The 72,089-nt window shown below is 45.1% G+C and overlaps 2 long non-coding RNA genes across 3 annotated transcripts; both read right to left on the reverse strand.

The window, feature by feature from the left end:
- Positions 1-7,170: 7,170 nt before the first annotated feature.
- On the reverse strand, positions 7,171-19,417 carry LOC127050253 (uncharacterized). 2 transcript variants are annotated; one of them, XR_007774173.1, is made up of 5 exons: positions 17,962-19,417; positions 17,759-17,824; positions 11,935-12,046; positions 11,603-11,768; positions 7,171-8,986 (listed from the first exon to the last, which is right to left on the reverse strand). It is a non-coding gene; the product is annotated as an uncharacterized LOC127050253 (long non-coding RNA). The 2 variants fall into 2 exon arrangements; XR_007774174.1 differs by lacking the exon at positions 17,759-17,824.
- A 345-nt stretch (positions 19,418-19,762) lies between these two features.
- Positions 19,763-40,142, reverse strand: LOC127050251 (uncharacterized). Its single transcript, XR_007774170.1, has 5 exons — positions 39,790-40,142; positions 38,914-39,018; positions 37,769-37,980; positions 22,214-22,500; positions 19,763-21,469 (listed from the first exon to the last, which is right to left on the reverse strand). It is a non-coding gene; the product is annotated as an uncharacterized LOC127050251 (long non-coding RNA).
- Positions 40,143-72,089: the final 31,947 nt, after the last annotated feature.

Genomic DNA, 72,089 nt, shown 5'->3' on the forward strand with positions numbered 1-72,089 from the left:
TCCAAAGAAAGACTGCTGAACTCGAATTAATATGCAAATTAGACACAATTAACTCAGGCCTTAACAGAGACTGGGAATGGCTGGGTCATTACACTAATTGAATCTATTTCCCTATGTTAAGTTCTCCTCACACCTTCTATGGGTCATCTTAATTATCACTTCAAAAGTTTTTTTCCCCTGCTGACAATAGCTCATTTCAATTGATTAGACTCTTCCTGTTGGTAGGCATACTTCCATCTTTTCATGTTCTCTGTATGTATAAATATCTCCTGTCTGTGTGTTCCATTCTATGCATCCGATGAAGTGGGCTGTAGCTCACGATAGCTCATGCTGAAATAAATTTGTTAGTCTCTAAGGTGCCACAAGTACTCTTGTTCTTTTTAATTTTTATGATGATTCTCAAGAAATGACTGAGTATGCCTGTAAATAAACCTGAATGCCTATTTCTGAATGTGATCTATCTCACCCCATTTTGTGACTGTCTGATCACCACTCATGAAATGGTAATTTTAATGTTCTATTGTAATGCTGTTTTATACATATGCATGAGTATATTGTACTAGAGGCCCTATGCATGTGTATGAAGAAGGGCAATGTGTACCAACTCACAACATAAGAACAGCCATACCAGGTCAGACCAAAGGTCCATCTAGCCCAGTATCTGTCTACCGACAGTGGCCAATGCCAGGTGCCCCAGAGGGAGTGGACCTAACAGGCAATGATCAAGTGATCTCTCTCCTGCCACCCAGCTCCACACTCTAACAAACAGAGGGTAGGGACACCATTCCTTACCTATCCTGGCTAATAGCCATTAATAGACTTCACCACCATGAATTTATCCAGTTCTCTTTTAAATGCTGTTATAGTCCTAGCCTTCACAACCTCCTCAGGTAAGGAGTTCCACAAGTTGCCTGTGTGCTGCGTGAAGAAGAACTTCCTTGTATTTGTTTTAAACCTGCTGCCTATTAATTTCATTTGGTGACCCCAGTTCTTGTATTATGGGAACAAGTAAATAACTTCTCCTTATCCACTTTCTCCACATCACTCATGATTTTATATACCTCTATCATATCCCCCCTTAGTCTCCTCTTTTCCAAGCTGAAGAGTCCTAGCCTCTTTAATCTCTCCCCATATGGGACCCATTCCAAACCTCTCATCATTTTAGTTGCCCTTTTCTGAACCTTTTCTAGTGCCAGTATATCTTTTTTGAGATGAGGAGACCACATCTGTACACAGTATTTGAGATGTGGGTGTACCATCGATTTATATAAGAGCAATAATATATTCTCTGTCTTATTCTCTATTCCCTTTTTAATGATTCCTAACATCCCGTTTGCTTTTTTTGACTGCCTCTGCGCACTGCATGGACATCTTCAGAGAACTATCCACGATGACTCCAAGATCTTTTTCCTGACTTGCTGGAGCTAAATTAGCCCCCTTCATATTGTATGTATAGTTGGGGTTATTTTTTCCAATGTGCATTACTTTACATTTATCCACATTAAATTTCATTTGCCATTTTGTTGCCCAATCACTTAGTTTTGTGAGATATTTTTGAAGTTCGTCACGTCTGCTTTGGTCTTAACTATCTTGAGCAGTTTAGTATCATCTGCAAACTTTGCCACCTCACTGTTTACCCCTTTCTCCAGATCATTTATGAAAAAGTTGAATAGGATTGGTCTGAGGACTGACCCTTGGGGAACACCACTAGATACCCCTCTCCATTCTGAGAATTTACCATTAATTCCTACCCTTTGTTTCCTGTCTTTTAACCAGTTCTCAATCTATGAAAGGACCTTCCCTTTTACCCCATGACAGCTTAATTTAAGTAAGAGCCTTTGGTGAGGGACCTTGTCAAAGGCTTTGTGGAAATCTAAGTACACTATGTCCACTGGATCCCCCTTGTCCGCATGTTTGTTGACCCCTTCAGAGAACTTTAATAGATTAGTAAAACACGATTTCCTTTTACAGAAACCATGTTGACTATTGCTCAACAGTTTGTTTTTCTATGTGTCTGACCATTTCATTCTTAACTATTGTTTTGACTAATTTGCCCAGTACTGACATTAGACTTACTGGTCTGTAATTGCCAGGATCACCTCTAGAGCCCTTTTTAAATATTGGTGTTACATTAGCTAACTTCCAGTCATTGGGTACAGAAGCCGATTTAAAGGACAGGTTACAAACTTTAGTTAATAGTTCCGCAACTTCACATTTGAATTCTTTCAGAACTCTTGGGTGAATGCCATCTGGTCCCGGTGACTTGTTAATGTTAAGTTTATCAATTAATTCCAAAACCTCCTCTAGTGACACTTCAGTCTGTGACAGTTCCTCAGATTTGTCACCTACAAAAGCTGGCTCAGGATCGGAAATCTCCCTAACATCCCTCAGTCGTGAAGACTGAAGCAAAGAATCCATTTAGTTTCTCTGCAATGATTTTATCATCTTTAAGCACTCCTTTTGTATCTCGATCATCAAGGGGCCCCACTGGTTGTTTAGCAGGCCTCCTGCTTCTGATGTACTTAAAAAACATTTTGTTATTATCTTGGGAGTTTTTGGCTAGCTGTTCTTCAAACTCCTCTTTGGCATTTCTTATTACATTCTTGCACTTAATTTGGCAGTGCTTATGCTCCTTTCTATTTGCCTCACTAGGATTTGACTTGCACTTTTTAAAGGAAGTCTTTTTAATCTCTCACTGCTTCTTTTACGTATTGTTAAGCCACGGTGGTTCTTTTTTAGTTCTTTTACTGTGTTTCTTAATTGTCTCAGAGTCTTCTGGGTAAATTGAATGTATAATATTTAAAAGTAATGAAACTGTGCCTTACTGCCTATTATATACTGTACTGTTCTGTCTTGCTTTACTGAATGTACTGTAATCACATAATTTTATCCCAATAAATAAGACTTTGTTTTCAAAGAACTACTGCTTGTATGACAATCCTCTGAGTGGAGGGCTGTATTCATGCCCTTCCAAGGGTTAGCAGGATTAGCCTGCTCTGGGGAGTCCTCTACGGGTCAGACAAACTTCCTGGCAATTCCCTTAGGGCAGGTCACTACCTTTCTCCCCATTTAGACAGACTAAATTAACAAATCAATTTATAATTATAGGCAGACCAATACTGAAGTGTCTTGGGTCCAAATTTTGGACCCAACAGTATGGTTGTGATGGGGCATTTGCCCCACACTGGCAGAAAAGGGGTTTAAGGTAGCTCTAGGGAGGCTGTACAGGAGGCAGTAAATCACAGAAGGGCTTATAGGAGCAGCCACTCGGGGCTGCAGAACAGAGCAGGGTGAGCTAGCCTCTGGAGCTTGAGAAGGGAAGAGCAGTGGCTGCCTTGCAGGCAGGAGCGGCACCAGGGTTTTTGGCGCCCTAGGCGCAGGGCCAGCTCGCCGGTCCTGTGGCTCCAGTGGATCTCCCGCAGGCGTTCCTGCGGACAGTCTGCTGGTCCAGCGGCTCCGGTGGACCTGCCGCAGGCGTGCCTGCAGATGCTCCACCGAAGCCCCGGGACCAGTGGACTGTCCGCAGGCACGCCTGTGGGAGGTCCACTGGAGCAGTCTGGCGCCCTCCCAAATCCTGGTGCCCTAGGCGACTGCCTAGGTCGCCTAAATGGAAGCACCGGCTCTGCTTGCAGGTGGAGGGTAGTAAGCACCCTGGACCAAGCAATGCTGCAGACAGCGATCCAGAGGGCTAAAGGCAGCTCCTGGTGGGCTGTGGAGATCTGTGGCCCTGATGTAAAGGCCAAGAGGGTGCTGGAACCGCTGAACAGAGTGGCTGGACAGTGGACTGCAGGTCCCCCCCCAGAAGGGGTGAATCTAGTGTGGGACAGCCGGAGGGCAGTGTCACTGAAGAGGATGCCATGGTCCTAGGAGTGATATGTGTCCAGGAACAGAGGTGACAGTGGGCAAGACACCACTGTGGTGCCTCCTGCTGGTCGTGAGTGACATCCCATCAGAATAGTCCTACCTCCAAAACACTAATATAACCCTCCTGCCCCTGGCCATGCCCCTTAACCCGCGGCTTGCAAGATGCTCTGTAAATCCCTTCAGTAGAGTTGAGTAGTCACTACAACGACTACAATAATAAATTACTGTACTTATGGACTAACCACCCTAAACTAAGGCCAAAGATAGTTCTAATTTGTATTGCCAATTAATATCAACGCCTCTGTTATTACTGTAAGTTTATTTCCCAGTGTACTGAATGTTACCATTGATTCTGCTAATCCCTGCAATAGCAGAAATATAGAAATATTTGACCTTGTCACACCTCAGTAAGTATCCTTGTTTTACCGCTCCTACTACCTTAAGCATGTTTACAAATTTGTTGGGAAATATAGGGCCAGATTTTGTTCTCAGCCACAAAGATGCATCTCCCATTGACTTCAGTGGGAGATGCATTGGAGTAACAGAGCAACAGAACTGGCTTTTGTTTGTTGGGATCTCTATATTGAATCTACAGGCTCATTACTCGATACCTCCCCTTGTGAACTGGAGAAAAAGAATGTAACCAGTGGAAAACACTACTATCCAGTTCAATATCCAGCCAGTTAAGGGCTCCATAATCCCAAGTAAATAGGGAACAGTAGCACTATCCAGAGGTCAGGGGGGACCATGCTAGGCAGAAAGCTGTAGGCTATGTGAGTCGGAGCATAAGGTCAGAGGCAGCATTGGATTGGGAGCTGGCTGTGGAGTGAAGGCTGAGCAGCAGGTAGCTTTGGGGTGGGACTGGAAGGCTGATAACTCTTGTTGGCAGAAAGCCAGCAGTAGCCACCCCAGGCAGTGGGCTGCTGGTAGGAGGACAGCATGTGGGTTACAATGAGACTTTATCTCTCTATGCCTCTACTTTACTACCGTAGAAGCTATACCAGGAACTGGTTTGATCTGCTGAAATCTTTATGCCAAGAGAACTTGATTCCTTCACTTTTTCCAGGCCTAGTAAAATAATTCTGGGTTACATATCTGAAACTGGTGAATGTTAATGGGAGCCCACCAATGGCTAAAGACTAGCCTAGCGCCTGGAGCTTCTACATTGCTTGTCTCAGAGCTCATGGTATGCACAACACAGTACCGGGCATCAGGGGGATTGGTGTATCACAGTAGTCATGGCAACACTGCAGTCAATTACAGCATCTATTATTGTAGTTAAAGAACGTATTGAATATGCAGTTCCTGGAAATAGGTAGAGGAAAGAATAACCTTTCCTTCTGATTGTAAAAATTCTAAAGACTATATTGCCCTTTATACATTCACAGATTCCAAGGCCCAAAGAGATCATTGTGATCATCTAGTCTGTCCTCCTGAATAACACAGGCCACAGAACTTCTCCAAAATAATTCCTAGAGCAGAGCTTTTAGAAAAACCTCAATCTTGATTTTAAAATGGCTAGTGATGGAGAATCCATCACAATCTTGGTAAATTGTTCCAGTGGTTAATTTTTCTCCCCATTAAAAATTGATGCCTTATTTTCAGTCTGAATTTGTCTTTAATTTCAATTTCCAGCCACTGGATTATTATACCTTTGTTTGCTAGATTGGAGAGCTCACTATCAAATACTTGTTCCTCATGTAGGTACTTATAGATTGTAATCAAGTTACCATTAACCTTCTCTTCGTTAAGCTAAACAGATTGAGCTCCTTGAGTCTTTCACTATAAGACATGGCATTCGTAATCACATCCCATCCTTTAGGTATGTGTCTGCTAGGAACAGAGTGCATCTGGGTGATGGCCCTGACTAAGTCAAGCATGTTAGAACCATAAACCACTGATCCTTTGTACACACAATCCCCTTTCTCATTTTACAAAGAGATTTTTATCCTGGTCTAGCTTATTGAGCAATACTAATGCATTTTTCTTATAACATTTATTCACATTATCCAGCACCTCCTGAGCAACACAATCAGAGGTCTCTCGTGTTTCTGGAGTTTTGGCAGTCATGCTGCATTCCTGTTCTGGGAGAAACAGACTTATTTTCCCTTTATCTGCATTGCTCTGCCTCAAGTATGTTGGGTACATTTGAAGCACAATGCCATAAAGTTTAGCCTTTTCGTATTCAGCTAAATCAGTCCTTTGAAGAACAGACTTCATTTCAGCATCCAGTAAGCGAGTCACGGTCATTCTAATATTTTTCCTCCACTGGAGGGGGAGCCCTTAATTGCTCCAATTGGCAGCTGGGCACCAGGTACATTTTTCTTTTTCCCTTCATACTCCATTATTAATTAGTCAAAAGTCCTGTTATCAGAGAGATAACAAAACTTAACAGAGGTCCAATAAACTCCCCAGACTGCTTCACCGGATGCTTCTTTCTTTTGAGAGAGACCCTTTTATTACAGGTTTCAGAGTAGCAGCTGTGTTAGTTTGTATCCACAAAAAGAACAAGAGTACTTGGGGCACCTTAGAGACTAACATTTATTTGAGCATAAGCTTTCATGGGCTACAGCCCACTTCATCAGATCCAGTCTATGCATCCGATGAAGTGGGCTGTAGCCCACGAGAGCTTATCCTCAAATTAATTTGTTAGTCTCTAAGGTGCCCCAAGTACTCCTGTTCTTTTTATTACAGAGTTTTTTATAAACATGAGCCTCTTTCAGCATGGGCTCTCGATTCTGTGTGAAAGGTACGTTTCCTTTTAAGGTATTGAGTGCTATTTCTGAGATGGCCACTACTAAATCGTCAGAGGCCAAAGGCTATACTGTGTTCCTTTGCTGCAGAGATGATTTGCTGAGTAATTTTAAAAGGACCAGGTTTCTCTTCGTGCAGCTGGACATGTTTTTGGTTGGCAACGCTGGCTGTTAAAAAGGACCTGCTGATAATTCATCTCTTTTTATACCCAGCTGTTCTTTTCAAAATATAAACTGATGGCCAATCTGGAGAGAAAAGACCGGTTCTTAGTCTGTAAGCCTCTGCTGTGGAGCATTTAAATCCACCACCAGGCAGCCATAAAGTCTTTTGGTAGCATCCTCAAAAGCTTCCAGAAAGAATTGTGCTTTTCCGGGGTACATTTGCCCAGCGAGCATAGTGATTTGTAATTTATCCCTGGGTTTTTTTAACAGAACCATGTACTTTGCATTTAGGTTAATAATGCAACTCTTTTCCCCCCCTTACAAACTATGTTCTGAACTATATACATAATGCTCAGGTTCCTTGTGGTGCACGTACTTGGTAAAGGCTTTCTCAATTTTATTGCTTTCACAAGCAGAGTTCATCAGAACGTCTACAATAATCACATTTATTTGTATGGGTAGGAAATAGCCAGTCATCGTCAAAATCTTCAGGGCAGCCCCCCTCCAAAATTAATAAAGGGATATTTACCAAGCAGCTTTTATACAGAGGTTGCCAGCAACTGTAACAGCACATAATGTTCTCGGGCATAACTGACAACACATTTCTTTTAAAGTAACTTTTTTCCACAGTTTCTAGGCCCTTTGAGAATTACAGAAAAGAGGTATTTCCACTATGTATCCATTTTCAAAAGCCATAGGGCTTCTTTAAAGGCCCCTCTTTTGTAAACAACTTTGTGTTTTCTTAAGGGTCTTTGTCTCTATTTGCCGCTGATGTCTGGTCCTTATGTTTGCACCTCTATTGTTTTTGGGGTGTTCTCTCTCAGGTCTGTTCTATAGTCCAGGACTGGATCTTTCAAACTGTCAAAGTTAATCTTTTCCCAGTTTGCTATGTTCAGGCTAATCCCTTTGACTTTCATATAGGCTTTTCCTCCCGATAGCTTGTACCAGTACATTTTTGAACCGTCTGATGCAAACTCGGTGAGGTGTTGATCTGGCGGGATCTCGCATTTGAGGTCCCCTAAATAATCCCCCCGAGAGGGGTTTCAGTCACCCTCCCTCTTCTTGAATATCACTGAGTTAGTGTCATGGTCCAGGCACCACTCTTGCAGCCTGTCTAGCAGGTTGTATAGTTCTAAGTAAGCGGTGATGAAACAGGCTACGAAGACATTGGTATTGCCAGAAACAGAGTACCGGTCTTTCGCTTGCTTCCAACACACGCACGCTGTTTCATCATTGACAAACCTGCAGGATGAAACCTCGTAATTGGGGGGGAAAAACAGGGACTGAAAGAGTTCATCAGTGTCTCTCAATGCTAGTATTGGGTAGCTTTGTTCTTTGGCCGAATTTACCCCAGAGAGCATTTAAAAACAGTTTAGCGATTTGGTGCTTAGCAGGGTTCACCGTGATCTCACGTTGGCGTAAATGCACACCTTCTTTCCAGTAGAAATCATTAACATACTTTATTTTGTTTTTCTTCATCCGTGCATCAGCTGGTATACTCTGAAGCCTCTTGTTTCTGATGGAGGTGTAATTTTATGTACTCTGAAAAGAGTTTGTCAAACTTTTCTTCAAAATTCCAGATTTTGTAGATTTTTGCCATCGCATACGCCTTTGCTACAGCCATGTTCAATTCCACTGTGCACCAAGTCCCCAGGATGACTCTCTCCTCATCAGTATGGGCGCACATCTCCTGCTGCTCGGTTTCGGCAGAAGTTTGGCAGAGCGGGAACATAAGTTTGCCACCCGCTCTGACAGATAACATTGGGGAAAGAGGCCTCATGGGATACACTTTAACTTTCGCAATTCCAAAATAATTTGTGAGGGGTCCAAATTTGTCATGAACTGTATTGGGGTGTCCGATTGGGTATTCCTTGATTTTTGTTTACGAAAGGGTACAGGCTGGTAAAATCGTAATAGTGGATTTCTTCACTGGGCTTAGGTTTGTAATATAGGTGGATAATGTTAGTCCTCCCAGCAAAAAGAGCATCACTAGGCACCAAGACTGAGGCAACTGTGCTTTGTTTAAGAAATCTGCAAGCTCCTTGTCTGTTTTTACTGTTGTCTCCCACTCATGCTCTCAGAGGGTCCTGACTACATACCCTAGTCTTTTCAGACAGTTGGTCTTGAGTTGCATCTTGTAATAAAGAAACCTGAAAGTTGTCCCCATCCTAGGATTCTGTGCTTTTTCATGATAACCGGTGAAACAGCTGTGAAGAAAACACCTGTTAAAGACCATGCATACCCAGTCAACGACAGCGCAACCATCTAGCAAAATAGGGGCCTACCTGTAATTCCCCACCCCGTAACGCATGCTATGTTTGTATATTTTCTTTGTGAGTGGTAAACAGCCTGAATGGCTGGTTTCGAATATCTCTTTTTCTGCCTGTGATAGTTGTCCAGAGATAGAAGGTCTACCATGTTAGACTGTAAAAATATAAACCTGTACTTTGTCACATAGACAGATGCCACAGCTTTATGTACCCAAAACGATCTATACACAATTTACCTCTCTGAATTTATCAGGGTCTCTCTCTGCAATATCTCCCGTCTCTGTCATTTTCATGATCACTTCTCTGTACAGGATACAGGCTCATCTCAAAATTTTGACATCCCACTGACAATAATACACATGTTCTTTCTTCAAGTCAAATGTCTCCTATTGGTTGTCCCAATACCAGTTGAGAAATTCTACTTTCTGCCCAGGCATTATGCTGTTGACACCATAGTGCTCCACCCCCAGCATTGGCCTCATGTCATTTTGGTTTTCTAAAGTGTTAAAAACATGTGGGAAATACCCTTTGCAACCTTCAAACCCCATCGCCTGCATGAGCTTCCTAAGCTTCATGGGCAAGAAGCTTATGGAGTTTATAAAATGAACACCCAGGGCTTTAACTTCCATACACATTAGCTTACTACCTTGAGTTATCAGTTCTGTGCACATCTTTTCCTTCAATAACTGTCTAATGACAAAGTACACATCATAACTTTTGGAATTGTGTGCTATTAATGTGTAGTCCTGGAACCTTCTGCTGATAAAAATCGTAACAAAGGTAGAAAGACACTCACGGCCCTTAAATTTCCAGGATTTTTCTGGCTTTAGGAACATAGCAAAAATGCAATTAAACACTCATAACCCCCTCTCCTACATTCATACAAAATCGTAAAAAATATACTTTTCTGATGATTTGGGCTTTCTAATGCTGTCCGTAAAACATAGGTGGCTGTCTACATCATCAGTATTCAAACCCTGACACTGCTTACAGTGCTTCCATTTGCACCTTCAAACCCCATCTCCTGCACAAGCTTCATAAGCTTCATGGGCAAGAACTTTACGGAGTTTATAAAATGCACCTGTAACCTGTATAAAATTTGCACCTGTAACCCTTGTCTACATTAGACTGACATTTATCACATTAAAATTTTAGACAGGCATTTGAGGTTGTTGTTTTTTCGATGCACAGTCTACATGCCTGTCTAAGCATTCTTTGGCTCAACAATACAGTCTACAGCTAGGACACTTCAGTTGAGGGTGATCATACATCCCATTTCAACTGGGACAGTCCCTTTTTTAGGTCCTGTCCCGGCCATCCTGACTTTTTTGGCAAAACTTGGCATTTGTCCTGTTTCCTCTTGCCACCTGATCATCAATGAAGTGTAACGTCCCATCAACATGCATTTCTCTATTACTCTGTAACAGCTTAGAGGCTTGATTTAAAATATCTGCAGGAGATAGGTCATCCCTAGTTTTTCTTACCGAAAATAAAGAATTGGTTAAATTATGACTCTCTAAACATGCAAGAATGTAATAGCCCACTGTTAATGCCATCAAAAACTAGCTGTATTCCCTTATGTATGGCTTCAACGACCTGCCAAGCTGACAAAACTAAATTCCTCACAATACACCTAACCCCCTAAATCGAGGTAATTCCTGTTGCCAACTTCTCACTTGTTCCATATACATGTCTGTTTGTGGGTCCTCATCTGCTTTTTCAGGGTTATTTGGGAGTTCCTCTATAGAACCAGCAGGTGCATTTTCTATATCAAATGCTAATTAGAGTCAGCCTCCAAGAGGCCATCAGAAGGATTATCAGGAGCAGATGGGGACCCATCAAGAGGTTCTTCTGGGCAATTTTCTAAATCAGAATCTATGTGAGAGTCACTACCGCCTCGCAGGAACCCAGAGTCAGATTCCACCTCCCCATTCTCAGAAATGCCAGTTTGAGAGCCTCCACTAGGGGGCATCTCGTTTTGTTTTGTTTTGTTTTTCTCCTCATCACCTCTTTAGCCTTTTAAAAAAAATTTACAACAACCCTCATCCTAACTTTTTGGCAGATGTCTGTTTATCCTCCAAATTCTGTCCCCCCTTTTGTTTACACCTCAGCTGATGTGTACCCTTGAGGATGCCTCTTTTACCTGAGCTCCTGTCCACAACTAGTCATGCCTGCTCAGAACCAACCTCGGGAAAACTGAACTATTTTTCAAAGTTACCCAAAAGAGCTTTTTCATTTTTGATGTAGTTTCTAGTCATCCTTTCTTTTAGAAATCCTGAGGATACAACACCCATCAGCTTTCTGAACAAAGTGTCATATTTTTTCCAAATCTCTTTGGAATGCCGAAGAGATATGCCTAGCTTATTGAGATGGGAAAATAGTTTGTAATAATTTTTAGATATTTCATAATGCAGGAGCTTTCAGTCCTCGTTTTTTTTATTCACAACCTCTAAAGCATGTGCTCTTGTGAATGTGCGTGTTTTCACTCAATTTTCTCAGGGCCTTGTGCGATGTCGACCACTGAGGAACTGTGTTTGTGTTGTTGCTTTTTACCAGAGACTTTTGTTCTGTCCTTGGGTTTGACATATCTGAGCTTTGGATGCTAAGTCTGCACTCTTCATTGTTAAAGGTCTCAGAGCAGATTCCTGGTTCTTTGGTGGTTCCGCTGGAGATGTCCCTGTAGCTCTAACTACGGCATCATCAAGTGAGTTGCCCAGGCCTGATTAGGAAAACAGATCTTCCAATTTAGTGTCAAATAAACATTTTTAAAAATTCACAAAACCCACAAAAAACTTAATTTTCCAATCTTTCTCACTCACACCTATGTATTTGCTTAAAATACAAAACTGCATAAACAACCAAACAAATAAGCAAAATATATTTACTGGCTTCTTCCATCTGTCAGCTCTTGATGCTGGTGAATTTTCCTTTTCAGCTGTCTCTTTCTTTTGATCTTGTTTACCCTTTGGTCTAACGATCTCTCATGCTTTGACCATACTGTGGAGCAGACAAAATTATTATAAAATGCATGAAAATGATCCTGTAAACATTTACAAATAAAATACTCTTTAGGGTGGTCTTTCTATTTAAAAAGTCATAGATTTAAAAAACACACAGGTTTTGGTTTATTTCTACCACTAGTGTTTCTCCAAAACCTAGAGATTTTTAATATAAGCACTTGTTTCCACCATACACACCAAAACAAAGTGTGCAATAAAATACTTTAAGCCCCCTCATAACTATGTCTTGGATAGGCCCCCCTAAATCACCAACTAATTTAAACATTAAAACTAATTAAATAACAAACAACCCATTTAAAATTTTTTACACATGTTGCAGAGTAAAAACACCAGTAGTTTAAAACACTCAAAACCAAACAGTTTTGCAACAAAACACTTCAAGAATCCCACACTTATCTCTAACATAGGCACCTAAATCACCAACAACTTTAACCATTTTAAAACACGAACAAAAAACATATTTTGCAGAGTAAAAACCCCACTGCTTTTGTGACGGGATACTAGCCCTGCACTGGAGCAGAAGAGATTAAGGCAGCACTCTTAACAGCAGAAGCCACGCCACTTCAGCCCTGCTGGGCTTGCTCCAACTGCTGCTGCAGTATAAAAGGGAGTAGCCTAGCTCAGTCTGTGCTGACAGCTGAAGAGGAAGGATGTACCTCGCCGGCTCCAGCCAAGCAGCAGCCAGGTACCTGGACTGAGGGACCATTAGGCCGCACTCCAGACAAGTGGAGCCCTAGTGGTGCCAGCCATTGGACCACGCAGCCCTGAGGCTGAGCACGACCATATTAACCATGCCCTTGCCTCACCCCCAGGGTGACTGGGTGTACTGGCCTTGTGACATGTGGTGGAGAACATGGGTAACAGTTGGGACCTGCTAAAAGGCCCTGAGTGAGGGGGGACTGCCTGAAGCAAGCTTAGAGTTCCCTTTGCCTGTTAACCACTGCGAAGCAAGATGGAGACCAACAAATTATTGAAGTGGTTGTTAGAGCACCAACAACTACAGACAACCCAGCAGCAGCAATGCCAAGCACAGCTGATACAGCAGATCACTGCCCAGCAGCAACAGCTGATGTGTGAACTGGCCAACCAGCACCAGACTCAGCAGGAGCAGTTGGTACAGTAAATGGCACAATTGTTGTGGCCTGGAGGGGCCCATCTCCCTGGCTTGGTGGGAGCAGATGCAGGAATGCTCCTCGCCAACCTCACGGTGCAATTTACAGAGATTAGGCCTGGAGATGACCCAGAGGCCTTTCTAATGACTTTTGAGAGGGTAGCCAATGCTGCATGATGGCCTCCCAAACACTCGGCCAACCTGCTGGCCCCCTGCTTGACAGGTCCAGCTCAGCGCGCATACCGCAGTATGGACACACTGAATGCCCTAAAATACTGGAAGGGAAAGGCCGTGGTCTTGGACCAGATAGGCATCAGCCCTGAGACCTACCACCAGCATTTCCACCGGAAATGGTACCCTCCTGGGGGCAGGCCAACAGTGGTGGCTCAGTGTCTCTGGGACTGTACCTGGTGGTGACTAAACTCCAAGAAACAGTCGGGGGCCCAAGTGACCAAAACAATGATCCCCAAGCAATTCACCCAGATAGTTCCCAGCAGAGGGAAGGAGTGGGTCCAGCGGCATTAGCCAGCGACCCTCGCTGAAGCTGTCGAATTAATGGAGGACTACCTGGTGGCAGAAACCCCGGAGCCACAATCCCCCAAGCCAGCAACACTGAAAGGGGAAGGATGGTCCAGCTGAAGGGAGCTCTTGCCGCAATGAACTGGGGAGAACACAGCGCCTACTCCAAACCTTGGATGGGTGTACCCACAGGGGGAGGCTGGGGACCGGTTCTATGAGTGTGGGCAAGAAGGACACTTTTGCCAAGATTGCCCATACCTGGATTGTAGTTATGGCAAAATATGAGTGGCCAACCCCCAAGCCCACAGGAAGGGCCCAGAGAAACTAGTGGTCCTTGTAAGCATAAATGGGACTCCAATGCTGGCCCTGGTGGACACCAGATGCAGCCAGACCCTCATCCAAGATGGTGTGGTACCTAACCCCGAGCCCACAGGGAAGGAGATACAGTTGCAGTGCATCCATGGGGACATACGGCTCTACCCCACGGCTAGGGTTAAACTGGAGATTACCCCACATGATGCGGTCCTCCAGGTTGGGGTCACCCCCAGATTAGCATATCCTGTGATCCTGGGGAACAACTGGCCTTGGTTCAAGGAGCTCCTAAGGGGCCACAGGCAGTGAAACCTGGGTGGGGACAAGGTAGCAACCCTGTGCAGAGGGCTACTTGGCCGATCAGCAGATTCTGACCCAGGGGAGAGCCCTTCTGACCCCTCTGTGGCCCTAGACAGACCACCACCCTGGGCAGAGACCTCCATAGAGGATGCCCTGACACAATTGGAGACCAGCAGGGACTTAGTCCGGGAGCAGAGGGAGGAACCTGTTGGGTATCCTGTGTCTTCAGACATGACCAACGGACACACACAGGAACACATAGAGACTGGAGTCTTCAGTTATGGCTTGGTTTATTGTAGCAGAAGCTCAACTACACCCTGCAGAAGCATAGCTGTACCACACTCGTTTCCCTCCCCGACATCCTGGGGAGTGAGCACTGTGATCCTTTGGCATTTCCCCTTTATTGTAATCATCAGCCCCAAGTGAGCAGTTCTGGTCTCGGTCATGGCCCATGATTGCCAACTAAGTTTGTGGACGATGACCCCCGACACTAGGACAGGTTGCTCCTGGCCCTGCTGTTTGTCATACGGGAGGTACCCCATGCATCAACTGGCTTCTCCCCCTTCAAGCTTCTCTATGGGTGTCAACTCTATGGCATCCTCAACCTCATTCGGGAGAACTGGGAGGAGCAAGAGACCTGGGTCATGCGGGTGGTCTGCTATGTGTTGCAACTGCATGAGCGACTCCATACTCTAGGGACTTTCACCCAAAGGAATCTTTTACAGACTCAACACATACAAAAACAGCACTACAACAAGGGGGCCAAACTCTGCAAGGTCGAGCCGGGAGATAGAGTCCTACTCTTGTTACCCTCCCACGAGTCCAAAATGATGGCCAAGTGGCAGGGATCCTACGAGGTCACCGGATGTGTGGGACAGGTAGACTATGAGATCTGATTACCGGGGTAACAGAAAAAGACACGCATATACCATGTTAACCTGCTGAAGGTATGGAAGGCTCATTATGCCTTTCCCTCTGGCGCCTGAACTGGGACCTCTGGTCGATGGACCCCTAGAGTCAGGGCTGGCCACAACGGGCACCAAGCTAAGCCCTGAGCAGCAGGTACAGCTACAGCAGGTCTTGTAGGCCTTTCCAGAAATCTTATCTGCGTGCCTTGGGTGGACATAAGTCATGCACTACCATATAGCCACCTTACTGGGCCACCAACCCCTCTGGAGGAAGATGTGGAAGGCTGTCCAGAGGGAATTAGATACCATGCTGGAGCTGGGGGTAGTGGAAGAATCAAGGAATGAATGGTGTATCCTGATTGTCCTGGTCCTGAAGCCAGATGGGACTAGACACTTTTGTATTGACTTTTGGAAAGTCAACGCCATCTCACGCTTTGATGCATACCCCATCCTCTGGGTGGAGGAGCTCTTAGGCTACGAGGGGCTACAGTCCTGTCCATGCTCGATCTGACAAAGGGGTACTGGCAAATAGCCATTATGCCAAACTCTTGGGCAAATATGGCCTTCCCAACACCATTCGGTCTGTTTCACTTCACGATGATACCTTTCAGGCTGCCACCCTCCAGAAGCTAATGAATTCCATCCTGCAGCCTCATGACCAGTATGCTGTGGCATATACTGATGACACATGATATATAGCACAAACTGGGAGGACCATCTCTGGCACATTGCCAATGTGTTAGGAGCCCTAAAAGAGGCCGGGCTCACAACAAACCTGGTCAAATGTCACCTTGGTCAATAAGAGGTGACATACCTAGGGTATACAGTGGACAGTGGCAAGCTGAGGCCCCAGTAGATAAAGTGCAAGCCCTAAAAGACAGGCCTGCCACCATGATAAAGAGGCAAGTGAGGAAGTTACTAGGACTGGCGGGGTATTACCACCTGTTCGTATCCAATTTCATAACGCTAGCTCTCTCAGACGTGACCAAGAACTCATAACCACAGAAAGACCGTTGGTCTGAGAGATGCGAGACAACCTTCCTAACACAGAAGGAATGGCTAGCCCAGGAGCCAGTTTTAACCAACCAAGACTTTATGAGGCCCTTCATTCTACAGACAGATGCCTCAGAAATGGGACTCGGGGCTGTTGTCTCCCAACAAGCTGATGGTGAAGAACACCTGGTCCTATATCTAAACCAGAGAGTATTCCCCAAGGAGACTTGATATTTGACTATCGAGAAAGAGACACTAGCTGTGAAATGGGCAGTGGAGACCCTGCATTATTACTTACTGGTGAACCCCTTCCAGCTAATTACAGACCACACACCCCTTTGCTGTCTTAATAGCATGAAAGACACCAATGCCCAGATCATGCATTGGTACCTCTCCCTGCAGCCATATGATTTCCAAGTCTTCCGTTGACCAGGTAAAGCACACGCCAATGCAGACATCTTTTCAAGGCATGGTAGGGAGGAGGACAAGGAAGGATACCAGACAGGTACCCTCTTGAGGGGAAGGATGTGTGACAGGGTGTACTGGCCCCGCACTGGAGTGGAAGGAGTTAAGGAAGCACTCTTAGCAGCAGAAGCCACGCCCCTTGATTTTGCTGGGCATGCTGCAATTGATTCTGCACCATAAAAGGGAGCAGCCTAGCTAAATCTGGGCTGACTGCTAAAGAGGAAGGATACACCTTGCTGGCTCCAGCTGAGGAGCAGCTAGGTACCCAGATCAAAGGAGCAGCACATGCCGAGGCCCAGACAGGCACCCAGGTACCTGTGGATACCCTAGGGAGATTGCAGCCACCACCTGAGGCACTCTGAGTCCCCAAAGACACCCTGACTTCAGCTGCAGGAGTCATGGTAGAAAGTTGCCAGGGAGGGACTAGCCAGTGTCCCTGCAGCAGTCAGCGTGGTATGGGTGGATTCCTGGCCAACTTTGGGGACCCAGTGGAGCAGGGAGGGCTTGGGTCCCCCTACCTGGCTACCCCCCCTTCTATAGGGAGTGGCCCATCAAAGCCCTCCTCTATCAACTCTGGCCATAGGGCTGCACTTCCCTGCCACCTTGGGATGACCTATTGACTTTAGCCATTAGGGCTTGCTTCCCTAGTGGGGCTGGCCACTGGACCATGCAGCCCTGAGGCTGAGCGCAACCATATTAACTGCAGGGCTACCACACCCTTGCCCCACCCCCGGGGTGATGGGTTGTACTAGCCCTGTGACAGCTTTAAACACTCCAACAAAATATTTTTTAATCCTCCCACACATACCACCACTATGTCTTGCACAGGCCCCTAACTTACCAACAACAATTTATACATTAAAACCATCTTTTTAAACTATTTTGAAATTCATTTTGCACAGACTAGACCCCACCTCCCATAGTTTTAAACACACCAAACTGACAGTTTGCAACAAAATACTTCTCAATAAATCCACACCTATGTCACGCACAGGCCCCTAACTCACAATTTAAACTTTAAAACCAACTTTTAAAACCATTTTAAAACACACTCATTTAAAAACCAATTCCAGGAATTTACCTTCCATCATAGAGTAAAGGGGTGCTGCACATGGTTATTCTGTTTTTGCCCCATGTGTATTTGGGACTTTGGGTTAAAGAACAAACACAATTTTAGTTAATATTATTCCCCAAATGCATCCAACTCTTATACAACCTGTTTAATACCAGTTGTTTTTTATTAAACAGTATTAAGCACATCTGTAATTAAAAATGGGGTTTTACCTTGCCCTGGTGAAATACAGCTTGAGGTTGCTATTTCCATGCTAAACAGATCACACTGCAATAAGGACAGGTATCAGTATTAGTAAGGACAGCATGGACAAAGAGTAACGTTTTATAAGATATATTTTCAGAGTTAAAAACAAGCAACATACCTCATCTTGCAGTCCAGCAGCAGCTATTTTGTTCAAGATAGTTTCTGTTATAAGAGGACAGTCTTCCCTCCCGCCACCAAAAGGAGGGGGGTTATATCATCCTACCTCTTTGTTTCAAACAAACTTCAATGTCTGTAATTAGCAAGTTGATTTGATCACTAAAAGTCTTAATTAATAGATACTTAAGGAATTTAGGCACCCCGCCCCAAACATTCCTTTTTGTGGTCTGAGGTGAAAATTAAATTCTCTGCACAACTGGGATGCTTTTGACTAAAACTTCATTAAAATAAATTTTCCTTTTTCAATGAAAAAACAAGGGCACTGTAGCATTTTATTATAATATTAAACAGTAAAATCAACACACACAGATATTCTTAATACTACTGTCTCTCTCTTCTCAGGGAGGAGGGATAGCTCAGTGGTTTGAGAATTGGCCCACTAAATCCAGGGTTATGAGCTCAATCCTTGAGAAGGGGCCGCTTGGGGCAAAAATCTATCTAGGGATTGGTCCTGCTTTGAGCAGGGTGTTGGATTAGATGACCTCCTGAGATCCCTACCAATCCTGATATTCTATGAGTCTCCTGAGCAGGGAACCTTGCAGCTGTCAATGAATGTCTTAAGGAGTTTGTGATTTATTTTAAACATGTTTCTTTCATGCTTAAAGTTTTGGTTTGTTCTGAAATAAAATGGATGTAGCATGACCACACTACAAATACCCAGAGCTTTTAAATGATTGATGTTTCTTACAGCAAATGCTTATTATATAAAAGTATGGTGGAGGGTTGTGAACCCTTGGAACATTTCAGTTTTGTGTTAGACTCTTGTTTAATTTGTAAATATATTATTTTAAACTTTTAATGATTGTGGATTGCTAGAAAGACTGGCCCATAGTGTTCAACAAACTCCTGAGGTTTTTTTTAACTGTCCAACAGCGTCGACAAACTCCTGGTTTAGTTCATTTAATATAAATCAGCACTCACCATCCCCACCCACCTGCCTCCCTTACTGTGGGTGTACATCCATCAAACCTGATCATTAATACCTTTAACCCAGATGGAAACAAAGGTGGATAATCACATCTAAGTCAATCTCTATTGACGCCAATAGAGTTACTCCTGCTATTTCAGTGGGGGTCTGCTTAAATGGTCAGCTCTGTTTGTATGCAGAAACATGTCCAAAGGTGAAAGTAAGCTGGTACAGTCCAGTACAGCGTACTGGCAAGAGCCAGTACACCGCGCCAGACCACACCGGCTTCCACGGCAGGGATTTAAAGGGCTCTGGACTGCCCTTTAACTCCCACCTGTGCCTCCGGTGGCCAGGCTGGGGCTGGGATTTAAAGAGCTCAGAGCTCCCCACTGCTGCAGGCAGCCCAGAGCCCTTTAAATCTTGCCCGCAGTTCTGGCGGCCGGACTGGGGCCGGGATTTAAAGGGCTCAGGGATCCCCGCGGCCACGGGCAGCCTGGAGCCCTTTGAATCCCACCCACGGCTCCCAGCCCAGCAAAGCTTGGGGTTCCCCCTGGCGGCCGTAGGCCTGGGCCCTTTAATTTGCCCCTGAGCCCCAGTGGACTCCCAGTCACCTCTTCAGCTGGGAGCCCCTGATTGATTTAAAGGCCCTGCGGTCCCAGCCACAGCCGGTGCCCCAGGGCCTTTAAATCTTGAGAGGCCCCGCCTCTTCTGCTTGAGGCCACGCCTCTTCCAGATGAGGTCACGCCCCCCTCAGGACTCTGGCAGAACCAGTAAGTCCTGTAAGTTACTTTCACCCCTGAACATGTCTCAAACATCACACTTTTTTTTTTGTTTTTTGACCATACCCCCATCCCACTCAGGATTTGACTACACACATTTCAGCTTTCTGCTGCAAGTAGGGGTATGTCTACACTTGCAGAATTTCTGTGCTGTAAGTTTCACCAGTGACAGGGAACCAATGAAAGAAAAGCGCTGGTTTGTGTACTCACGTGATTCCTCAGGCGTCAGTGTTCACACTACCAGCACTTCCATCGTCCATGAGAGCAGCGCTCGAGGGCAGCTATCCCACAGTGCATCTCTCTGGATAGGTCTTGTGGGAAGGGGGTGGGGGTGAGTGGAAGGCATTCTGGTCCTTGCTCAGTGCCCCATGCTGCCCTGCTTCATGTCCCAGCAGCCCCACTGCTTCCTTGTTTCTTTCGTGGCATTTTTTTAACCCCCTTTCAATCTGGCTGCTTTTCCAGCCACATCTACAAGCAAAGGGAAAGGGAGTTTCAAACTTCCCAGGGCTTGCAGGGGGAGGGGAGGATGTCCGTTTACCTGGCGTCAGAGCAGTGGAGATACTGGCCAGAGTGGTCACTTTTGGAACTGTGGGATATCCTCCGGAGGCCAAAAGGTGTTTACACTGGTAGAATGTGTCTTCACTTTCACAACAGTGCAAAAAGATCAGCGGAAAGAACTGTGTGTCTCTCATGAAGGAGGTTTTCTTTTTGTGGTGAAACTTCTGAGTTTCACTGCAAAAAGTCATTAACAGGTGTAGACGCTCCAGCGGTTTTAGCACAAAAAAGGGACATTTTGCACTTTAAGTGACAAGTGTAGACATAGCCTAGGTCTCTTTACACAAAGACACAAGAGCTGGATTTGCACAAACTTTTTGTTTAAAAGACATACAGCCCCTTGAAAACAAACCAAGATGCTTCATCAAAAACTTTTATCTTAAGGGCCACACAGACCTTCTAACAGAAACATAGATAATCACAAAGCCCTTTTCAATAGATATTTTTTATTTATAGCTACCAACTTTTATATCACATGATTGTTTCCCCCATTCTCTAACATAATCCTTTTAAATTTCTTGCAATTGTATCTTACCCAGATATAACGTGACCTGATATAACACGAATTCGAATATAACGCGGTAAATCAGTGCTCGGGGGGAGGGGGGTGCGCACTCCGGCAGATCAAAGCAAGTTCGAGAACATGGTTTCACCTGCAATGCGGTAAGATTTTTTTTTGCTCCTGAGGACAGCATTATATCCAGGTAGAGGTGTAGTCTTTTTCCTAAGCAAGATTCTGTAACCTTTTTTTGTGCAGACCAGATGGTCAATATAACGTGCTAAGCGGTATCCTCCAGTTTGGTCATTTTCTTTAAAACACTGTCAGGGGCTCGAGTACTTTGCACAGCATTTACCAAGGTCACTCTTTGTGCAAAATTTTCCTGGGTTAGGCTCAGACATCGTGAAGCATAACCTATGGCAATAACAGCATTTAATAACCTTTCTAAACACAGGTCAGCACCCAGAGCTTGAAGCATATATCTCTGAAGTCCAAGTCACACAGTCATGGTGCTGGTTCTTATGATACAGCCATCACCATCTTTGAAAAGCTTCTCCCTAAGGTAGTGAATAAGGACAGCATAAACAGCAGCACAGACAATAGACTTCCATGACTTTTTTAAGCTTATGATGTGACACTGGCTCTGTTAGTTCCATGCCAAGGGTCCTCCTTAATTTCAAATAGCCATCATCCTTGGTGTCCTCATCAATGATTTGTACCAGTCAGGGGCAGCTCCAGGCCCCAGCATGCCAAGCATGTGCTTGGGGTGACATGCTATGGGGGGGTGCTCTGCCAGTCAACAGGAGGGCGGCGGGGGGCAGATAGCTCCGGTGGACCTCCCGCAGGCGTGCCTGCGGAGGGTCCATTGGTCCCGCGGCTTTGGCGGACCTCCCGCAGGTATGCCTGCGGAGAGTCCACTGGTCCCATGGCTTCGGTGGAGCCTCAGGACCAGCGGACCCTCCGCAGGCACACCTGCGGGAGGTCCACCGGAGCAGCAGGACCGGCAACCGGCAGAGCGCCCCCCATGGAATGCTGCCATGCTTGGAGCAGCAAAATGTCTAGAGCCACCCCTGGTACCAGTGTTGGACCTGATTTATCTTCACTGTCTGATGCAATGCCAGCCAGGGCCTCCAGGGCCTCTACAAAGACATTTGTTGAGCTGTCAAGAGATTTTCAGAAAAGAAAATACTGTAAGCTCATGCCTCTTTTTTTTTGTTTGTTTTTTAAATTTATGTAACCCTGGTTCAGGTCCAACCCATTACACCCCATTCTTGACCCTCGCTTCTTAATTGTTCCTTTACCTGTGCAACGTCTTTTCTGTTCAACTTGTCTGCTGGCAACTCCCATGAGCTACAGTTACCTTCCTCTTCCAGGGTGAGCAGAAAAAAAGAGGGCATCATGCTCATCAGTCTTCCTCATGAGTGGTGAGGTTTCAGGGTCGGGTTCTGGTGTAGCCATTAAAGTCCGCTCATGGGTGGTGCGTAATTTTCCAAGGTTACTGGGCGGGGCTCAAGCTGGTTCTGTGTTGCATCAATGGAAAGGAACACCCCTAGATACTGAAAACAGTCCTGGTTGCTGCTGGCTCCATCTGGCAGAAGGGTTACAGAATGTTCAATTGTTCAAGACTTTTAAAATGATATCTCACAAGGCACACTTTGTACAAAACATCATAATCATATCCCCGTCTCCATGGCGAATATAGGTGTGCAAGGGTGCTACTCTGAGGTACAGAGTGCCACAAACATCCACTGGAATTAGCTTTCTTCCAGTCTTCTGGAGCTTCCCAGTGTTCTAAGGCTTATTGAAAATCAACATTAATGGTTCAGCAAGCTCACCAGTCAGCTCTTGGAGAAATCTCAGATGCAAGTTCTCTGGACCTGCTGATTTATACTTTAGTAACTGCTGTTTAACATCTTTCTGATATGCTAATAGCCCAGGAAGAGTGTTATCATCATCATATGATGACTACATCATCTGTTTATTCCCAAATACAGAACAAAAATAGTAATTGAATACTTTTGCATTTTTAATAATCCCATCATTTCTATCTAGTAATAGACCAATACCTGTTAGAACTCCTTTGGTTCCCAGTATACTTAAACTCCTTCCTATTGTCCTTAACTATACTGGCCACAGGTGGTTGTGTGTGGTGTGTGGTTTTTGTTTTTGATTTCTCTCCACCAAAAGTATGGAAGAGGAATTTCAATATATGTTTCAATCCATATATTGTAAATACCGTAGCTCATTTACAGTTGAATTGCTAATTTATGGTTTTGCATGTTCCTTTCTACAGGGAGAAAGAAAATGTAGAAAGGAACATTCAGAAATTTGCCCGAGATATACTTCACTATCACTTCTAAACCAATGATCCAAGCTCTCGGCATTTTGATTGGTTCATAAAGGTGTTCTTAAGTTCCCTTATTCACTCTACTGTGTTTTACTATATATGTATCACTCTTGAGTTCTTTCGGCCTTTCAGTTATGGAGATGCAGGTTCACATATTTTTATAACAAATTTCATGCCTGATACTCATTTTGTTGGTCTCTCTGGGGGTTGCTCCTTCAAAAAACGATCCTGCAAACATTTATGCATGTGAGTAACTTTACCCATGTAAGTAGTATTGTGGAGTTGAATGGCATTGTTCTCCATGAATAAAGTTATTCACTTGGCTAATTGTTTGCAGAATTAGGGCCTTATTTTGTACTACAACTTTAAAACGTTAGTGCCTAATTTTAAGGCAAGATATGGAGGGTCTGATTCTCCATTGCCTTGCCCCTTGTGTCATTATTCACACCTGTGCAAGGGGTATACAAAGGTTCAGAACAGTAACAAACAAAATAAACTATCATACTCCCTAAGTAATACATCATTCACTGTAGAATCTCCGTAAAGAGTCTGGAGGCCAATAGTCCCTTCTGCTATGCTGTTGTCATCTTGCCTTGCTGCCAGATATTGCAGGAACTCACTCTCTTCTTTAGTCATTCACCATTCTATTTACAGTCCAACAGCCAAATTCATCCATAGTGTGAGTACACTACAATCAATGTTTATGGCCTTTAAGCCAGTTTTCAATCTACAGAACAATGTTTTTTACCCCAACTAGTTCACATTCATTTTTCCAAGATCTTCATGAGATTGTATTATTGTTCGTGTTTTTGTATATTTGCCTGAACATTTTTCAAGGCTTTTCAATTCAATTTTTTTATTAACATAAGAAAAGAAATAAACATATTTATTTATAAATCAAACAGTTACTACTACATGCATGTAAATCCTGAGATGCATTGTTACTATTTCTAGGGAAGTAGCAGCAATGTAGTTTTAATCAATGCACAAAATATAGAACAAACAACATACAATTAAAATGCATAAAACACTCAACCAGACAAAATACACTAACCCACCATTGATTGGACTGGGCTACAGAAGAGAAATCTACTTGAGTTTGTAATAGACAAGGACTGATTAAATTTTTAATTAATGTGGGGGAACATACAGAGATTTGTGGCCAGTTGATCCTTCTCTTTCAGTGTGCTTGAGTCCAGACCATGATATGTTCAGCATATTTTTCATTCCAAAAAGCGCACAGTTTCTCCATTACTAGAATGATCCAACAGTGCTTAATGTGTAATGAAAGAGGTGCTGGGACTCAAGCAATTTGTTTTACTTTCATAACGGACAGGACAGGCCCAGAGGTGCCGGGGCTCTGAATTGCCAGGCCTGGAGCCCTGGCACCATTAAGTCTGTGTTCCAAGCACAGAGATATCCAGTGTGCAGGGTAAAGTTGTTAGTTGCTATTTACAGGTAATTGGATTTGTAGCTGCCATAATCAGAAGCCCACTGAGGCCCTGACTAACTATTGGGGGGAGGGATAGCTCAGTAGTTTGAGCACTAGCCTGCTAAACCCAAGGTTGTGAGTTCAATCCTTGAGGGGGCCACTTAGGGATCTGGGGCAAAAATTGGTCCTGCTAGTGAAGGCATGGGGCTGGACTCAATGACCTTTCAAGGTCCCTTCCAGTTGTAGGAGATTGGTATATCTCCAATTATTATTATTGTGCTACATCTTGCATATTCATGAACATCAGTGCAGAGTGAGGATAAAATGTTACAATTCAGATCTGGCACCATTTCTCACTCACTGAATCAGGCCCAGGGAATCAGATAGGGACTAGTCAAAGAAACAGAGAGCAGCTTTCCAAACAGAAAAACGTTAGGGGCAGAGAACAGTTGTATGCCAGTTACCACAGAGGGAAACTTTTGAAATACTGAGCAAATTGAATGAACCTTGTGCACAGCTACCACATGTCAGCTAATGATCTGACCACAGCCCTTCCAGCTAAGAGAAGACAAGACTGGGTTAACTGGCTGAAGCCAAGCAGAGGAGATGTAGATCCAACACAGGTTTTTCATCTTGGTTCCTCTAATAGAATTAGAAACTGCACATGGCTTCATCAATCTTTTAATAGCAATTTTATCTGCCTCTAAATTTAGTTGTGTGCCCTCCAAATCTTGTCAGTTCTCCAGCAGAGAAGGATGTGTGGCAGAAAGGTAAATGCTGAGATAGAGCAGTGGAACAGCACTCCATGGAATGGCTTGAAGAGCAGGTGGCAGGGAACCTGGGCAGAGAAGGCCATTTAGTAAATTGCCTGGTAAGCCTCCACCTGCACCAGATTGCTGTGCTCCTCATGGTCCAGGACCCAATCATCAGCATACACTGATAGGACAACCTGGAACTCCGACTCACAGAGCACCAACCCCGTCCTCCTCCTATGGAGGAGATGGAGGAAGGACTCGATGGCTAGAGTGTGCAGCTGGCCAGACAGCGGACATCTGATGTACCCCTCGCCCAAAGCTGACAGGTCCGGTCAGGGTCCAGTTGAGCTGACCAAACGCTCCACGGAGGTGTCCAACACCTGGAGAAAATCCACAAACTGGGGCCCAAAGCCAAACTCCCCCAGAGTGCCCAGGAGATACCTGTCATCCACCCTGTCAAATGACTTCTCCTGGTCCAGGGACAGGAGGGCGAATGATAGACCATCCCTACACCAAAGCTTGATGAGGTCCTGGACCAAATAAAGGTTATCGAAGATGGTACGGCCCAGGATGGTATAGGTCTGGTCGAGGTGGACCAAGTCCAACAATACAGACCCCAGTTGCAGCAAGATGGCCTTCGGTATGACTTTGTAGTCCATGCTGAGGAGAGAGATGGGACGCCAATTCCTAAGGTCGCAGAGGTCCCCTTTCTTCAGTAGCAAGGTGAGCACGGCTCACCTGCACAACGGGGAGCATGCCACTCTTTAAGAAGTTGGCCAGACAACAAGGTCCAGGCTGAGGACATTCCAGAAGGCCTGGTAGAACTCCATGGTCAGCCCATCTATGCCCAGAGATTTATTAGTGGGCATGAGATGGAGGGCTTCTGAGAGCTCGGCCACAGTGAGAGGTAGCTCCAGCCGGTCCCTGTCACCTGCACTGACCATTGGGAGTCTGTCCCAGAGCCCTCTGCATGCATCAGTATCAGTCAGATCCAGATAAAAAGCCTTGGTACTCGACATTTTCTGAAAATCAGGTCCCTGTTTAAGGTGTGTCAAGCTGAGCCCCAAACACAAAGGTATCCAAAATCACTAGTCACTTTTGAAAATCTCATTCAGGATCTTTCTTGGTGCTGGTTGTGGAGCTCATTAATTATCATCACAGACACGCTAATACAAACTTTACCTCCCCCTTGGGTAAAAGAGCTTTTTAACTGTTTTAAAACAGCAATAAGAAAAACTTATTATGCACCTGCAACTATGAATGTTCTCCAAAGCAATTGAAATAAAAACCCAAATCATCTGACCCATTGAGTTTTTACAAGTAGATTATTAAAGCAGGGCAAGCTGGCAATGTTATCAGAATGGCCTAAGCACTGTACTGTTTCAGGGACACTGAAAAACAGTTTAAAAAATCATCCTCTCAGAGGGGATTTGCGCCACCACTGACTGATCATGGCCATTTCTAGTAAAATCGTATTTTTCGTGAGCTCTTAATTTGTGCCTATTGTGTTTGAATGTCCAGTTGTGTTGCGTCATGGTAACTGACTTGTGTGGGCTTGCTTTGCTGTGCCATGAATTTCTTCATTCTTTACCATTTTCACTTCAGTTGCAACATATCTGTGTAGCTTTTAAGGCCATGCTAGAGATAGAAATGAGTTAGGTGCCATGATATTGAAACCTGGTTGATGCTAACAGGATATGTGGCTAGTTTTGTATCTTTGGAGTACTGTCCCTGTAAATTGAAGATGCCTCACCATCTGCTAGGATTCAAGATGGAGGAACAATATTTAACATTTATATAGCACTTTTCATTTGTAGATCTTAAAATGGTTTAAAAGAAACTAAGCATCATTATTCCCTGCTCTAATGAATAGAGCCCTGCAAATATGCGGATATCCACTTTATATCTGTGGACCATTTTTGCAGATCGCAGCTTGAATGCAGATACAAATTTTGTATTCATGCAGGGCTCTGCAGCACACACTCCCCTGAACAGAGTGGCTGTCAGCCTCCCCTGAGGCTCCAGCTCGGCTCTCTGAATCACACAGCAGCGGACTGCAATATGTGGTAATAGCCCCTGGGCATGCTAGGAGTTGCAGTCCCCAGCTTGCTTGGACAGAGGAGGTAAACTACAACTCCCAGAAGGGAGTGAGCCAAGCCCTATTTTGGAAGAGGTGTGGTTGCACTTTAAACTAGTGGGTGGCAAGGGTGGGTGCTTCAAAGAGAGTAGTTGCCATTGTCTGTCCTGCTGGACCTGCGTGCATTAGGGCCACTGCAGCTGCATAGGGGTGTCTGAGCCCTCCCACTGAGAGTGCAGAACTGCATACAAGGGCCTAGGATTGTAGCCTCCTGGGTACGGAGGGGTGGAGCAGTGGTGGGACAGAAGGTCTTGGGGAAGAAGTGGGAGGTGGGTGTTTGGGTGTGGGCACTTGGCGTTACTGCTGTGCGATGTCCTGTGGAGTTGTTAGTAGAGCCCTACAAATCCACAGATACCTGTGGATATCTGCATCCATGGATACGGAGATATCAGCGGACAACTTTTGTGGATCATGGATCGGATGCGAATACAAGTTTTGTATCCGCACAGGGCTCTATTGGTGGGGGAACCAAGCTGTACAGTAGATACCTGGAGATACTTGTACAACAGCACAGTTCTCAGAAAATGATCCCTGCTCACATTAGTCAGGCCAGCAATAATGCTGCCTCATATGGAGAAACAGCAGAGTGTTCCACTGGGGACTTGAATTTTTCCTTAAACGCTGCAGTTTAATTATTGGTGTTAGTTTAGGCTAGTGTACAATGCTGAACATTGATAGCCTGATTCTGCAAGCACTATGCATGGTATGCCCATTGCAGTCAATGGGAGCTCTACTGTGTATTACTCCAGGTAATCCCATTGATTTCAATAGGGCTATTCACAGTAGTAAGTACCATGCCTGATACAAAAGTGCTTGTGTTATTGGACTATTTGTTTATAGCTGACAGTTATGTAGCCTTTTATAGCTGAAACCGTCCCCAGATGCATATAGTTGCATGAAGAGCATAATATTTATTTCGTGAGACATAAGCATTAATACAGCTCTCTCCTTTAACACACGTAAATGCCTGAGACACCTGGAACATAATGGAGGACAAAATTGTAACTCATGGAAATGCAGAACAGAATAGTAATTATAATGGTACCCGTGAATGCCATTACAGTCTGTCTCTGAACATTTCCTTTAAAAAAACACACATGTAAAAGGTTTATAAGTTTGTCCCTCAAATTTCTGGACTCAGATGTGGCACAAACCATGTCATCTTAGAAGCAAGTATTTTATTAATTTGGTTTAAATCAATTTAATTATTTTTAGGATACAAGAGTGCAACAACTCAAATTTTAGAATTGTATTATTCTCTATATATATCTGATTCAATAAATAGAATTAGTGAAATGTATCCTTATAAGACTGTACTTTTACAAAGTTCCTAAAAGCAGACACAGAAATAATTTGATTTAGATACCTTCTGGACCTAGTGATTCATAGACTCATAGACTCTAGGACTGGAAGGGACCTCGAGAGGTCATCGAGTCCAGTCCCCTGCCCTCATGGCAGTACCAAATACTGTCTAGACTATCCCTAATAGACATTTATCTAACCTACTCTTAAATATCTCCAGAGATGGAGATTCCACAACTTCCCTAGGCAATCTATTCCAGTGTTTAACTACCCTGACAGTTAGGAACTTTTTCCTAAAGTCCAACCTAAATCTCCCTTGCTGCAGTTTAAGCCTATTGCTTCTTGTTCTATCATTGGAGGCTAAGGTGAACAAGTTTTCTCCCTCCTCCTGATGACACCCTTTTAGATACCTGAAAACTGCTATCATGTCCCCTCTCAGTCTTCTCTTTTCCAAACTAAACAAACCCAATTCCTTCAGCCTTCCTTCATAGGTCATGTTCTCAAGACCTTTAATCATTCTTGTTGCTCTTCTCTGGACCCTCTCCAATTTCTCCACATCTTTCTTGAAATGCGGTGCCCAGAACTGGACACAATACTCCAGTTGAGGCCTAACGAGCGCAGAGTAAAGCGGAAGAATGACTTCTTGTGTCTTGTTTACAACACACCTGTTAATGCATCCCAGAATCACGTTTGCTTTTTTTGCAACAGTATCACACTGTTGACTCATATTAAGCTTGTGGTCTACTATGACCCCTAGATCTTTCTGCCATACTCCTTCCTAGACAGTCTCTTCCCATTCTGTATGTGTGAAACTGATTGTTCCTTCCTAAGTGGAGCACTTTGCATTTATCTTTATTGAACTTCATCCTGTTTACCTCAGACCATTTCTCCAATTTGTCCAGATCATTTTGAATTTTGACCCTGTCCTCCAAAGCAGTTGCAATCCCTCCCAGTTTGGTATCGTCCGCAAACTTAATAAGCGTACTTTCTATGCCAACATCTAAATAGTTGATGAAGATATTGAACAGAGCTGGTCCCAAAACAGACCCCTGCGGAACCCCACTTGTTATACCTTTCCAGCAGGATTGGGAGCCATTAATAACTACTCTGAGTACGGTTATCCAGCCAGTTATGCACCCACCTTATAGTAGCCCTATTTAAATTGTACTTTCCTAGTTTATCTATAAGAATATCATGCGAGACCGTATCAAATGCCTTACTAAAGTCTAGGTATATCACATCCACCGCTTCTCCTTATCCACAAGGCTCGTTATCCTATCAAAGAATGCTATCAGATTAGTTTGACACGATTTGTTCTTTACAAATCCATGCTGGCTATTCCCTATCACCTTACCACCTTCCAAGTGTTTGCAGATGATTTCTTTAATTACCTGCTCCATTATCTTCCCTGGCACAGAAGTTAAACTAACTGGTCTGTAGTTTCCTGGGTTGTTTTTATTTCCCTTTTTATAGATGGGCACTATATTTTCCCCCTTCCAGTCTTCTGGAATCTCCCCCATCTCCCATGATTTCCCAAAGATAATAGCTAGAGGCTCAGATACCTCCTCTATTAGCTCCTTGAGTATTTTAGGATGCATTTCATCAGGCCCTGGTGACTTGCAGGCATCTAACTTTTCTATGTGATTTTTTACTTGCTCTTTTTTTATTTTATCTTCTAAACCTACCCTCTTCCCGTAAGCATTCACTATATTGGACATTCCTTCAGACTTCTCAGTGAAGACCAAAACAAAGAAGTCATTAAGCATCTCTGCCATTTCCAAGTCTCCCGTTACTGTTTCCCCCTCCTCACTGAGCAGTGGGCCTACCCTGTCCTTGGTCTTCCTCTTGCTTCTAATGTATTGATAAAAAGTCATCTTGTTTCCCTTTATTCCCATAGCTAGTTTGAGCTCATTTTGTGCCTTTGCCTTTCTAATCTTGCCTCTGCATTCCTGTGTTATTTGCCTATATTCGTCCTTTGTAATCTGACCTAGTTTCCATTTTTTATGAGACGCCTTTTTATTTTGTAGGTCACGCAAGATCTCGTGGTTAAGCCAAGGTGGTCTTTTGCCACATTTTCTATCTTTCCTAACCATCAGAATAGCTTGCTTTTGGGCCCTTAATAGCGTCCCTTTGAAAAACTGCCAACTCTCCTCAGTTGTTTTTCCCCTCAGTCTTGATTCCCATGGGACCTTCCCTATCAGCTCTCTGAGCTTACCAAAATCCGCCTTCCTGAAATCGATTCTCTATTTTGCTGTACTCCCTTCTACTCTTCCTTAGAATTGCAAACTCTATGATTTCATGATCACTTTCACCCAAGCTTCCTTCTACTTTCAAATTCTCAACGAGTTCCTCCCTATTTGTTAAAATCAAGTCTAGAACAGCTTCCCCCCTAGTAGCTTTTTCAACTTTCTGATCATTGTATATTACTAGTAAGACGATTTAGATAAAGGTCTGATGGTAGTTAACAGTTGGGGCAAAATATTAAAAAGGACTGCCAACAGCTATTACTTAACTCAGTATGATTTGGAGATCCAGTCCATGAAACCAGTCAACATTTTCCTCAAAGCCTGTTTGACCTTAGCAAATTTTCAACCCCAGGCATATGCAGAGTTGCACACACACTCTCCTGCATCTGTAAGAGTCCAGTTTACACATGCAGACAGATGTTTAACTACTCACTTCTTCACTTGCCTGATTGCACATGTAAATGCCAGTGTAAACCTGAATGAGGGGGTTTGTGGTTGTATCCTATGTTCCACTGACTGAAAGTATGGCCCCAGATGCAATTTTCTCATCCCCCGAGACTTGGCACTGATTCTTTGATTCAATCCAAGGTCATGTAAAGTACAGCAACGGATAAAGCTACTTTAACAAATTTCTCCTGCAAGCAATTTAATCTCATTTCAGAAAAGTCATTAAGCAAATATATGTAGGAGTCACACAAATCAGAAACCACAATATTTCATAGAAACATTCAATTGCTAGAATCCAAATCTTCTCATTTCCAGACAGCCTAACACCATATGAAGAACAGGAGTACTTGTGGCACCTTAGAGATTAACAAATTTATTTGAGCATAAGCTTTCGTGGGCTACAGCCCACTTCTTTGGATGCATAGAATGGAACATATATTGAGGAGATATAGATACACATATAGAAAGCATGAAACCTCAGTGTAAACCTGCACAAAGTGTACATGTCAAAGGGGTGTGTGTGTGAGAGAGAGAGAGATGGTGATGGGACTGGATAGACTGCTATCAAAATGCATGCATATCAGTTTATTTACTGTGAGTCTAATCATGTGATTTAAAAAAAACCAACAACTAGCAGCTAATATATTTTTGATTTGCAGACAAAACTGTGTGGAATAAATAATAAGAACTTTATGGCAGGAATATTATGTAGGCCTAAATTGACCGGTTCGTGCCTTGAGCCCTCGGTAGGAAATAGGCAGGGTGCCTTAGATTGTGTGAGTTGCAATTAAATTGGGTCTATTTTATTTCTGTCTACCTGCATTTATCACTGTAGTACCTAAGAGCAATACTAGGAAGACAAGACAGACTATAGTGGCCTGATTGTCAGAGATGCTGAGCAATGAAAGCTGCAAGTGCTCAGCAGGGCCAGATCCAGGTTTTTTGCTGCCTCAAGCGAAAAACAACAACCAAAAAAACCAGAGTGCCGCCCCTTGGGAAGAGCTGCCCCCAAAGGGCCAGAGTGCCGCCCCTTGGGAAGAGCCGCCCCAAGCACATGCTTGGAATGCTGGTGCCTAGAGCCAGCCCTGGTGCTCAGTACCTCTAGATAGGTTGTATGCCTTTAACTTTCTACAAGATGGTCATGTTTCAGAACATTATATCTAGGTGTCAAAATTATAATGTATTCAAAGGGACTAAAGGTTAGCGATGATGCAATACTCAAAGGCATTCTTTTGGGACAGTAAATTCACTGAAGTGTCACTATACAAATTCAACATTGATTAAGTAAAGATGTGTGGAATCAAATGGCTGCCTTGTCTGCTATTTTATGGCCTCATCTACTAGTTAAAAATGATATCATATGTTACTTTTTCCACATAATAGTTTTTCCAGTGGCTTGTTGAACTTTTAAAAATGTTTCTGCCTATGAAGAGACCCTGGGCCCACTTACTTAATATTAGCTCCTTAAAATACTCAAAAGTAATCCTGTCTTCAATTTTGTACATGTGGATTGAGAAGGCTGTTTTAGTCACATTTAAGAAAGCCAGGAGAAGCAGTTTTTGAGATATAGCTAACTCTTCAACACCTGTAAATCACATTTGGAAAAAATCTTTTAAGACTTTTTTGTCACTCCCCTCTAAGTGTGTCAGCCAAATCCAAACTATCTTCAAATCTGTTTCTTTCCCTAAAGATCTGGATGAAAACTAGTATCTTAACCATTTTAAAGAAATGGAACAGCATATTTAGAAGTTATTCATGACTGTATTCAAAATAACAGAATGATATTGGACTTTTAAAATAGAAATAATATCTAGCAATAATATTGAGCTTTTCACCTGTAGATCTCAAAGCACCTTATAAGGGAGGGTCAGTATCATTGTCACTATTTTTACAGATAGGGAAATTGAGACACAAAGAGGTTCAATGAGTTGCCCGAATTCACACAGTGGCTTGGAATTCAAAGCCTGAATCCACAGTTCTCTTTGCAGGGTCAGGGCTGAAGTCCTTAATCCTTACACCCACTAGAGCCCTGTGACATCAGTGGGGCTATGCACAGCTGCAAGATCTGACTGTAGTATTGTGTATTGGGTGTCTTGACTCTAGGCTGGCGCTTGACTCTAGGTTATCATACTGCTTCACCAAAGACCAGATTAGAATAGAGTGGTCCACGCTTTGTAAATTGCTTGGGATACCTGAACTTTGCATTTCCATATTTCCCAGTGTTTGTTTTATTTTATGTTTTGAAGATTTGCCTTTTCTGAATGAACATTTCCTGACATTTCTATTATTGGATTGGTGGGGTTTTTTTAAAAACTTTCATGCTTTTTTCAGTTTTTCCTCCATAAAGTATTGATACATATTTTCAAAAACTGAAATCCAGCTGAATTTTGGTTTTGGTCAGGACCAAGTTCATATTTGCACAGTGCTTTCAAGATTTAAATCACTCTAGAGGTGCTAAAATATTACTTTATTGTTATTCATTTTAAAACTAGGCTGCCAAAGTTAGTGGTCCAATTTTGAATTTGTCTGTCAAATTTTATGCACCTAGTTTCAGATCTGTAAAACTTGAGAACCTTAACTTATTATAAGTACCCGTTAGGATGGGGTGTTTGCACATGTATGTCAGACAGGAAGGGTCAGAGAGCAAAGTGAAGTGAGTTCAAATCACATGACTGCTGCAGATACATCTAGCAAACAGGTCTATGTCATCCTGTTATGTACAAATCACTGTGGACACTGTATTGATGATGTTCAGTTGTCATGATACTAGAACAGTACTGCAAGAATGATTTGTATAAAAATGATATCTGTAAATAGGGTGACCAGATGTTCTGATTTTGATAGAGACAGTCCTGAGTTTTGGGTCTTTTTCTTATATAGGCTCTTATTACCCCCAGCCCTACCCCCGTCCCGATTTTTCACAGTTGCTGTCTGGTCACCTTATCTGTAGATAGGTACATTTTGATACTTTGTTAATATTGTTATGGCAGGTGTCATAAACAGATAAGTAAGAGTTAATAGCACAAAAGTGCTTCATATCTCTTTTGCCTGGAAAGGGTTAACAAGAACAGTGAGCCTGGTTGTCACCTGACCAGAAGACCAATCAGGAGACAGGATACTTTCAAATCTTGAGGGAGGGAAGTTTTTGTGTGTGCAGTTAGTTTTTGGTGGTTGTTCACTCTGGGTTCTGAGAGTGACCAGACGTGCTACCAGGTTTCTCTCCAATCTCTCTGATACAGGCTCTTATAAGTTCAGAATAATGAGTACTAGGTAAATGAAGCGAGTTAGGTTTATGGTTGTTTTCTTTATTTGCAAATGTGTATTTGGCTGGGAGGAGTTCAAATGTGTATTTGGCTGGAAGGAGTTCAAATTTATATTTTGCTGAAAGGATTTTAATTTGTACTTGTATACTTAGGCTGGGAGGGTATTCCCAGTGTCTATAGCTGAAAGACCCTGTACCTATTCCATTTTAAATTTACAAAGATAATTTTTACTGTTGTTCTCTCTTTAATTAAAAGTTTCTTGTTTAAGAACCTGATTGTTTGTTTGTTTTTTTTTTATTCTGGTGTGAAACCCCAGGGGACAGGGTCTGGATTCACCAGGGAATTGGTGGGGAGAAAGGAGGGAAGGGGGAGAGAGGCTAATTTCTCTGTTAGGATTACTGTCTCTCTCAGGGTGAGTCTGGGAGGGGGAGAGAGAAGGAGGGGGAAGGTGCATTTTCCTCTCTGTTTAGGATTCAAGGAGTTTGAATCACAGTGATCTTCCAGGGTAACCCAGGGAGGGGAAGCCTGGGAGAGGCAACGGTGGGGGAAAGGGTTTACTTTCCTTGTGTTAAGATCCAGAGGGTGTGGGTCTTGGGGGGACCAGAGTGTACCAGGCACTGGAATTCCTGGTTGGTGGCAGCACTACAGGTTCTAAGCTGGTAATTAAGCTTAGAGGAATTCATGCTGCTACCTCATCTTTTAGACGCTAAGGTTCAGAGTGGGGAATTATACCATGACAGCAAGAGTCACCAGATGGAGCTGTTACACAGTCTTATAGGTTCTTTTAGTGTGTGAGCAGTGAAGAAATTTCTTTGAAGAAATTATGCACTGTTAGCTTTGACGGGCACTTTCATCTTGGAGGAGTTTGCCCTCTGCCTTAGTCTCTCTAACTAGAGTCAGTTCATGAGACAGATGTGTTCCCTGGAAACCTCGCATTAGTGTTTGGGCTGAGATTCCTGAAGGAGGTGAGTTGATTATTTACCACTGCTGTTCGGGAACTGGTATATACAACATAAAATAAAACAAATTGAACTAAGAATATACCCAGACTGTATCGCTGATTTCTTCTCCGACAGGAAGCTGGCCTGCAAGGCCCCAACAGCTAGGCAGAGGGGTGACAATACGCTGTCTGGCTGAATGAATGTACATATACACTTAAGCAGCGCATACAGTATGCACACTGCATGCCTAGCTAGCATAGGTATAAATAGCAGTGTAGATGATAAGAAACAGCTTAGGTGAGTAGGCCCTACGTGCCTGAACCCTAGGTGATATACCCTACGCAGCTCTCTACATGCCCAAGCTATGCCTCCCATGTCTACATTGATATTTTTAGCAGTGTAGTGTATCACTGCCTACCTACCTGCTGCCAGAGCCTATTCCCACCATTGTGAAAGACTCTGGTGGGGGGAAGGCAGTAGGGAAAGGCTTCAGCAGCATCCCACTTCCAGAGCCTTTCACTGTGGCAGGGAAAGGCTCTGGAAGCTCTCTGCTGCTGGAGCCTTTCCTGCCGTGTGTAGCTTCGCATCACAGAGACAAGTGTGGATGCTGCCTGCCTTTCACTGTGGCATGTAGCTACATGTGCCCTACCCACCACCACAAGTGTAGACAAGGTCTCCCAAGTATCTCCAAGGGGTGTGCCTTCTCCATTCTAGGAAGCATCTCTTAGCTTGAGAAGTAATTCTGAGAGGAAGCTAAGGGATGTGCCTGATTTTCCTACATCTCTGATAATGTGTGAATGTAACAGCCACAGCAGCAGCAGGCACTGGACTGCTTTTGTACCTTCTTTGCAATTAACTTGTGCTACTGTCATAGGTCCAGGGGTTGTACCTTTGTGTTAACTGTGACACTGCACCCCATATGCTTCATCAGGCTATTATTATGATACGATAAAATGCATCATAATTATGCTATAACGCAAGATAAGTCATGTGAGGTATCATTGGCAAAGTGATGATTTGCTGATTATTGTCCTATTTGTACACATGTATCACTTTTGTATCTGAAGATACAAATATTGACTATGTATCTGTATTTCAAATGTAGTTATATCTGGATAATGCCCACTAGACAAGATAGATTTCAGTCTAAATAGCTGGTTGTAAAGGGCCTATTCAGGATAATTGGCCATTAAAGAACAATAGGCCTCAGGAGAAGCTTATCTCCTTCCTGGTAAGCCTTCCTGAGAACGCTACAGACAGTCTGATTGATGGCTGCTCAGATGCTACATGGACATATGACCAGGCCACATGATGTTGGACTCCATCTTGGGATGTCAATATTTTTCTACAGACGGGTCTGGGAACCAAGCTTTGGAATGAAGGGTTCCCGCCATATGCAAAAGCTATATAAGGCAGGGAGTGACATCATCTGTACTTCTTTACTCCCCACACAATCCTGGAAACACCTGAGGAACAAAGACTGAACTGGGGGAAGTGCTTGTACCAGGCTAAAGGGATTTCTAACCTGTGTATGAAACACCTGGGGATTCTAAGCTGTAACACAGTGCAGCTTGCTGCTTAAGAATGTACAAGTCCACCTGTACCATCAGTTAGGGTGAGAATCTGCTATTCATATCTAATCTATCTAGTATAATAAGCTTAGTTTGCATTTTTGTTTGTGCTAGGTAATCTGCTTTGATCCATTTGCTTTCACTTATAATCACTTAAAATCTATTTTGTAGTTAATAAACTTGTTTTGTTTTAATCTAAACCAGTAAGCTTTGATTGGAGTGCTTGGGGAAAAATTTCTGCTTGGTTACCACAGGGGTTCATTTTTCTCTTCACGCTGAGGGAGAGGTGAACCAGGTATTAAACCCATATACTGGCCAGATTTGACCAGGGCAGGACAGTAATGCTCTGGGGTCCCAGGCTGGGAAGCTGGTGGCTAGACAGCCTGCGTTTAACTTCAGCTGGGTGTGTCCCTACCTGTAGGAATGCTGATGAGAGTGTAGGCTGGAAGGCTTTGCAGCTTGTCACAGCAGTACAACGTGAAAGAGACCCCAGACTGGTGGGTCAGGGGGCTCAATTATACCCCAGTTCCAGGTGGCACCCAGGAGGAACTCGTCACGCTAACCCACTGATAAAGACCAAGAGGCCACATAGCATTATTTCATTCCTAGTGGGATGCACCAATTTCTCTGCAACAAGGAGGAGAAAACAAATCAGGTACTTACTAGCTAAAGGAGAAAGAAGCAGACAATTGCAAAATGGCTACTATAGTACTGCAGCTGCTAGGCTCTGCTAAATATAAATAACCATCCCTAGAAAAGCATGATGAGAAAAGGTTACTTTAAGAGGGCACCCTGCACTTAGGGGGAATTATCTGGAAGTCCCTAAGGGAGGTGTGCCTAAAGAAGGGGCCTACACACTATAGTATACCCACTTTGGATTTCAGGGTTTTTGTCTCCAAATTGTTTGCAAGGAGGAATGCTGAGCACAATGCGCAACCCAAGTAGCTGGGTGTGGAAAACAGTAAGCCACCTCCTCCCAGTCTGAGCAGCTGTAGAGCACTCAATGAAGATTACTGCATCCCAATAGCTGGCTGAATCTACATGAGCCCTTATGCAATGTTGTTACCACAGTGAATGCTAGAAAGTAGATATAGCAGTTGATCCTGTGGCCCCACCCACACCCAGTGTGCTGCCCTATAGAGAGCCCTTAGGCATAGGGCTTTGTACAGCGCACAGCACAGACTTTCTGGGTGTCCTCCCCTACTCCTGTATGCCACATTTGGAATGACAGTGGTTCAATTGCCACCTGCAGATTTCTTCTGTCTGAAGCCAGGCAGGATTTACCCTATAGGGATTAAGGAATAGATTTCTAAAGGAATTTAGTTGTCTAAAGATGCAGATAGATGCCTAGTGGGAAATCAGTGGGAGTTAGTACTGGAACTTTCAAAAGCACCTAGGAGCCTAGGTTTCTATCTGCATATTTCTACTGGTCCCTGTCAAGGCTGATTCCCCACTCTGGCACATTGAGTGCAGAAGGTGGGGGCCCACAAGGACTTCAAGAATTAATACTGGCCACTCCAGGCTAGTATTAAACTCCAAAGGTTACAGCTTTTTACTGACCTTGGATTGGTAGATGCTGGCACTACCCAAGTGCAGTACTCCTTTGAGAACCCAGAAAGGCACAGTTGGGAATTCCTTCCTGTGAGGTACCCTCAAGCCCTTTCACTCCCTGTCCGAGGAAGAGCAGAGAAAGAAGGAAAAGAAAAAAGCAATTAGCTGTTGCTATCAGCTAATTAAACAACATGTGCACAAACCTCTTAAGACGCAAAAATCCAATTATGTTCTTAACAAAGGTAAATTTTATTAATTAAAAAAAACAAAATACACCTGGGAATTTAGGCTTTTGCTACATTAAAAAAAACCAAGGATTAAGCATTAAGAATAGTTTTTTTTTTTATGTCCATCTTAAAGGTTACAAGCAAAACAAAAGCACTTGGGGTTAGCACAGAGGAGTTCACAAGCCATAAAGAAATAAAAAGAGATAAACCTAATTGCATCTTCCTAGACATTTCCTGATCTACTTACATATCTGTGTTTCAAATGAGTAGTTTCTATATATGCAAATGAGGATTTTTCATACCTGGCCCCAAGCTTCCTACAGCATAACTACAGCCCTATCTGCCTCTCCCTGGAGATCAATCAGAGACAGACAAAAGGAGAGTGTTTATTTCAATTTTAAAAAGTTCTAGCCTTCCCATTGGCTCTTGTGGCCAGGTGTCCACTCATTTCCTTTTACCTATGCATAGCAGTGAGACTTTTTATCCCTTTACCGGTAGAGCAACTAGACAGCAACTACTAAGAGGGATTTTATAGCTGCTGGCTAGGTGTTCATAAGAGGGAGCCTCCCTGCCTCCCCCCACACAGACACATTTCATTTATCACAGTCCCTAAATATCCCATGGCTAAGCAACATACTGTAATTAATGTGGCATTGACTTATGATACCCTGTGATCCCTGGAAAAACAGTTGTCCCTCGCTTCTATTGTCCGATTTCACCACTGCAATGGGTACAGTTTACTGCAATAAAGCCTTTTCCATGGTTCCTTTTATCTTTTGGGTACTGTAGTTCAAGAACTATACTTGGATTGATCTTGAAAAGTCCTACTGTTCATTGCAGCATTCTTGTTTTCATAGCACCTTCAATCCTGATCTAAAATTAGAGCTTGCTCCTGAAATGAATATGTTGCTCTTCAATAAGCAAGCTGCAAATTGAACAGTAAATTCTTGTCTCATATACTTTATGCTGAATTAGCCTGAGGTAAGATAGGAAGATTTACTTCTTGCCATGTCTAAGGTCATAACCTGAAGTAATAATAGAAACTGTTTCCATCCTGTATATTTGTAAGTGATTGCAGCTTATTGGCTCATACAGAGCAAATTCTGCCTGGCAGCAGGGATTTAATAGGCAGGAGAGGGAGTAATAGAACACTCTCTGTTAAATGAATGTGTGTCTTTGTAGCTATCAAGAATTTAAGCTACTGTGCATATCTAAAAGCATTTTTTGCTATTGTTGTTTCTTAAGGCTATGCATTTTATTCTAAAATCGTCCCCAAGCTGAGATGTACAAGAATAGATCCAGTTTTATTTGAAGAGATTAATGATTGTGTGATAAGCAGCCTGCTGCTGGCAATGTTATAAAGAGTTCCACACTAAGGCCCCAATGCTGTTTTTCAGGAGTATTCCCAAGTGCTTCACACTCTTCAGAAAAAAAAAAAAAGTTTGGCCCTGATCTTTCAAAGACTTTGTGCTTAATATTCCAGAGTGTGAGTAGCCTCTGACTTCAGTGGAGTTACCCATGATGCAAAATGTTAACCATGTAATTAAGTTAGTGTGAGATTGGGGCCTTTGTTTGAAATAGCTATTGTTTTGTTGTTTTTTAACCTTGCTTTCTGGTGAATGCAGCCCACTGTTCAGTTTGTGTGTGTGCAATACTGTTTTATCTACTTCACTATTGTTCCAGTCTGATTTTGAGGAACATGATGAGAGAGTCTGGAAACTGTGTAAGAGGCTGTTGAAAGCTGGTGGCCTATCCACACTTTTCGCAGAGCAAGAGTTCCTGATATCACTCACAGAACAATATTAATGCCTCTCTGGGAGTTATTGACTAATCAAGCCATTTTAGCCAATACATCTGACTTAAAAAATCCACTCTGCAAGCAGGAATCTTTCCCCTGTGAGTGCCATCAACTTCTGTTCAAAACTTTTATTTTATTTGTGTAACCCTTCTGCCCCTCTAAGTTGGCAGCAACAAGGCCCGGGTTCAGTATCCAGGGGTTCCGTTTCAATAACACAATGCAAAACCAGCTCGAGACCCCACCCAGTGACCTGGGAAAATCTTACACACACCCCTGGGCACCTCGAAGAGGCAATACTTCCCGTCTCACAAGCACAGAGTCTTGGTGTAGCAGAAAAGGTTTAATTACATGAGATAAACAACAAGCATTAAATTGGGAAAACACTTCAACTAGAGTTCATAGACCAAACCGTGAGCAAAGACCCACTCCAGGAAATTGGGCCGTGTCCTTTTCCCTGGGCTCTTGAGTCCAGCAACCCCCACATCACCCACAGTCCCAAAAGTCCCACAATCCAAAAGTCTCTGTCCTGGGTCAGTGCAGCCCCAGAGTTCAAAAGTCTATCTGCAGAGGTCCCCCACAACCAGCCTGGGTAGAAAGGGGCACCTTACATGGTCTGGGGCCAACTGCTCTGCCTCTCCATGGGGTTCTGCTTCTGCCTTCTCCACAAACTGCTCCACTCTACCAGCCACTCCACTCTGCTCCTCCAGCCATCCTCACAAACTGCTCCGCTCCGCCAGCCGCTCTGTTCCACCAGGTGTCCAGTGATCTGCTCCAGCTGTCCCCGCAAACTGCTCTGCTCCGCTCACTCTGTGGGCCGCTCCACCCATCGCACAGCTGCTCCACTCTGCCAGCTGCTCTGCTCTGCAGTATAGCTTCAGGCTCCCCCACTAGTTAGCACAGTACTCAGTGCTCTCAGCTCAGTTATTCCAGCTCTTTTGTGATTTCAACTCTCAGTGATTTCAGCTCATAGTAGGGGAGCCCCAGTGCTAGTGCACCATTAGCCCAAAGTGAGTTCAGCTCAGTAACCTGTATCTAGATTCTTAAGGGAATAAAAAAAAATCAACTCTGATATTCCACAGTGGAGAAAGAAGTGGGTGGAATTGGTGCTTCTGGCTCACACAAGGAACCTACACCACCAAGCACAGATACCTGTCCCCAGCCTCTCTCAATTCACTGGGTTTTGGAACCCATGTCCCTTGTCTAGCAAGTGTCACTTAATTTATATTGAGACATCTGTCATAAAGCAGTCTCCTAGTTCTTCATTCACATAATCAGGGTGACAACACTTTATTCCTCCTGCCCCAATAACAAAGAAATTGGGGATCCCAGAGCTGTCAAAATAACCATCCCAGGCTGCCATGGGCTCTGCTAGGAGGGATGGGTGTGCCAATGCAAATACCTAAAATTCCTTTCCACACTCCCCATAATTCACCACCAGATGTCAGGGTAGGGCTCATCCTGACTCTGCTTACATCTATAAAGTATGTTTCTAGTCCTGTAATTGTAAAGAAACCCTTCCAAATGTGAATAAAGCATGAAATGATGTGGTGCTGTGTAGTGAGGCCCTATTGGAAAACCTGAGAGGTATGGGGGAGCACCAGCCTGCCCGCTTCTAAAGGCCCCTCCCCCAGCCTTGCGGGAGGGACCACTGGACCTGGGATCCAACTAGATACAGGAGACAGTTAAAGAACAACAAGGCAAGGAGTAGAGGTCACAGGTTCAAAACCAGGGATCCAGAGGGGGACACCGAGTAGAGAACCCTGGACAGTGCCCACTGCTTCTCAAAGCTGTCTAGGGAGCCAGCAGACGCTGCCCAGAGGAACTCTGCCCAGATGAGTGAGACTAGAGCAAAGCAGAGATAGGCCCCACAGTCGCAGAGCACCCCTTCGTCTAGCATCCTCCTCCTGGTATTGAACATGGCCACTCTATCCAGGGCCAGGAGGAGGTTGATGAGGAGGTCTTGTGACTTCGTGAGGCCATGGACAGGGTGTGTGAATATAAACAGGTGTTGGGAAAAGTGCAGCCAGAACCACAACAGGAAGTTCTGGAAGAGCCAGAATAGGGGCTGCAACCTAGTGCAGTCAAGATAAGCATGCACCAGCTTCTCCCAGAAGCTGCAAAAGGGGCAGGCGTTGGGGACGGGAGTGAACCGCGCCAGGTACGTACCCTTGCTCATGGCTCCATGGAGGAGCCACCAACCAATATTCCTGGCAGGCCGTGGGACCAGGATGGAATAGAGGTTGGCCCACTGGGGTTCCTCATCCTCCACAGGTGGTAAATGTCCCACCCGGATACTAAGTGGCAGGACTAAGAGGGTGAGGAAGTGAAACATTTGGAGCATGTGTATATAGTTGTTTCCTTGGCACAATTCAAAAGCAAACTGGCTGCAGGGCACGCAGCTGGCTCAGACTGTGAAAGGGAGGGGGCCAGGAGGGCTTGCGGGACAGGGGCCCATGAAAAGGTCTGGATGGCCTGAGGTAAGGGGTGGGCAGGGAGCACCCTCTCACAGTACCTGCTCAAGGAAAACCCGAGAGGTGGGTGACAAGGCTGCCCCCGCCTCCTGGAGCACACGTGGGGGGTGGGGTCAGGAGGGTGTGAAGAGCCCCATGCACCGACTGAGCGCTCAAGGATCCACCCAGTCCCCTGTCGTAGTCCCGGAGGTCTCCGTTTCTGATGGTTTCTGCCAGGACCAGCCTTCAGTGCACCAAGGGAGACTCCACAACCTGCACACATAGGTAGGGATTGTGTAGCAGGGGCTCCATGAGGAGGTCCGCCCCTACGATGGCCACAAAGGACCTGGTTGCTGAGAACAGTTTCCAAGTCTGGAAGAGGTCCTGGTAGAAGACTGGCAGCTTGGAGAGGTCTCGCAGAAGACCCCTCGGATCGAGAAAAAAAAGCTGCCAATCGTATCAGAGCCATCGGAGGCGGCAGAGGACGGTGTGTGCTAACGTGCTCCATGCCGGACTACCTGCACAGTAAAGTCTCTGCAGGCCCAGGAGGCAGAAGACATGGACCTGGCTGCAGAGGCAGACCAGGCCCTGTCCTTCCTCCTTTAAGGGAAGACTCGAGTCCCCTGCAGAGACCCAGTGCAGTCCTGGCCAGAAGAATTCCAGAGCTACCTTCTGAGACAGGCTGGATCCCCAAGGCCAGGCTGAGGGTGTTGAGCCAATGCCACAGCATGCACAGGACTAGTTGGTTCAGTACCAGTGCCCTCCCCTGCAGGGAGAGGCACCGGAGGAGTGCCGTCCATCTCCGCAGCCGCTCACCCACCATGACCTCCAAATCCTGCCAGTTCTCTGGCGGAGAAGGATGGGTGGCAGAAAGGTAAACGCCAAGATAGAAAAGAGGACCTGTGCTCCACAGAATGGCTTGAAGAGCAGGTGGGAGGGAGCTCGTCTGCCACCCTGCCCTGACCATCAGGTCAGAGCTCTAGACCCAGTTGACCTGGGACCACCTCCTGTGCCAATGCCTGCACCTAGGTATCCATGTGGGGTGAGGCTGGCATCAGGAGGCAACAGATGCCATGCTTCCTGGTCAGAGTGGGGAAGGGGCCCTGGCCTCAAAGAATGGAGCTGGAGGCGGCGGTCGGGCAGATGACATGGCGGCGCCTTGATGAGCTGCGGCCACCTGAGCGTACGCTATGGTGGCCAAAGGTGGATTGCCCCCAGAGCTGATGGAAAACAGAAGGGGAGGCTATGGCAGATGATGGGGTCGCAGCAGGGCGGGTGGCCCCACCTGCGAGGAACTGTGCCTTCCAAACAGGGCCCTTGCCCTTTTTATTCCCCTGGCCATTTTTACTGGCCGAGAGAGCTCCCCTCGATGCAGAGGGGGTAGTGGCCGCTGCGGAGTCTGGACTGGAGGTCGAGAGGTTGGCCGCTGGAGAGATGGGGGAGTTGGGGGGGGCAGAGTCAGTGGGAGGTGTTCCACCCACAAGTTTCCCCTGCCATATCAAGGGGCAGAAGGCAATACCAGAGGGAGGTAGGGAAAGGGAAACAGAGAGGAAAGGCCAACTACTCCTCCTCCTCAGGCTGTGGGCAGGGGAGGAGGATGCTAATGGTGCGGGGGGGGGGGAGGAGGGAAATCACTCCTCCCTGCTAGGTTGCAGGTAGGGAAGGAGGGCACCTGTGGGGCAGCGGTGTGTGTGGGGGGGAGCTCTAGGGTGACCAGATGTCCCAATTTTATAGGGACAGTCTCTGTTTTTCGGTCTCTCTCTTATATAGTCTCCTATTACCCCCCAGCCCCTGTCCTGATTTTTCACATTTGCTGTCTGATCACCCTAGAGAGCTCCAGCCAGCAGGGGAGCCAGAGCAGACTGGTCAGGTGCTGAAGAAGGGTGACCAGATGTCCCAATTTTATAGGGACAGTCCCGATTTTTGCATCTATTTCTTACATAGGCTTCTACATAGGCTCCACCCCTTCCTGATTTTTCACATTTGCTATCTGGTCACCCTACGCTGGAGTACTGTCAGGAGGGGGCTCCCACAGCCCTGGAGGGAGAGGAACCCCTCACTGAGCCCTGATGGGCAGAGTCAGTCCAGGCTCACCCCTGCCACCAGAAGTCAGTAGCCAGGACAGGAAGTATAAAAGGCAGGTCTGAAAGCTCAGTTGGACTGCAGCCACTGGAGGAGTGAGAGGCCTCCTGTCTGCTCCTGAGCTGGGAGACCGCTGCCGGTCCCTGGGGAGCTGAGGCTTGGCCAGAGCTGTACACTGACCTGACTGCAAAGGAGCTGCCAGCACTACCAGAGGCCCGGACGATCTGGACAACCCTCTACAGAGCCAGGTATGTCCTGAGCGGGAGTTAGGAAGTGGTCCAGGGGCAGCCGACCCTAGTCTGGCTGCAGCACTGCCTAAGCATAAGTCAGCCTGTTGCGGTCAGGATCCCCACTGATCCAGTAGCAAAGCCTGCTGCCACTGTTAGGGCCCTGGGCAAAGAAGCAGTAGAGTGGGTGAAGCAGGCCCGAGCTATAGGCTCATTGCTACACTCTGCCTGAGGGCTTGGGCTATCTAACGGTGTTGGTTGCTTGGGCTCTGACTACAGGCCCAACCTATAGACTCTTGCTGCACCGCTAATTCTCCACGACAGGTGACGCCCAGAGACACAGTGAGGCAGACTGACCTCCCACGGACCTGGAGAGGGAGGAATCCCACCGCTGAACAACTACATGCTGTCTTTCTGAGTATGAAAACATAGCTCCAGAGACTCTTCTGCTACTCAGTCTTTCCAAACTGCAGTAAAGTGAAATCTGACCATAATTTGAATTTATTTTGGCAGACACTTTACAGCATTTACTATTTACGTTCCAGAAGATGATAGCTCTTGCTGATGACTTTGAGGTAACTCTGAATTATTTTGGCAGTATCTACCATCAACATTGGGTTGCTATCATGTCAGAAAACTGAAGGCAATGGCCTAAAATTATCATTTAACTCTCATCCTTTTGGTACATATCACAGAAACCGAATCAGAGACCAATGTACTTTGAATTAGGAGTATTCTTAATGGATATTATTTCCTGTTCTGTATTAGCCCTGGTAGTCAGCTACACTTTAGTACTGTGTTAAATATGTATTAAAATAAAAATGTATTAAATATTTGATTGTCTAAATAGATTTTACACTCTTTAGGGCAGGGAGTACATCTCCCACTGTGTATAGAAAACAGCTGGCACATTTTGAGCACAGCCGTATTGCAAATAATAATAATTTGGTTGACAATGTTACAACTAACACCAGTAAACAACTGTTTAATTTTTTAGACTACAGAAGGCATGCCACTTTGATATTTTTCACTCTTGCCAATAGGCTTAGACCTCATAGGTAGTAGGCATGAGATCAGTTGTTCAACTGCCACTCATACACAATTAAAAAAACAGAAATAACAGTCTTTAAATATAAACACTCCCTATGTGCAGGGTTCCCACCTGAACATCTATCACACCAAAGACCTTAGCTAAATGGCAATAGATCTGACTCTTCCAGTTTTTACTAGAAACACACAAACATGTTCAATCTGATCCTACTTCTGCTGATAGGTAGGATCTGGCCTGACTCCTGTTAGGATGGCTTAGGTTTAGCCTGCTTTCTCTCTATTGACTCACTCCATCTGGTCTTGTTATTCTCAGGATAGATCTGGACTAGCCTGGCCCCTCCTCCCTGGATAATCCTGGACACTTGACTGTACAGCAGAACCAGGCACTTACTTGGGGCAGTAAAACACTGTTTGAATGTTGCTGTTAAGATACAGACATTTCCTGGTTTGCTTAGGGCAGTAGAATCTCTAGAGCTAGCACTGGACCCTGACAGGATTCAGGATTTCCTTTCTGCCAGCAGCCATTCTTGTAGAAGTAAATGGAGTCAAACCTGAAGTCAGTGGAGGGCCAATGGAGTTGGGCCTGTTTATACCAGAAGTGAAATGACGTGTGTGTGTGTATGTATATGTATATATATATATATATATATATATATATATATATATATATATATATATATATCCCACACAAGAAGTAAGGGGGTCTTGAAGAGTGGCATGTTTGTTTTTCTTTGGACAATGCTGACACAGGGTAGATACATCCCTTCAAGGGGTGTCAGTCACATATAGTCAGCATGGAGTTTATGCCTGGATTGCTAGTCTCTCTCTGATGTCCTAACCCACAAAATGGAGGAGTGCAAGCTAGCAGTCAGAGTCCTTTGGGCTAACCTTACCCTTAGGGCACTACCTAGTAGTCAGAGTAGATTGGTCGACCCCCCCAAGGTCTCAGGCTCTCAAGCAGGGTAGAGCATCAAATCAACAGTCTGGGTTGCTCAGGCTCTCAGACAGGGCGGAGCAGTAAACAGAGTCTTAATAGTCTAACGTTCTGACTCAGGTGAACAGAAGACAACTGCAAGCCTCTAGGCCTAAGGTGGGCAGAAGCTACCATCCTGGTGTGGGGCTGGCAGTAGAGGGAGCTGGGTCCACTCACTCTATCAGGTCCTAGCCCAGGGCCCTAACAGTGGCAAGGTGGCCCCACCATTAGGTCAGCAAGGCTCCAACCAAAACACACTGACAAGTCTCTCAGTCCTATGACCAGACTAGTATCTATTTCTCCTGGGCTCCTTCCTACCTGGTCTGCCAGTACAGCAGTCCATGGGGTCTCTGGGGTCATCTGCTGGTGAAGTCTGTGGCAACTCAGTCCCTTTCCTGGTCTCTGCCATCCATCCAGTGTCCGGCTGAGGTTCAGTGTGACTAGCATCTGTGCAGCTGCATGGAGGAAACTCACAATATACATCCAGCCACCCATCCCAACTGAGCTGGGCTGCTTCCCCTTAGACCCTGTCTCCAGGCTGAGCATGCCCAGCAGGGACGAAGGGGTATGGCTTCCTCAGCCTGCAATGCACTGTTTACCCCTGGGGACCAGTGCAGGGTATATTCATCCCATCACAGATGCATTCTACTTTAAAGTGGGGAAGAGGAGGGGTCCTATTGGCATCCAGTGGGGGTGGGCGGGCAAAGCCCACTCACTTCTAAAGGACCTCCCCCCAGCCTAAGGGGAGGATCCACAGGTCTGGGACACCAAGTAATTACGGGGGACAACTAATGTGAAAACAGGATCGGGAGTGAGGTCATAGGGCTAAACGAAGGGAACCTGATGGGGACACCGAGCAGAGAACCCCGGACAACGCCCACTGCTCCTCAAAGGCGTCGAGGGAGCCAGTGGACACCGCCCAGAGGAACTCTGCCTGGATGCGTGAACAGACGGAGGAACAGAAATAGGCCCTACAGTTGCAGGAAATCCCGTCGGCCAACCTCCTCTCCCTGGTGTTGTAGATGGCCAGTTTGGCCAGGGCCAAAAGGAGGTTGAGAAGGAGATCCCGCGACTTTGTGGGGCCACGGATTGGGAGCGTGTAGATAAAAAGGTGAGGGGAAAAGTGCAACCAAAAATGCAAGAAAAGATTCAGGAGGAGCCAGAACAGGGGCTGCAACCTGGCGCACTCCAAATAAATGTGCGCCAAGGTCTCCTTCTCACCACAGAAAGGGCAGGTGCTAGGGACAGATGTGAACTGCGCCAAGTACACGCCCGTGCTCACGGCCCCGTGAAGGAGCCGCCAACTGATATCCCCAGCGGGCCTCGGGACCAGGGCAGAGTACAAGCTGGCCCACCGGGGCTCCTCACCCTCGAGCCGCGGCAGGAGGTCCCGCCATTTGGTATCGGGGCGGGACGGGGAAGAGGAGGGGTGCATGGGAGTAAGACTGTTGGAATGGATCATAGGAAAATGAGGAATGAACTGGGGAGAGGAGAGTGAATACAACGGTAGGCATGGGTTGGGGGAACTAGCAACCAATGGCAACACTGAAAATGAAGGGAAATAACTAGAGTCCACCTTTTTGAGCCCAGTAAATATTCATAGATTCCAAGGGCAAAAGAGACCAATGTGATCATCTAATCAGATCTCCTGTGTAACATAGGCCATAGCACTTCCCCAGAATAATTCCTAGAGTGTATCTTTTAGAAAAACATCTCACCTTGATTTAAAAAATCGTGAGTCATGGTGAATCCATCACAACCATTGGTAAATTGTTCTAATGGCTAATGATCCTCACAGTTAAAAATTTACATCTTATGATGATATCAGCAGGCTGAGAAAGCTCCTCCCTAGCTTTTTCTGTTGCTCCTCATGTGGAGATGGAGGAAGTGAGAAGACACTGATTTACCTCCTGCTCTCGGCTTCAGCTGGCTGCTTTAAGGAAGAACAATGAGTGCTTGGGTATGTTTCAATATATTAGTGGGTCACTAGAAGCCTCTGTGTACTCTACAGAGTTTCAGACACAGGGTAGTCCCTGGTAAGCAAAACCAGACCAAGCTGGAACTTGAGTTTTGTGGAAGCGTGCATGTTGTATATAGTTATGTATAATAAAAGCCTCCTATTTAGGAAGGACTTTGATGTCTTGATTCCACATATCATGACAGACCAGTCCCTATGATACTCCTTCCAGCTGCTGCTACTCATGTAGAGGGGAGGTCTAGTGCCTTGGGCAGCTATCTGTCTAGTGAGGGCATGAGGGCTGAAAGGCCTCACTTAGCACCTGAGCTCTTGCTGCCAGCTAGTTCCAGATGCAATGGGGCAGAAGCCTTTGGGTCTTCTCTTCCCCTCAACCTATCAACTTTAAAGAGTTAAATGAAAGTTAATAAAAAGAGTCCACTGAATATTGACACGAGGCTGAAGTGGTTTATGGATCCAGTGGTGAGGAGCTGCTTGGCTCCCACTGTACCTCACTACAGCTGCTGCTTCTAGCTGTGTAAGGAATGAGGCCCTTTATAATCTTCTCCTAGGACAATGGGAGGAGAGGCTGCTGGGGCCTGGTACCTCAAATGAGATCTGATACTGGGTCCAGTGCATCGCTAGGGAGCAGAAGGGAGGGGGTGTCCATTCTTGTCCCTGCTCCATTTGCTGCTGTTGAATAGTACTCAATACTCAAGACTGTTCTCAGAATTTGCCATGGATTATCTGATATTTAATTAGTTTATTTTTGTTAGAATTGCCGTGCTGCTATCACGTTATATTTAGATGCATTTTCTCTTACCTGTCTAGAAACTCTTGGGGAGAACATCTCCTTTCATGTTACTCACTAACACTTGCATTTCTCAACTCCAACACTTCCTGTCTCCTCCATTTAATAATCAGAATAATTATTTTTCATTCTTTATAACCATTCCTTTAGCCTTACACAGTTAGCCTCAGTAACTCCAAATATTCACTCACTCTATCTAGTATATGAGTTTGCTTTGGGGAGCCAAAAAATTCATTTTTTTTTTTTTTTTTAGTGTTGTCAGCGTTTGAACATTGTCTCTGCCTTAATGGTTTCTGGTTAGTCGGTTGGTTTTGCTCAGTTACTAGTAGATAGTTAACTGGTGTGCTCTGCTGTTTTTCATTCGCACTGCTTCTAATCCTGATTTGGAAGCATCAAGTGATAACTTGACAGGCTGTTACACAGCAGAGTATTTGAGAGATTTTTCAGTCCTCATGAGGAATGCTTTTATTGTATCTGCCTTCTTTGTATTCCCAGTGTCATGCAGTCTTCTTCTGAGTAGATTGTCAAACTGGATGGATTAGGTATGAACTTCAACAGGTATTTGATAATACTCGTAAATCTCTACAACTCTTCCCTGTTTTGGGAAGCCCAATTTCAGTAAGGACTTATACCTGTGATGTATGTAGTTCCGGTCTTACTAGTTCAGAGTATGACTTGACTCTGCTCGTTTCATACTATGGTTGTGTCCCCTTTTAGCTCTGGCAAACATTAAATAGGGTGTTAGAGCATGGTCAGTGCCAGTTTAAGGTATAAACTACAGATTAGGGCCTTGCAATATGAGGGGCCTCTAAAAAAGAAAAAACTGACTCCATTTAAAATTTTATCAAAATCAGTCAATAAATAAAGGAGATATGGGAAAAAGAAGATTCTCTCTAAATAGACATTTTTGTTCAAATATGACAAAAATACACACATCTGGCTACACAAATACCTTTACCCTACTCTTACCCTTCACTAATTGTTCATTATTGACAGGTGGGAGGTCAGGGCTGAGGAAAAAAATGATAATTGAACTTGTAAAATTAGTATTTCTACAAGTAAGTCTGCTGTCAGTCTCCTAAGGCAGCATTTTGTTGGCCAGCTGCTACTGGTGAAATTCTGACCATGACTTCATAACTTATTTAAATAAATAAATACATAAATAGTCTCACTGCCAATAAAATTGGGAAAAAATGTCAGGTCGGAGATGGCAGGATTGCTTCACGACACTGCTAAGTTCATACTCGTATGTGTAACCGGGCACGACTCACCCCCACAGCATTTCCTGCTGGTGGTCCTCGGGAATTAGCTCTTTGACCCAAGAGCACCCTCTGCAGGCCAGTGATCTGCCTTTTGGCTACAGGCCCCATGTCCCTCCCTGGACCCTGGTGCCCCTTTTATGTGCCTCAGTGTAGGCTACTGCCAGTCATTGTCTAGCCCCACACCTGGGGCAGACTGCAGTATCAGCCACTCATCATCAGCAAAGGGGTTTGGACCTGCTGCCTTGGCCTACCCCTGGGTTCCACCCTACAACCCTAGTACCTCCTGGCCTAATTCTAGGCCGCAGCCTGGGGCTTTCCAGGCAGGAGCTCCCCAGCTTCTCTGCCTTCCCCCAGCCCTGCTTCACCCTAGGTACCTTATCTCAGCTTCCAGCAGCCAGGCCTTTCTCCCTCTGAACACACAGAGAGACTATCTGGGCTCCTGGCTTCTCTGCCCTTATATAAGGGCCGGTTGCTCAGTTTGGGGCATGGCCCCCAGCTGCAGCCACTTCCCCAATAAGCCCAGCCTAAAAGGGCTGCTTTCTCCAGTCCCAGCCCCTTCTCCCCCCCCCCCCCCCCCCCCCCCCGACTGTTTTTAACCCCTTCAGGGCAGGAGCAGAGATCCACTCTGCTACAGTATGTTAGTGTGTTCTTTCTTCTTCTGATCTGTACATACGTACAATTGTGTGTTTTAGTGTGCACACCGCTTTCTGCTTCACGCGTTGTCCATGCTTGACAAAACTGAGTTTGTAGGTGATCGTTTTATGGACTTGGGTCGAATGGATCTTGAGGAGGATACATTTGTTGTAGCTTTTCTCTGTCAGTTTCGGGAACCTTCACAGTAAAGATCAGAGAGTGTGGAGAAAAGGATAAACAGTGGGTTTTGAGAGAAGTGAAGGAAAATATACATAAATATCAAAATATTCTGTACTTGGTGAGTAAGTTATTTCAAACTCTGTGCATATATGATTTATAGGCTATTAAAGCCTATAATATTCATTATATTTGCTTGAATATAGGCTAGTTTTTCTCACTTTCTCAATACCTGTCTAGAGATTACCAGTCTTTTTTCTGGTAAATTCTCTCTTTTTCTTTCGCACATAGAGCTTGTTGTCACTCTGTGTGTCCGAGGTGTTTACTTGAAATTAATTAGTGGTCCTGGGGAAGACAGAGTATAGAGAAGTGAATGTGAAGAGAGATGTCTACCTAGAAAAAAGAGTGAGATTTTCTGCTCAGCAGGTTTGGAGCACCCCAAGGTAATATTTTATTATAGGTTGTATGCTATGTAAAAATTCTTATATAGATTTATAAATCACATATCATATGCATAATACAGTGTATTTTTATAGTATAGCAAAAGAAAAATCCCAGCAATTCATTGTTTTATAGCGGAAATTAAAATGGAATAAACAATTGTAAATATATTTTATATATATCTAGTCTGGATAAACTTTGCATTTCCCTAACAAAATTAATCAAACATTTTTTCATTTATTCATATGAAAAGAAGGATAATTTTCCTTATTCATGGTGTAAAAAGTAATTATATATCCTCTCATTTTCCTGTGAGAACATAGAGAAAATAGCACTAACTTTCACAGAAATATCCTGGTAAAATAACACAAGTTTTTGGCATATATAAAATATTCATATTAATATAATATAATTTGTACAAATATGTAAATCTCAATATTTATAATATATTTTTTTAACTGGCAGAGGGAAAGTTATTAGGCTGCAAATGTGCCTTTGATGATCAGTTGCTGATGATCAGGTGGTGATCAGTGAAAATCATGAGTTTTGCACATCATTGGTTTTTGTAATGTGATGTTTTCATGATCTGCCAATTCTCTGTTGGTTCCATGCTCATACATGTAGCTTAGGCAAATTCTACTCCTGTCTCCATTCCTCCAGCAGATGGGGTTGCATCTGGAAGGAGGAAGAGATGTGAAGGAATCATGCCTACTTCAAACTAGTTTACAAGTAGCTTGGTAGCCTAAGGGTATATCTCTTACTTTTAGAGCCAGAATTCCTAGGTTCAAGTCATGGCAATTGGCAAGCAGGGAAGTTGGAGGATGTTGGTAAATCTATAGCCTCTTGGTGGATTCCATATCAACTGAAGTCTTTAAATAAAGACTGGATATTTTTTCTAAAATATATTCTTTCATTCAATCAGAAGTTATGGGTTTCATGGATGCAGGGGTGTGCATGGAGGGAGGGGGGCAAGCAGCTCCCCAATCTCCATATATCCCTCCCTGGGCTGCAGGGCTGCCAGCTAAGCTCTTCCTCCCCACATCCCTACAGCTGCTGCTTCTTCTTCCCTACAGAGAGTGCCACTGCCAAGGGGAGATGCTGCCTGATTTCTGCTGGGCAACCAGGGCCAGTGCAAGGAAGTTTCGCACCCTAGGTGAAACTTCCACCATGCGCCCCTCCCCAGCCCTGCAGCAGCTCCCTGCCCCCCCCCGCCCTGAGGCACCCCCCCGCAGCAGCTCCCCCCCTGCCCTGATGCAACCCCCAACCTCCCCACCCCAGCTCACCTCTGCTCTGTGTCCTCCCCGAGCATGCCTCCCCCAATCTAATTCTCCTCCCAGACTTGTGGCGCCAAACAGCTGATTGGTGCTGCAAGCCTGGGAGGCGGGAGAAGTGGAGCAGCGACTGAGCGCCTGGGGAGGAACCGCTGTTAAAAAAAAAATTGGGGGTGCCTCTTTTTGGCACCACCAAATCTTAGCGCCCTAGGCAATCACCTAGTTCACTTTAATGGTAGCACCGGCCCTGTGGGCATCCCCACAAGAGGCATCCTGAGAAACTTGGGGGGAGAGGGGTTACACAAATCTTTCATTTGTGTTTGTGTAACGTGCCCCTCCAAAAGCGGTCAAATTTAAATTCCTGTGCATGTCCCTGGATGAGTGAAATTCTGCTGCCAGTGTTATACAGGAGGTCAGACTAGATGTTGTGTAATGGTGCCCTCTGACCTAAAAATCTATGAGGAGATAAGGATCATATAGAAGAAGCAGGGCTCTTAAAACCTCTTCTGTCCTCCACACATATATGTGAAGAATTGTACTGCAGCACATGAGCACAAGAAGTAAAGAGCCACAGGTGACCTTAACTATGTTGTTTCTGAAGTACTGCTACCTTAACGTTCTTTTAACGTAATTTTTTTCACATGGAATTTATCTCTATTTTGAGCTACTTTACCTACCTTTTCCTATTTTCTGATACATAGCCTTCAAAGAGTAATTGTTTAGGTGAATTAGCTGCATTCATTTTCTAACTAAGTTTCCATCTTGACATCATGTAATACAATTTACAATACAGACACAAAGTTCTCATGGGCCTTCCATTCTGTCAAAAAAAATTTTCTACATCTTTTAATATCATTGAATTCTTCTTGACTGAGATCATCAATATGCTATTGTGGAGATACTGAAAAATCAGTTCTGAGTTACAGTATGTCATGATGGTTTGTTAAAAGTAGTTACTCTTTACATGAACTATTTACTAAAATTAGGGAGCATTATAGGTACATTTCTATAGTGGTACTTTGAACATTGCTTCTGATGAAGCAGTGATGGGTTTTCTGTTATTGTAGCCCTGTTATAATTAAGTGTCAGTCAGCATTTCCATGTTCAAACAGTGTTTTTAGGCATTAGAACTCTACCATAAAAATTCTGTCTCATCACACCAGTGAGTATTTTTGAAATAAAACTAATTGTTTAGATAATTGGTTAGGTTGCTCACTCATTTCTCCTTAGTCTTCCTACTAGAACATTGCAAAGATTTAGCACATGGCATGGGCTAGCCTGTGTGCAGCAGCCAACTTGGTTATGAAATTTGAGAGTCTCTTTTAGAAACACAAATACCTTGAAAATGACTTGGAGGTGGAATTTCAAATCTTCATGTTGAAAATGCCAAAAGACCACTTATGTACACATCTGTGTGTTTGTGTAACACATTGATTCTATGCAAGTTACATCTCACCGTTTAATGGGTGGTCCACTTAACACAAGAGCCAACTACTGCTCATGCAGCGTCCATTTGTATTCACAAAGACAATCTTTCCACACACAAATGGGTCTGTACTTTTGTGGGTGCAATTTAAGAGCTAGTTTTGAATATCTGGCCCTTAAGGTCACAGAGAACAAGCTTCAAGTGAAGTAATCATGTACTGGAGCGCTAAGGACCCTTCATACCCTGGTGCAGTAAGTAGCTCTTCAAAGTTGTCTCATTTCGGACAGAATGCCGTGGAAAAACAGGAGACTAAGGGCCTGATTCTGACCTTCTCAGTTTTTCTCTATTGACTTCAGTGGACTTTGTCTTCTTTTACACCAGCATGAGATCAGAATCAGACTCCGAATCCCTAGGGCCTTATTCCAGCCACATGCAAACCTTGCTTGAAAAGAAAACAAGCATGTATAGAAAAGAGACAAGAGGGGTCACAAAGAAACTCCTTGGTAACTTATTTCTTAAGGAAAGTTCATTGTATGTGCAACATCTGGTTTACAGTAGAATTTACGTTTTACCCCTTTTTTTGTTTGTAGTTTTGCTGACTGAGGCACATGACTGTCAAGTGAATTACCCAGAGTCACTCAGAAATTACCAGGTCTGTCATCTCTCCTCGGTACTTTTACATTACTATATGACTAGTACCACTGATTTCAGTGGGGCAACACAGAAAAAGTTACCACATAAGTAAATGTTGCAGAATCATGAGTGGCTCAAGCCCAGGATCTTATTGAAGTACTGACAATATCAGGTGTTCAAAAATCATGGGTTAGCCCCCAAAATCAGGGTCTTGTCTTAAAAACCATGAGATTATTTTAATTTATTATGGAGTATTTTTATTTGCTTTTTAGGGTTCATGTTTTCAAGCTTGTCTTTGCAATCAGGAAGCGTAGAAGCTGCCTTTATTTTTAAAATTAAAGAGTCAATTCTCAAATACTCTCATGATTCCAGGAGCTGGAACTTTAAGAAAAACAACCTGTATCATGAAACTTGAGATACAATCAAGAGTTAGCAACACTGCTTTTGACTTCAAGTTCTTTACATTTCATTTAGCTCTATTTCTTTTACAGCATCCCTTGAGTTAGAGCATCTGTAGAATCACTTTTGTAGAGAAATATGAATACATACAGAAGACAGCTTGGAAGGCAGTGAGCCGAAAGTCAGAGAGAGAATGTGATAAAGTTCCTTTAACTCGATCCCTCACTACAGTTAGTGCAGGACTCCAGGCATATTTAAATGTTGATGGTCTTCTGTACCTATGAAGGTCAACAGAATCCTGGTCACATAACCTGGGTGAGTTACTAACTGGAAGACTGTCAAACCATACATACAATAGTTGACTACTTAAGAATAGTCACATGATGACTCAGTGCATGGCACTTTGTTCATTATGTGGGCTTCATATAAAAGTGTGACGAACTGGGAATGTTCTTAATGTTTTCTCTGAATACTGTGTTGGTGCCTCAGTGTTCCCATGGCAGTTCTTAAGTATCTGGCAGAGCAAAGGGCCAGTGCACCTAAATGCCTGACCCTCTGTCTCCTAGCAACTGATGGCCTGGGCCCCTCCCCTGCAAAGGTGCCAGCTGAAGGTGTTGGAGACAAAGAGGTCAGGTGACTGGAATCTGCTCCTCAGAGCGGTCCTCCTCCTCCAACTGCACGATTAACTGTGCCTTGGTGAACTTCCCCATGCGTAACCCTCTCTTTGTGCACAGGATCACAATGGCCTTCTCAAGGAGATGGTGATAGGCCATCACTTCACTGTTCCCAAGTGGCTCTAGACTCACAGGCCTGTGTGCTCTTGGCTCCCCCATGGTTTTCAGGAAAAACCCCTGGTGTGCCAGCCCTTCTCGTGATCACCACCTCTTTGCCAGGGTCGAGCGGCAAGCTCCTCCGCCCCTGAGACTGCTCGCTGCAGTCCTCAGGGGGACCCCGTTACTCCAACAGTCCTTCTCACTGGTCACACACTCCCAGAGGTTAATTGCCCCCTGAAACCGTCCCTCTCTGAGCCTTCAGCATGCCTGGTCCTCATTATCCCTCCTTTGTTTTACTGCTCCCCAGTCACTTACTGCAAGAAGTGCCATTCACGGGGTGCAGTACGCATTGCCCGGTGACTCCGTGACAAAAAGGTCTACAGAAACACTTCCTAGACACTTCCAGTTGTATGTGGCAACTCATAACATTTGGGTTTCCTCACAAAGAAAAACGCCATCCAAAGACTCATGCTCCCAATTATGCGCTTAGCTGAAAGATGGCAGGGTTAAGTATTAAGCCTTTCATAACCCTCCATAGAAGACTCCCTTAGAATGAAAAAGCCCATTTGGAACTCAGTACCAACCATTTTGCTTTGAAAATACTAATGCTTAGATTCAAACTGATACATTTCAAGGTAAGGTTGACATTCCATACTTAATTTTCAAAGCTGTGCACAAAGGAGATGGTTGATAAACTGCACACTCCAGCTCCAATATTTGCACATGCAAGCACTTATTTTTCAAACCAACTGCCACCTTTGCATGCACAAATGTCAGGGGATGTGCCTTGTTTGATACCTAGTTTTGAAAGTCTGATACCCTGTCCTTAATTTATTCTTTTTGACAAGTGAAATCCTGTGAGGGCCCCTTACTCTCACATTGGGATGCTCCATGCCAGTCTGACTGATCAGCAGTGTGATAATGAAGGTGAATTAGGAGCAGCTGCTCAACCATCTGTGGCTAGGTACCACAGAGGCCTAACAAGGGATAAGAGCTCATGCACCAGGCCTATACAATGTTTGATCCTTCTGTTCTTCTCACAGAGACCATGGTGGCTTTTACAGAACTTGGGCTGAAGTAAGCCCTCAAGGAACAATGTGTGGGGGAAAAGGGGGCTGGTGATGGGGACAACTCAGAGCTTCTCCTCAGATGTAGTACTTCTGGGGGAGAGCTTGGGTAAGTCACAAGGTGCTTAGCTGCTGACTGTACTTCCTTTGGCTTGGGGAGGGAGCATTGTTGGGGATATGGCCTTTGAAATGGAGTTGCCAGGCAGTAGTATGGTCCTCCAATTCCAGTGCTGGTTTGGGAGAGGGAAAGGAGCCTGCTTGGAATCCTTGCTGTGTTAACCCCTTTTCTTCCACAAGGGATTCTTCTCTTGTGGGGTTGCTGGATGAGGTGTTGCCCCCCTGCTGATGTCAGCTCCTAAGAACCCCACTGCCATCTATCGACGTGGAATTGGGGATGATAGGATCTCAGGATGAAATCCTGACTCCATTCAAGTCAATGGCAAAACTCCCACTGGCTTCAGTGGGGCCAGTTTTTCATCCTTGGTACTCTGCCTTCAGGTAGAAAAGCAAGGGGCAGCTGTATGTTCGCTACCCAAGCAGCTTTCATTTCTCAGGACTGGAGCAATGTTGTATGAGCCCGGAGCCAGGTAGGCGTCAATACTCAGGCAAAGCTCCGTGCCCGCTTACAGGTGTGCGGTTGTGGTCAGGATTTTGCCTAATGATAGGATTTAAGGTGGGAATGTCAGTCTTAACTTTGATTGCATTCTCACTTCCAGTTCTGCCACCCTTTTTCATGTTGAAAAGAACCTTACCATATGAGATGCCAGGGAAATAAATGGGGCTAGTCCCTACTATTCTACATAACTAGGGGTGGCAGAATCAGGCCCTCTATCTCACATCTGCAATGCTTTTGCATTCATTTTTGCATACATCAAAATTCACGCTGCTTGTACTGTGTATATGCACATTCTGAAGCATAGGTGTTGTGGGGGTTTTGGAGAGAGGGGGTGTTGGTTGCTTGTTTGGCTGGTGTTTTTTGCTTTTTTTTCCCCTGTATTTTGCTGAGCTTTTGGTTTGCTGATGATAGTAATGGAAAGTAATTATCATCCTATCCAACTGGATTCTGAGCTCATTGCCCTGGGAAATGGTTCTTAAATGTGACAATTGGAATTTAGAGGAAAGTCTCCTACCAGCTGTACTTTAGTCCTCTCAGTAGGATTACCATTTTGGAAGCTTAATAATTTTGTTGATTAAATACTGCAGCTCACTATTTAAAGTAACATAAATCAAAATTTGAAGAAACATGAGCTTATCTTTGTGGCTTCTTTATTTTGTTCAGTTGTTATCTTACAAGGTCAATATTGAGAGAGTTTAGGCACATAGTTTGGTAACAAATTGCTCAAACTAGAGCCTATCTAGTGTGAGTTGTAAAAACTCAGTAAGAGAATTGACATTAATTGGTAGTCTGGCAGTTGTGCAGGAGAGATTAATTTTAATAGTGGATTCTAATCTACATATTCTACATTGAACACATGATCTCCACAGTACTGAACCAAAAGTAAGAACTGCACAATACTGTGTGTGCACATAAGTATCTGAGCAAATAAACACACATGCTGTGGGAATACTACTTTATTTTTATAATTGTTGCATTTTCCTCTTATCAGCTTATAGTTAGTGTATAAAACAATTCCTTTATATTTGTCCCTGTACCCAAAGAAAGGCTATTATCTTTAAGAATGATCAATATTTAGACTGCATGGCAAATTTCTTCTTCATTATGGACATAGTATAGAAACCATTACAGAAAAATATTCTCTCTCTGGAGTTCTTATTTGTAGAAATTAGACTCTTGTTTATAGAATCTTCACACACATGCATAAGGGGATGTGTGCCATTGGCCAGGTTTTCATTAAGCTTAGTGTGAGGTCCCTGAAACAGATGTTTTAGAAGCAGATGTGTTTGTAGTAGTAATTTTGAATACTTATTATTGCACATATCTTTATTAAATGGTGATATATAATAAGAGAAATGGAAGTTGCCCCTTTAAGAATAGGGTTGGGGGCACAGAGAATGAGCTCCTGCCAGAGGAAGTGTTTAGAGAGTGGCCAGCTGCTGCTGTAAGAGGCTGGCCTGTGTAGTGCCACTGAAGCTGTCTGTCTGCAAGAACTATCTTTGCATCAGAGAAAGGAGTCTCTACACTAAAATACCAGCCTGAGTTGGTCTAAGCTCATTTTTTACAGCCTAACACCTTACTACTGTGGATGGGATTTAAATTTGACTGACCTTCTGCTGGAAAAATTGAATACTGTCTGTAGCACTGAAATAGAGCACTAGCAAAACTTAAGAGCTTCACAAGTACTGAGGCTACTACAGATCAATTCTATGCAAACTCTTTTGAAAGAAGGAGAAATTAAAGAGCTTACCACTGTAGTACTGTTTCAGACAGGACTACATCAATATGCACTAAGTACCTTTCAGAGCACATCAGCAGGATCTACATGCGGCAGTTAGAGCACTCTGAAGTGTTGTCCTCTACAATTTATACCCTTCTGGTGTGCACGGTTGCATTACATAGGCAAGCCCTAACACAGCAGTGCGTGTTTTTTCATCTACATTTTTGCTCTGCTCCGTGTAGACAAGCCCTTAGAAATTCAGTGGGTACTGAAGTTAAAGTCAAAGCCTAATATTTAATCACTAGGATTCTACAAGAAAAAGATCACTGGACCAGATCCTGACCCATAGTCTCCTACTCAAACCACATGAAGTAGCCAGAAAACTACCCTAATGGTGCAGCTGGGGATTCAGTTGACCTAGAGATGGCATAAACCTACAGAGCGAGTGATATGCCGTGTGCTTCAGCCCCACCACTGCCATGCAGGCAGGCCAGGGGTGTGGCTGGAGGCATGAGGAAGTGTGGCTAAAGCATGCTGCTCTCCAGCTCCCTACAGGACCATTTCTCTCTAGGTAAAACTCAGTCCCACGATCCACAGGTGCCAACTTTTTTCTGTGCCAGTGGGTGCTCGTGCCCCAGGCCCTGCCCTGACTCCACCCCTGCCCCAAAGTCCCTGCCCTAACTCTGCCCCTTCCTGCCCATATTAGACCCCTCCCCAAATCCCCACCCGGGCGTCCTGCCCCAAGCACGCCGCATTCCCTGTCCTCCCAGGCTTGCTGTGCAAAACAGTTGTTCTGTGGTGCAAGTACTGGGACAGAGAAGCAGAAAACGGCGGTGCGCTCAGGGGAGGAGGCAGAGGCGAGCTGGGGTTGGCGGGGAGGGAGGTGCTGGTGGGTACAGAGCCCCCACCACTTTCTCTGTAGGTGCTCCAGTCCTGGCTTATGCCATGATCAGAAGAACAATGAAAAGTGGCTTAGAGACCTTCCCTGCTCCTCAGTGCCGCACCAAACTAGAGATCTGGTCTGTTATATTTTAGAACCACTAGTCTTGCCCTAATATGGATAAACTAGAGGATCTTTTGCATCTCCATTTTCATGATTCATTTATCAAACCTTGCTTTTCTTACCCTAAGGAAACAAGCAAATGCATGGGGACAGTTCTTGCTCAAGGCTACTTTCAAGACAAAGGGGATCATAAATAAATTATCACCCAACTGAACTAGAGCTGGGGAAGTTCAAGTCCAGAGCTAAACTTGGCAGCATGGGCCCATTCCCAAACAATTCCCAAAAGACACTTAATTTGGCTATTTAGAAGGGCTTTGGGTTTAAACTGCCAGTCTATAATAGTGCGCACAGTGAATCAGATTGAATATAGTGCAAACTTGTAAATATTCAGGGGACGGTCCAAGCAAACACTGAAAGTAACTCATCAGAATTTAGTCTGGACCACAAACAAGGCTTTGTTAATTGAGGGCTATATTCTAATACCTTTACTCAATCTAGCCTTTATTTGTTTGTTCTACAGTTTGCCTACGGTGACAGTGTAGGCCAGGAGTGGGAAAACTTTTTGGCCTGAGGGCCACATCTGGGTATGGAAATTGTATGAGGGGTCATGAATGCTCATGAAATTGGGGGTTGGGAGGGCTCCAGCTGGGGGTGCAGGCTCTGAGGTAGGGCTGGGGATGAGCTCTTGGGGGTGCCCTGGGCTGGGACTGAGGGTGGGAGGGGGATCAGGGCTGGGGCAGGGGGCTGAGGTGTGGGAAGTGGTCAGGTGGGCAGGCTCCAGATGGTGCTTACCTCAAGCATCTCCCAGAAACAGCACCAAGTCCCTCCTACATTGAGTGTGGCCAGGCAGCTCTCCACGGTGCCCTATACCCGGGCCCTACAGCTCCCATTGGCTGCAGTTCCTGGCCAATGGAAGCTTCGGGGGCAGTGCTTGTGGCAGGGGCAGTGTGTAGGGCCCCCTGGCAGCCCCTACATGTAGGAACAAGAGGGGGACATTGCACTGCTTCTGGGAGCCATGTGGAGTGGGGCAAGCCCCTGACTCCGCTCCCCAGCTGGAGCACCGGAGTGGGGCAAGCCCCAGACCCTACTCCCTGGTGGGAGCTCAAGGGCAGTATTAAAATGCCTGGAGGGCCAGGTGCATCTCCCAGGCCATAGTTTGCCCACCCCTGGTCTAGGCACACACACACAAGATGGGCTAATGGAGGTGAACACAGTGCCAACAAAAATGACACTACAAGAAGAACTCTCCCACCCCCCTACCCCCAGAAGCCTAGGAGAAAAGCAAAATCTTCCAGCTTGACCCATATCCTCAGAAGAAATCTGAATAAATAGGTTGGCCTTGCAAGATTCTTAGAAGGCCTAAAGATTGGTGAACCAAGGAGAGGAAGCAAATTAAAGTGGCTGCACTGAGAATAAGCAGCCACCAGTTCTGAGATGTACAAATCTAGAGTGTCAGCTCAACCATCTTAGCTGATCTCAAAGGACATTGACTAACACAAGGAGAGAGGAAGGCTCTAAGGTAGACAGAGCCCAAACCTTAAAGGGCTTTATAGTTCAAAACCAACATCTTAAATTGTACCTACAAGTGAACTGGAAGCCAGTGCAGCCTACGCAATACCAGTGAAGTACACTCCATGTCTGAAACAGTGCAGAGAAAGTGATCAGCCATATTCTGCACCAGCTGAAGTTTCCCTATGTTCGTCAGAGTAGCACTGAGAAGAAGGCATTCTGGAGGTGACAAAGGCACAGGTGACTGTGGTGAGGGCCTCAGCTGAGACAGTAGTCAAGCACAGCTGAAAAAAAACTCTTGGTCTCTGCTGCAATCTGGACACCCAGAAGCAACCACAGACCCCCTAGAATGCAAACTATAGGAACAAAAGGCACATGTCACTTGATTAATGGGACAGACAGCATTTCTCTGCCATTCCATCTGGCTCAATCAAGCACAGTACTTGCAAAGTGCTGATAGCATGACAGTGCAAACCAGGGGTTCTCCGCAAGGATTCTATACTCAAGGGGCAACTGTTCAAGGGTGAGGAGTGTACTGAGGTGAGCTAATGACAGAAGTATTGCTCCATTTTAACCCTGTACTGATCAGCAGAGCCGTTTTGGAGCAGGGACTGAATATGCACACTGCCCCTTGTGCCATGATGGCAGAGGTCCCATTCCAGCATGTGCACCCTAGAGGAATCTAGCCTCCAGAGGAATTCAGCTACAGTTGCTCTGGGGTACCCACTGCAGCACAGCCCTACTGCCTTCCCCCTCTAACACAATCAATGATTAACACAGTTGCCAGATTCAAACTAATGACAAAACAGGACAATTTTGTGCAATTTTTCAAAATTTTGAAGTTGATTCTGTTTCTTAGGGATTGAAACAAACCCATGTTCTATATTTTTTTCCAGTGATATTAATTTTTTCTTTGTGTTTTGTTTACTGAAAATCCAGTCTTCAGTAAGAAGACACTGTTTTTGACAAATGAAATTTTGGTAAAAGTTAACATGGAAAAACTAACATTTGATGATTTTTCCCCAAAAAATTTTTCAAGCCATTTTTGACCAAAAAATATTGAGAAAAATTTTGATCACCTCTAATTAGGAACTAAAGGACATTTAGTGAGTTCACTTTTTATTTAATTATACCATATTTTGGCCAAAGTGATGGCATTTTCTTTGTCTTCTGCTTACAGCAGGAATTTAACATATAAGAATGCTGTCTTAAGATAGGTCAAACAAATTTGTTTGAAATCACAGCTCAGGTGAACTAATATCATATGCACTATGTAGAAATTTTGATTGGTGACAAGGACTTTGATTCTGCAATTTCTATTCTGCGTACGTTTTTATAACCATCACAGTGGTGTCAGAGCATCTGTGGTACCTGAGCATCAGCATGTTGATGAGTTGTCTGTAAACATAATTAGATAAGTCCTTAGGCAGTACACAGCAGAGAGAAGGAGCTCAAGGTGTGCAAGGCAGGGTAAGCACTGTAGTAGTGATTCTCAAGCCCGTTGCAGGCCTGTTCCCTTATTCTCAAGAATTCAGAGTAGAGAAGGGTCAGGATGTAGTGAACAGGTGTGTCAGAAGAGAAGAGAGCTTCACACTCATCGTTCCTCTCTTTGGCCTCCCTCCTGCTACTAGGACAGTGTGACCTGGTGGGCATTAATTCATAATCAGATTCCCTGGTACTCCTGATTATTTTGCACAGCTGAACACTGAATCTGTGCTGTTCAGGATCAAATTCAAGGTATCTGCTAGGATCCCTATGTATTTGATTTGTGTTTACTGGCCAGCTGAAATGCTGAATGTGTTTGCTGTTCTCTGGATCCTCCTTCCACTCCTCCTCTGTCTTTCTTTTGTTCTCTAAAGCAGAATAGCTTTCCTCCACTCCTGGCAATAACTTGAATCATCAGACCAGCAGCTGGGTCACATTCACAGAGTCACAAGAGAATGAGCTAGGCTATTAGTAAAAATGATGTTATCATCTCCATTAATTTCATGCACTTTCTGGCATAAAGTGACTAGGGGATGTAATTTTTTTGATTGACTACATTTCTTACAGCAGAAGGAAGTATAACTTGTTATAGCAGCATCTTCTTCCCTTTCATGCTTGACCAACCAGACTGTACTTTTTGCATACATCTTTTCCCATTTCATTGTCACTCGAGTGCTCCAAGTAGTGGTTCTGACTATATCAGAGATCACTCAGCTTTGATAGGAGCCATAGAACTTTATGCTGAAACTACAAATATATTTACTGCTGTTAATGATAACGGTAAACTCTATTCTTGAAATAGTCAGTGGTGATAGCTTCACAATAGAAGAGCCTTAATGGTGGACTCTTGGAAGCAGTAGCATATGTAGCTATACAATGCATATGTAACTATGATTCTGTTTTCTTAGTGTAACTTTAAGTGTAAGAAGCCCATCTCTCTGTCTGCCAAGAGGAAAAGACCATGAGATATTTTCATAGATTTTAAGGCCAGAAGGATCAATTTCATCATCTAGTCTGACCTCCTGCATTACACAAGCCATAGAATTTCAGCCAGTAGTTCCGGCATCAAGTCCATAATTTCTGGTTGAGCGGTAGCATATTTTTAGAAAGGTATCTATTGATTTAAAGGGTATTGTCATAGGGCAAGCCCTCCTGGAGCACCCTCCAGCAGCAAACCATGGCATGACCAGTGCACCTGCCTCAGTTTCCCCTTCAGAGCCCCCAAAAGTAATCCTTAAAGGCCTTTCAACCCCATATAGCCTTGTGTGGGTTAATTTATTACAAAGTCCTGTGCACACAAATCATAAAGTCCCACATGGATTGTCTAAACAGTCCATGCAACACAGCAAGTATGCCTCTAGCATCTCTCACCACACCCCAACTCTCCAGTACTGCTTTGGCATCTCCCCCCATATCTAAGGTTGCCAATTTTGGTTGGACGTATTCCTGGAAGTTCCATCACATGACAATCTTTAATTAAATACTAATCTTTAATTCCTGGAGACTCTAGGACAGTGGTTCCCAAACTTTTGTGCTGGTGACCCTTTCACATAGCAAGCCTCTGGAATACGACCCCTCCCCCCTTATAAATTAAAGTCACTTTTTAATGTATTTAACACCATTATAAATGTTGGATGTGAAGCGGGGTTTGGGGTGGAGCCCGGCAGCTTGCGACCCCCCCCGTGTAATAACCTTGTGACTCCCTGACCCCCCAGTTTGAGAATCCCTGCTCTAGGACAATCCTGCAGAGCTGACAACCCTAACCATGCCCCAGTTCTCCAGAACAGCTCCAGCATCAACCACCACACTCCAGCTCTCCAGTACAGCTCCAGCATTTTTAGCTTCACCTCATCACAGCCTTCAGCCCTCTCTGACCCTCTAGCTTCAGCTCACAGAGCCAATAGGCATCTCCTTCTGCTGCCTTCAGCACTCGCCCAACCTCTGTAGTTGTGGTTCTCTGAATCAGGGAGATCAACAGGCTGGCTCCTCCTCTGGCTTCCTAGCCCTCCATTCTTTTCAACACTGGATTGGTTGAAAGGTCAGCAGGTCTGCCCCCTCTGGATTCCTGGAAGTGCTTAATTTGTAATGAAACAGGTACCAGGGCTCACACAGGCTTTTTATGTTCCTAACTGATGTGGCAAGCCCAGAGGTGCTAGGGCTATGAACTGGTAAGCCAGGGGTGGGCAAACTATGGTCTGCCCACTAGCCATCTTAATTCGGCCCCTGAGTTCCCACTGGGGAGCAGGGTCTTGGGCTTGCCCCACTCCAGTGCGCCAGACAAGGAGCAGGATTGGGGGGCACTCCTAGCAGCTCCCAGAAGCAGCAGCACATCCCCCCCTCCGGCCTCTATGCATAGGGGCAGTCAGGGGGCTCCACTCTGCCTGCGGCCCCCACCCCAAGTGCCACCCCCACAACTCCCATTGTCCAGGAACTACAGCCAATGGGGGCAGTGCCTGCAGAGGGGGCAGCACGCAGCAGAGCCACCTAGCTGCACCTCCGCAAAGGAGCCATATGGGTGACATGCTGCTGCTTTCAGGAGCTGCTTGAGGTAAGAGTCGCCTGCAGCCTGCACCCCTGAGCCACCCCCTCCGCACCCAACCCCCCTGCCCAAGCCCTGATCCTCCTCCTGCCCTCCAAACTCCTCAGTCCCAGCCCAGAGCACCCTCCTGCACCCCAAACCCCTCATCCTCAGACCCACCCCACAGCCCACACCCCCAGCCAGAGCTCTCACCCCTTGGTGCCCCACTCCCCTGTCCCAGCCCTGATCTCCCTCCCATCCTCCAAACCTCTCAGTCCCAGCCCAGAGCACCCTCATCCCCAGCCCCATCCCAGAGCCTGCACCCCCAGCCAGAGCCCTCACCCCAAATTTTTGAGCATTCATGGCCCACCATACAACTTCTATACCCAGATGTGGCCCTTGGGTCAAAAGTTTGCTCACCCCTGTGCTAAGCCTAAAGGTGCCAGGGCTCAGGCCTGGCAAGCCCTGAGACAAAGTAAGGACTGCTTCCTGACCCCTCAGCTCTTTTCAGCTTTGGTTCACAAGATCAATAGCCAGTCCCTCCACTGGCTTCCTGACAATTCCTCCCTCTTTCCAGGGAGGATCAGCAGAGAGTTTTCTGCTCTCTGCAGCTTTCCCAATAAATCTTCTCCAGTGCTCTAACTCCCCAGCAGCTCTGACTTGTCTCTTTTCCTGGCTGCTTCTCACTGACTTCTTTTTACCAGGTCTCCCCTCAGTTTCTCCTTGATCATCTATAGCCCCCGGGTGCTCGCCTGCTCTCTTAATTAGCCAAAGTTGGAACAACTGTTCTGGCAGAGGGGAGCTAGACCTGCTTCATTTACAGGTGCCAGCCACCCTGTGACAGGTCTACAATTTAAGTTGGGGTGTCATTCCCAGCTTGAGGAGAAATACCCACAGTAGCAGCTCTGGTTGAGATAGCATGCTAAAAATTGAGTGTAGCTGCAGTGGGAGGGGCTGGCTGCCTGCCCCTAGTATGTGCCTAGTGTCTTGGGCAGGTATGTACTGGGGTGGCTAGCAGCTCCCGCTGCCACAGCTACACTCTATTTTTAGAACACTAGTTCAATCTGGGCTAGTGTGGGTATGTCTCCTTGAGCTGGGAATCACAGCCCCAGCTCAAAGTGTAGACATACCCAAAGACTTAAAGTAATGGTGAATCCACTACATCCTTAGGTAATTTTTTCCAATGGTTAATCACCCTCTCTCTTAAAATGGAGATTTTAAGATGGAGAATGATGCCCTCTCGTGGAGATTTGTTTAGTTTACTCAGCCTAAAATAAAATCATGTAGACTGAAGGTATGTGTTGGGAAAACATAGCAGAACATAACATGAGGGGGTGCCCCCCCTACTCTCCAATAGAGTTGAGAGCCAAGGAGGATAATTAACCTGACAAGCCACAGCTGAGGGGAATCAAGCAAGTAATCCCCTAAGTGAGTAAGGGAGCTTAGCTGTGGAGGAATGAGCTGAGTGGCAGGACATATAAAGACAAGATGGCTGGATCCCCTGACGCTCGCTCACCGCATGGGGCTCTCCAGACCTTGCACTCCCCGGCGCGTACTCCAGGAGGTGGAGGCCGCTTTGCCGCCTGCTGCTCGGGCCTACCTCGACCGGGTCCTGCGGGAGGGCACACCCCGCCCACCCCAAGCCCTCCGGACCTTTTCATCGGGCCTCTGCCCCGTAGGCCCGACCGGCCCCCCCCCGCCCCTTCTCCGCAAGCCGGCTGCACAACCTGCAGCCGGTCCGTTTCCAAACCGCGCCAAGGAAACAACTCTACACGCTCGTGCTCCACACCCTTCACTTCCTCACCCTCGTGTCCCGCCCCGATACGGAGTGGCGGGACCTCCTGCCATCTCTGGAGGGTGAGGAGCCCCGGTGGGCCAGCCTCTACTCCACCCTGGTCCCAAGGCCCACTGGGGATGTCAGTTGGCGGCTCCTCCTTGGGGCCGTGAGTATGGGCGTGTACTTGGCGCGGTTTACCCCTGTCCCGGACACCTGCCCCTTCTGCGGCGTGAGGGAGACCCTGGTGCACGTTTACTTAGAGTGCGCCAGGTTGCAGCCCCTACAGCAGCTCCTCATTACCATCCTATTACGTTTCTGGTTGCACTTTTCCCCTCACCTCCTTCTGTACGCACTCCCTATCCGTGGCCCCACAAAGTCCCGGGACCTCCTGGTCAACCTCCTCCTCGCCCTGGCTAAAAAGGCCATCTACGCGACCAGGGAGAGGAGGTTGGCCAATGGAGACTCCGGTGACTGTGGGGCTTGTTTCCGATCCATGGTCCGTTCACGCATCCGGGCGGAGTTCCTCTGGGCGGCGTCCACTGGCTCCCTTGACGCCTTCGAGGAGCAGTGGGCGCTGTCCGGGGTTCTCTGCTCGGTGTCCCCGTCAGGTTCCCTTCTTATGACCCTTTGACCTCACTCCTGTCCCTGTTCTTTTATTAGTTGTCCCCCGAACTCAGTGGGTTCTGTGGCCCTGTGGTTCCTCCCCTTAGGCTGGGGGAGGATCCTTTAGCAGTGGGCGGGCTTCCCCGCCCACTTCCCAGACACCCAATAGATATAAAGACAAGAAAGAGGAACCACTGGGGGCTGCTGGGAAAGGGTAGACACTTGAAGAGGAGAGGACTGGACTGGACTGGACTGTTTGGAGATTGCAGGGTGTGGTGGCTGCAGTCACTCTCTGGGAGGAGGCTTTTGGAACTGGTAAACCCAGGAAGAAAAGGGGAATTAGTGGTAAGAATAAAGTTGCTAGGTGTCTGGTGAAAAAGGAGACCTAACCAGATCAGCCACACCATCACGGGTTCATTCACCTGCACATCCACCAATGTAATATATGCCATCATATGCCAGCAATGCCCCTCTGCTATGTACATCGGCCAAACTGGACAGTCTCTACGGAAAAGGATAAATGGACACAAATCAGACATTAGGAATGGCAATATACAAAAACCTGTAGGAGAGCACTTCAACCTCCCTGGCCACACTATAGCAGACCTTAAGGTGGCCATCCTGCAGCAAAAAAACTTCAGGACCAGACTTCAAAGAGAAACTGCTGAGCTTCAGTTCATCTGCAAATTTGACACCATCAGCTCAGGATTGAACAAAGACTGTGAATGGCTTGCCAACTACAGAACCAGTTTCTCCTCTCTTGGTTTTCACACCTCAACTGCTAGAACAGGGCCTTATCCTCCCTGATTGAACTGACCTCGTTATCTCTAGCTTGCTTGCTAGCATATATATACCTGCCCCTGGAAATTTCCACTACATGCATCTGAGGAAGTGGGTATTCACCCACGAAAGCTCATGCTCCAAAACGTCTGTTAGTCTATAAGGTGCCACAGGATTCTTTGCTGCTTTTAGAGATCCAGACTAACATGGCTACCCCTCTGATACTTCCCTATTCTACTTTTCCATGTAAATCTGCTTAGTCAGCCTTTGAGGTAAGAAATTTTAAGCTCATGCATGTGCATAAATCCATAAAAATATTCAGCCAGCCATCAAAATGGGAAGAAGCTACTAAGTATAGGGATCAGAAGAAAGGTCTAAATGGCTCCTAGGAATCCAGTCTTGGAAAGGAGGGAGAATGTAACTTGGGCCATACATAACAGACATTAGGAGGAACCTAGAGCAAAACTGCTACATTCCATGACCTCATGGGTGCAGAGAAAAGCTTGAAAATGGGAACCATAAAGGCTCAAAAAACAGAAGGCAAATAAGAAGAACCCAACATCTATTTTTTTTTTAATCTCATGAGTTGGACCACCTAGCAGAAATGGGATAAAAGGCCTGTATCTTCAGCACATCACTTCCTGAAAGCCGAAGACACATGGAAGGGAGAAGACTGAAGTCTTGGGCCAGCGACCTAGGAGTCCTCCAGCTGGTATCAAGTAACAGTCTCTTTCTATTGCCAACAACACTAGCTCCCTGGGAAAAGATTTTAGTCATGTCTGTCCTTCACTCCACCCTTGTTTGCAATTTAACTCCTGCTGTGAACAGTAACTGAGCTCAAAGCTGACAGGTTGTGTGTTACTTTCTTTCTCTTAGGTTACAATCCAAATCAACTGACTACTTCCTGAAACTTGTTACCTAATCAGTAAGGAAGTGTACATGCTTGTGTATGAGCTGTAAAGATTGTCACAGAGTTAGTGTCTTTATTGTGTAACAGGTTCCAATTAAAATTGTTGTTCCATTTTATACTGTACAAGTTATAGTTAACAAAGATTGTGAAACACTGTATGTTCCTACCACTACTAATGGTTTGACACTGCCTTCCCATTTCTAGGTGTAGATAGACATAAGACCAAGTGTGCAAGCATCTTGAACTGCACTCGGTCTATTCAATTTGTCATAAATACAGGACGTTATATTAGCTAGCTAGAAGTGTGAATCAGATCCTGGGCCTAATATAATTGGGAAATAGGTTAAAAGGATTGACTACTATAGAGCCGTTGGTAAACTGGCATTTAAATGTCTTATGCTTTCTTTCCATTTGTTTTTTTCCATTGTGTTAACAACCAATTGTTTATCAACTATGGTAAGTGAGGCCCTATTCTGAGGATCTCAGTCAAAAATCTAAACGAAGTCCGCTTCCTGGGATAGTGGTTGAGTACAAGTGTTTTCTTTTATTGTGTTTTGATTTTTTAAAACTGGGATGGTTATTGTATTGATCAGTTTTCTAGTTTGTTAGC

Source organism: Gopherus flavomarginatus, chromosome 4, assembly GCF_025201925.1.
Source record: "Gopherus flavomarginatus isolate rGopFla2 chromosome 4, rGopFla2.mat.asm, whole genome shotgun sequence".
Classification (NCBI taxonomy): Eukaryota; Metazoa; Chordata; order Testudines; family Testudinidae; genus Gopherus; species Gopherus flavomarginatus.